General features: G+C 44.6%; 1 protein-coding gene across 1 annotated transcript; it reads left to right on the plus strand.

Annotated features, from left to right (window-relative positions):
* Positions 1–17,887: 17,887 nt before the first annotated feature.
* On the plus strand, positions 17,888–59,597 carry grin2ca (glutamate receptor, ionotropic, N-methyl D-aspartate 2Ca; the record flags this gene model as incomplete). Its single annotated transcript, XM_079281667.1, has 12 exons — positions 17,888–18,322; positions 30,812–31,413; positions 34,930–35,044; positions 40,404–40,615; positions 48,788–48,956; positions 50,519–50,672; positions 51,318–51,443; positions 52,431–52,660; positions 54,993–55,153; positions 55,274–55,461; positions 56,687–56,919; positions 57,978–59,597. 12 exons carry the CDS (start codon positions 17,888–17,890, stop codon positions 59,595–59,597), a joined length of 4,245 nt encoding a protein of 1,414 aa, XP_079137793.1.
* Between the last annotated feature and the right edge of the window lie 1,351 nt (positions 59,598–60,948).

The following is a 60,948-nucleotide window of genomic DNA, read 5'->3' on the forward strand; positions in this document are numbered from 1 at the left end:
GCCGACACGTCATTATCTGCTGCTTTACAGTCCCATCTGTTTGCCTTAGTGATCACCTATCGATCGAGGACAGCCAACTCTATAAGCTGTTGATCACAAGCACGGGCTGGACATTTATTACGGCGCAGCCATCGATTGGGGTCACGCTGTCCAGCCTCCGCCATCGGCCGCAGAGAAACAAATACGCATCTCTCAGTGCACCCCCGACAGCCTCGTGAAACCCCACTGATGCCCTCCGAGTGAGGAGGACGGATCCGTCTCTCGAGGGATTCATCCAGAGGGCAAAACAATTAAGATGAATAGCTTTTTATGCTCTGCTACAGTTTGCAAATGTCTCAGCGAGGGAGACTGTTTGCAGCTTGGCATTGTAAAATATGCAAATGTGACCTGGAAGTGCATCAATGGGTGAGCACAAAATGATTTTGTGCTCCTTGATGTTAAAGTACAGACTGAGAAACTAAAATGTTGAAGGCAAAGTGCATTGGGAAGCGCAGATGAGGGCGTTCATGAACAATAATTCCTCATGCAAAGCAGCAGGTGCTGCATTACTCTTCCCTGAACTCTGGGGGGGGCTCATGCGCTGACCCGGGCAGCAAAGCGGAGCTCAAACCGCTTCAGGCAGCGTGTTAGTGGAGCGCGCGAGAGAAGGACGGATATGAGTCACCTGCAGACAGTGGAAGGCAAGTCTTACTGCTGTTTCATGGCCTGAGAAGCAGCATGACCTTTCAAAAAATGTAAACCGCAATCCTGCAGACTGAAGATGACAACACAGAGGTTTAAACAAGCAAGTCAACATCTGGGAACATCTGCTGGATGATGACCACGGTCAGAGCTGAGGGTGTGTTTTAGCAGCGGATTGATCACTGCACCTCTCTCATAATATCAGACTGAAGGTTGATGGGATGCAGGACACGCTTCACCTCCTTTTTGGATCCATAAAATATATATTTCATGTAAAAACATCCCCTCTTTAAAAACTGAACATCCAGGTCAGCGATGCATCAAGTTCCAAATAAACAACATGTAATTAATCTGAACTACAGCCTAATTCTAACCTCTCTCTCTCTGTTAGGGACTTTAGATTTGAAGTCAGCAAAGCATTTCTATGTTTCCACCATATTCTAATAAAATAAAATCCAAACTTCTCCAAACATTAAGCTTCAGCTTCAAGCTACAGACGTGTAGCGACAGTTGAAGTTGTGAATAAAACCAGGTCCAGGTCAAATCTTTGTCCCAATGACTTTGTTCTCAATATTGTGTTGCTACTGGGGAAGTTCTTTACACACAAATGCTGACACTTTAAGACTAAATCCAGTTTGATCCATTGGAAGAATGAGTTCAATGAAACGTAACCCCGCTGCTGTGTTTGTATTTGATTTCTTTCTTTGTTTTTCTTTGTATTCCTCATCTCTGTATTTGATTTGTTCATTATGTGAAGAGGCCTTGATTGTTTGTACTTATTTTCTCAATAATAAAAAAGAAAATGTAGGAAAAGGTTTTTCCCAGTTTAGTGTGAAAGTCCAGACCTCAACATAGTCCAACACCTTTGGGATGAACTGGAATGCACAGACCTCATCACCCAACATCAGATGCCATCAGTAATGCTGTTGTAGCTGAATGGGATCAATGATTTCAACAAAATCCAGCGGAAAAACATGAACCCAGAAGATGTAAAACAGATTGGTTTTGCTGTATGGTGTCCATATACTTTTGGACATGTAGTCTATACTCTAAGTGGGAACATAGACTGTATATAAGAAGTGAGGTGGACTGCTTTGTGGACTCGAGTTTGGCGATTTCGCCGGCGCCATCTTGGATTACGGTCGTCGCCATGCCGTTGTTTTTCGCAACCAATGAACGGCTGGTAGAGACCTGTCAATCACCGTGTAGCCCCGCCCTAAAGCATCCCCTGCTTTATGGTCTGTGTGACTCTAAATGGACCATAATGTACTAAATGAACATCATGCTGTACTGAAGAAGACTTGAAACTAGAGATTGAGACATAAACTCATGTTTACAATGTTTACTGAGGTAATAAATCAAGAGAGAAGTAGAGTCATTTTCTATAGACTTCTATACAACCAGAGGAGTCGCCCCCTGGTGGACACTAGAGAGAATGCAGCTTTAAGCAGAACCGGAGGTTGTATGCTTGCATATGTTGACATACATAAATACTGTCCATGCTTACACATACATGAAGCTCACACTACAAGAGATAAAGCACAGAGATAGGAAACGAGAACAAGGGAGCACGGACTCTGTTTGTCCCTGAGAACGTTTCAAGGGCAAACCTGTTGACGATCACAGCGAGACGGACGAGACACCGAGCGGAACGGGAGACGAGGACACAAGGAAAAGGTAGAAGTTGACAGATGAATGCGTCCCGGGGAAGAAAAAGAGTGAGCAGAGATGATGCAGTCTAGCGTGAGGCGTTGAGAAAGAGGCTGGAGTATGTCCCAGAGTTGTAAGGCGGTAGGGAGGGAAATAAAACGGGAGGGGGTGGAGGGAGGGAGGGAAACGGAGAGGGAGGGAGGGGAGAGAACGAGGGGATAAATCCTTACTACATAATGAATAGAGCTCACAAGCCCTTCCTGTGACACAGAGTGTAGGAGTCGGGATTACAGCTCTGCTGATGGAGGAAGGAGGAGCTCAGGTAGGACGAGACGATCGGGACAAGAAGTGAGGAACACAGGTGTGTTTCCAGGGAGAGGCAGGGGGGGAGGGATCCAGGAACATTTTCTAAGAAGATACTTCCAAAGCTCCCCGGCGGCTGGTTCACATCTGTCCCCCTGCCCCCGGCCATCTGTCGCCGGCCTTCGCCCGACAGCCACGTTTCCCAGGCAGCTGGATCATCTCTTCCAGAGTCCTTGGTGGTGTTTTTGTTTTTGATGGAGCGGCCGCAAGGGCGCCGCTCGCACCAGAGGAGGGCGAAGAAGAAGGGAGACGGGGAAATTAAGACGAGGGTCACCCCTGTCAAGCTGTGATGGATGGGACCCGCAGTGTGGACATGTGTCTCTGCCAATTATGGAGTACATCTGTGTCTGTGTGAACCGGGCAACGCCGAGGCAAGGAGGACGAGGCTGACGGGGGTTTGAACGCTGAGGACTCTGTTTTTTTGCACTGATTTAAGTTTCTGGCAGCTTCCGGAGCTGTTTTCTGAGGAGTTATCTGCCCCCTGCTTTGCTGTACACAGAAATATGCACGCTGACGGGTTCCCCCTCAAAGCATTCTGGGACGTTTCACTTGAACTGCTGCTTCTGAGGTAACTTTTAATTCTAAGCTGGAACATTTAGCCAAGAGCTCAACTGTGGACAGCCACGATTTGTTCATCTGCTCCTCCGGCACCTGCTCACTTAGATTCCCCTCCATCACTCCGTCCATCCTCCTCCTCCTCCTCCTCCTCCTCTTCTTCTCCCCCCCCCCCCCACCCCCTTTTCCACCAGCGAGTGATAATGTGACCTTCTGCCAAAAGTGCTGGAAACCATGCCACCGTCGCAGCGGGCTCCTCTGTTGCTGCAACTGAAATAGACTCAAACAAGTGCAGGGAGAGGAAGAGGAAGGGAGGAAGGGGAAGAGGACCAAAAGGAGGGGAAGAGGAGAGAAGAGGGCCAAAAAAGAAAAGAAAGGGGGAGAGAAACAGGAAAAAAGAAGACAGGACAGCTGAAGCCGCAGACACGGGATGAGTGGTGACGAGCTGGATGAGGATCGCCAACACAGGTAACGGATCACCTTCATCTCACGCGTAGTGCTGCTCTCACATCACAACATCTGTCTGCTTTATGGTCAACGGTGGAGGAGATGCTTCACTTTACAAACTGAGTGTGGCCAGGTGCTCTCTGCTTCTATTTCTTGTGTGTGGAGGTGTGTTTTCAAGTAGCATCCCCCTTCCTCCTCCTCCTCCTCCTCCTCCTCTCTTCTTACTGTCAATAGAGGAATTGTCAGAGTGCAGAGGATCAGATCAACAGCAGGACTCCACAGGATTGTTGTCGGGGGGGATCACGCTGTGTTTGGCTTTTGTGCCTGCTGTAGGTGTGTGTGTGTGTGTGTGTGGCTGTAACTGTTGCTTTAACTCAGTGAGCTGCCGGGGGGGTTAAGCAGAGCGGATCGATGCGTCATTGTAAACAGTTAGAGCAGCTTTGATACCTGGGCTGCTGCTGCTGCTGCTGCTGCTGCTGCTGCTGCTGCTGCTGCTGATGCTGCTGATGGGGAAGATGAACTGCCACTGAAGAATGACTTCCCAGGATGCCAGAGAATGAGAGATTCCTGTAATTATTGAAGGAATCCATTCTGGCACTTTGGTTCCATGAATACAGAACAGGTGCTCTTCTTCCAGAGACAGCTCAGCTCTGTGATATCCCAGTTACAGGAATGCAAACTGACATGCAGAGCAGATAAACTATAAGAGGAAAGTTTAAACTCAAGGCTCCGCAAAGGTGTAAGACCTGCTGAGTTAACGCGGGGGAAACGATCAAATAAACGCCACGAGACCGAAGCTGAATCATCAGCTCCAGAGAGCAATGACCTGGAGAAGCAGCTGTGAGAAGAGTCAAGGTGCCGTGTGCACCGGGAGCTAAACTCCCGTGGGAGCAAATTCATCCATAACGTAACTGCCCCTCTATCAGCCGTCATGGGCCGCACAAAAAGCCTGTTCAACCCAACGTCAAGAGACACGAGTGTGAGCGTGAGAGGTCAGAGGTCAGGTTGATCATTTGACTGGTTCAAGATGCAGAAAAAAGAATCCGCTGGGACGTCCCGTAGACTCTTCCGCACATCTGTGGCCCAGCAGCCGAATATTGAACTTGAAGGCTCAGCTGAATTAAGACGAACATTTATTCTCACGTATTCTCTCTGTGGTTGATTTTAGTCGTGCAGCCAGTGGAGGAAAAGCACATTTCATCTGTGCAGCAATAAAACCGGACGGATGTAAAAATGATCAATACGGGACATTTAATGACTCTGACTGCTGGTGGTTAGATGTTCACTCAATCATTGTAAAGGCTTAATTCACCCACATTATTAAAGACTTATTGCACCAGCCTTTAGAAGAGTGGGTCCCAACCGAGGGGTTGACAAGACGGGAAGAATGAAATATGGTCGCTGCATATACATGTAATGCATTTTCTTTTCTTTTTGTTGTGAAATAATCGATATTTTTATCTCTTCTGGAGTCTAAAAACTATTCAAATGAAACAATCTGAGAGGACAGAATCTACTCAAAGCTGATGCAATCTGTGACAAACATCTGGCGCATACAGAGGAGGGCAAGTCTACTCGCTGGTCCTGGTTACTTTTCAGATGGATTCATTTCATTATTTCATAACTGTTAAAGGTCCGACTCGGTAAAACTATGATAAAAACATTTTATCACTCTGAAAGTTGTATGTCAGAGTATTTTCTTCTTCCTATTTCTTGTGAATCATTTCACAGATATTTATTTCAGTGGTCTGGTTGAAGATCGTTATCGTTGTAGAATTTTCCATTTCCCACAGGTGGATGTGTAACCGTGCTGTTCCTCCTCTGGTTCACCTGCTGAGAGTGAATGTGGAATCAGACCAGTTGGCTGTTCACTCTGTTATGCCAAACATATCCTAGTTTCCGTAATCGGATGTACTGTATGTGTATGTGAGGGCAATAAGTGTGTGTGTGTGTGTGTGTGTGACAAGGCAACATGTGACTGGAGGAACCAATGCAAGGGTTGTCAGCCTATCACGCAACATGATGCAGTGACACACACACACACACACGCACACACACACACACACCGTGAGGGAGGAGTCTGCGGGCTGATCAACAACGCAGCTCATACGTTCAGTGATTAAGATGATTTATTTCGCTTTAGACGGATGCTCTGCTCATCTCACAGCCATCCTCTCTCACGAACACCTTTGAGGACAAAATGTCCACACATAACAAAAAAAGGTGTCCTCCGTGTGCTGAACAACTCCGATTGGAGACGTTCAAGGGCACAAACGTTTTCTGATAAAACTGTTGCGCAGCGACTACGTCTGACTCGTTTTACACTTGTATCAGTTACAGTTTGTCACGTAGGATTAATAACTTTGCAAACAGCTGTGATTCAATACATTCAAGAGGCCTTAAGTCATTCATTACATGCACACACACACACACACACACACACACACACACATCCACACACACACACACAGTCATTACCAGAGTAGCAACCGTGTGAAGCACAGTTTGCGCTCACTTAGCTCTGCCTTTAGTCGTGTAGTTAGAGGTCTTCGTCGACTTTATTAATCTGACGTTATTGTTCTGTAACACTTTCTTAAAGGAACAGTTCACATATTTTCCCTCTTATCTCTTCTGAGCTATTTATGAATCCAGATAGTTTTGGTGTGAGTTGCGTAGCTCTGGAGATATCAGCCGTAGAGATGTCTGCCTCTCGCCAATATAATGGAAGTCAATGGCACGGAGCTTGTGGTGCCCAAAGCGCCAAAAAAAAATAAAAAATACATTTGAAAACTCAACAGCAACAACCGAACGGAAGGAAGCGTGCATCTAAGCGAGAGGCTCCTAGCTAACCGATACTGCTAGCTCACCTAGCATCACTCAGACGAGGAAGACGTTGATGTTTACATCTCTAGATGACGTTTGGCAGCTACGTAGAGATGAAACAGTTCCTACATGACACGGCTCACAGGGTCATCATTTCTGGAAAGAAACATTGAGGTTGAGTTATTTCAAATGTATTTCTTTTGGCACCACAAGCCAAGTGCCATTGACTTCCATTATGTTGGAAAGAAATAAAGGCAGACGTCTCTACGGTCCATATCTCAAACACTCAGCAACTCCCACCAACACAATCTAGAATGATGAACTTAATGTTCATCTGTGACGTTTACATATTTACTTGATTTCAACAACTGCACCTCTGAAGAAATCCTGTAAATCTGACATTTTATAAACTAAATTAGTCCAGAATAAAGTAATTGAGTAATGGGTAATAGAAGCAATCATTGCCGTTAGCATGAGCAGCGATAGTCAACAAGAAAAGAGCAACCACCTGCAGAAACCAGGAGCAAAAAGTTGAAAACACGTTGTGTTAAGTGTCATGTGTTAAGTTGCTGAAGCAACATCCTGGTAAAAGAATCATATTGTGGAGGACTTGCATGGGAGGCTGCAGCAGAACTGAAAGGACCTCTGGGTTTGTACCTCAGGGTGACACTTAAGAGCCGGCCTCCTTAATCAATCGTTAAAAGGACCAGACCCTCACGGCATCTTCAGCGTGCCTGCAGAGAAGAGAGGAGGCTGACGAGCAACGGGGAAGAAGAGAGAGAGAGGGAACAACTGGCCAAAGGAATAGAAACATGTGGGCATGCGTGCAACTCTATCAGACGGCTATTGCACTGATTGACAGGCAGCCACGAGCATCCAGGGCAGTGAAAAGGTTTTACAGCAGAGGACGGACGGAGGACGGCAGAGCGATTCATCCACGGTCACGAGAGAGGAGCGGGACATTCTATTCTGATCTGCTAGACACCTGACAGCCCACTTTAACCGTGTTCGAGCACAGATCCACGCTGCGATACTGCAGGTGCACGAGTCCTCGGGGCGCTCTCGTACTGATGAGATCAGGAACTCTGGGGGGGGGGCAGAAGGAGTCTGGCAGGCTGTGTTGCTCTGCCTCTCCATCAGTTCATGGTTGCGCTCACGGGCGCGACAGAGAACTCCGGGCCCCCATTTATATTCATGGTGCGGCGCCGCTCGCACCTCGTCTAACGTCCCGTCCCTGTTGAGAAGGAGAGCTGACACGCCGTCTTTTCCCTGTCATTCTTCTGCCTCTTGTGGATACCGGCATCAAACTGAGTGTTTGTGCAAATGCAATTTGTTATCCGGGGGGGGGGGGGGGATTGATTATCCTAATTGTTTTCTATTCAAAGCTGCGTGTGTCTGTATGTGCGCTGCTTCATTTTTCACAATTAGCCCCGAGCGGCTGACACGGCGGGGGAGCGTCTCCATGAAGGATGATGACAACGATAACCTTAGGAATGAAGGGGGGGGGGGGGGGGGGGGGGGGGTAGCGTCTCTCGGCGTCCGAAACAGAAAGAGCACTTTGACTTTGCGTGACGGTTCTATAGAAACGGACGCTCTGCACTGACGGTCTAACAGGAAGTGACACGGGGCGGCCTGTCACTGTGACGTCGTTGAGGTGTATTCTGGCTTCCTTTGTCTCCTTCCTCTCGCTCACGTCCCTCTTGTCTCACTTCCGTCGACACCAACATGCTCAACGGACCCAGAGAAGATGCTCTAAAAGCAGACACAACTTAGCAGGTTCAAGGAGTCGCTTAAAACACCTTATTTTCTCCAAAAGCTTAAGAGTTGTGTTTTCACTCTCTTCTGCAGCAAAAAGTCAATAAATCATCTCCAGAGAAAACGATAAAAGCCAAGAGTTGTTGTTTGATGACGCTCCGATTGCTTTCCATGGAGCACTTCTACATGTTTCAGTTGCAATTCTGTGAACAGGATCCCAGACAGTCAAAGCCTGGACAGCTGCCAGTGGACGAACATCTCTTCAGTCTGTAGTTTTCATGCTGAAGGACTTATTTCCAAGAAACTTGAGCAAAGAATCATATTGGGTGCATCTCTTGGGTGCTTTTGTGCGATTCTTTGTGGAGAAACTCAGTTGTACAAATATTAAATCCACGAACCGATGAGTTGACAAAATCGTATGACGGTCAGTTGACTGAGAATTTCTATTGTTGCGGATCGCGATTAAAAAACACTCACAACACTGCAATAAGTGGATCATGGGGAATTTCCATTGTCGGAATTCATTGTTGATCCGGTCATGAGACGCTGCTGTTTTTGTTTTTATTTATCTGTCTTTTATTTAAAATAGATAGAAGGACCGAAAGTTCAATCACGGTAAATATGTCTTAATGTTTGTCCACAAAATGACGTTAGAATCTGATTTTAAACGGAGTAATTTGTCTTTTAGAGATGTCTTGCCCCTTCAAAGCTGCACTCGTCCCTTGTTGGCCTCTCGGGGCAGTGTTAAAAAACACACAAGCAGTAAAGACAGTGGGAGAAAACACTCTACCCCCCCCCCCCCCCCCCCACACACACACACACACACACACACACACACACACAGAGGATGGATTAAAAACAAAGTGGTATGCTCATACGTGGATTAGAGCGTGTGCACATGCGTGTGTATGTCAGAGATCAGCTGTATGTGTGGGCAGCCACCGAGTCAACTGTCAAGCTGATGACAGCTGGACCGGCGGTGGGGGGGGGGGGGGGGGGGTGGGGGTCTGGTTCTGCACGGGCAGCGGCGGTCTAAGCTTAACCGTGGTCTTACACTGATCCCTGCTCCACATACGCACATGAGGCTGAGCGTAGGAGGGAGACCTCCGCCACACAAGTCACCTGCGGGTTTTTACATCCGGGTCAGAGTAGCAACATGAATATCAGAGCGCCCTTAAGCCTCAGGTAAACACCCACCCGTGTGTTATGGACAAAATGGATTACATTTGCAACACCATTGTAATCTGCAGCATTGTAATTCTCCGACTCGGTGCAGGGATGAGGAATCTTGTCACCTTGAACTTTAGAAAAATGGAGCAACTAAAGATATTTTGTCCAAAATGAGTCAAAAATACTGACCCACGTGAGTTAGCGAGTTCGTCACCACATCACACTACAGTCTCACTTTCACCACATCAAAGCCACATCACCTCCTGCTGTGGCACCGGATGTTGGAAGTCAACAAACTCAACATGAATGTGAACTCACAGTTTTACAGGGTTGCTCTAAAGTCGGCCGATTTCATTCCCTGTATTACAAGTATCACGTTTAACTACATTCGTAGCGAAAAGCTGCGAAAAATAACACGACGTAATTTGTAGTCGGCTTCAGTCCAGCTGAGGTGAAGGAAGATGAAGAGAAACCTCCCAGAACTCAAACAGTTTGATCTGAAGGACAAAACCAAACTTAAAGAAAGCAGAAGAGATCGTCTCCACCGCTCTCAGATTGCGACTGAAATAAACAGTAATTGAACTGTTCTGGGATTACAAACAGCACATGCAGGAGTGCAAGTTTTACTTTTGTGCATTAATATTTGATTGGATATTGTCAAACTTAACGGCACGCATTCGGGAGTTGTTTGCGCACTCAGCTGTCCCGTAGAGGTTTGCTAAATGCAGCTTTGGCTTCAGTGTTTGTTTCCTAAATGTCTCAGCATCAGAATGAGTTGCTGACGTTGTGTCACGTTTACTTGAAGATAAACCTGTTTGACGTTCGTGTGAAGCGACCCTCAGACGGTTGGTTGTGGAGGTGCTGTCCCTCCCATCCATGCTTTTCTTCAAATACTGACAAACTAATATTAAATAAGGACACAATTACAAATGACAAAAGTTTTGATGCTTTGCTGAGGTGGAAAAGTATGTCATCAAATGTGACAAATTGCAATGGAGTGCATGAAGCATGTGACTTCAACGTCCACTGAATGTCTGATGTCCCCTTCCTCACATTGATCAACGTATCCTCATACAACGGTTCGTACGATATCCGACCAAAGGTTACTCCTCACAAACTTCTGTCTTCACAGGAAACTACTTACTTAGATTGAGCCAACAAAACGACTTAGTTAGGTTCAGGAAAATATACTTGTTTGGTTTAAAATAACTGCTGAAGTGCCGTTTCTCAAGTACACAAATTACGTGACGAATAAATCGTGATTGACTTCTTGTTGCTGATGAGGAAGGAACAGCCGTCTCTTGGCTGAAAGATGTTTGTTGGACCCGTCCATCTCCACTTCCTCCCACCGTGTGCGTGCGTTAGCAGTCTTTATACTTCCTCGTTCATAATTACGTGGATTACATATGAAATATCTATGAATTGCGGCACATTACTTTTGCATTAATAGATGAAACAAAATAGTTTTTCACTGTGTGAGGTTTGACTGGCGATCGTTTAATTACTTCATCTGCAGTGATGTAATCGTCCTCCGACTGAAGAATTAAAGCCATCGACCGCTTATCTCGATGAACCATCTCCTAATAATCACATGGATGGAAACGTGCATTCATTCGTCTTCTCTTTTGCAGATTTTCTCAAAATTCCGGTACAATTTGCGATACACTTGTATGGAAACGTGGCTTCTGTGTCCTGACCGTTGTGCTTATCGTGAATGTTTATCTTCATATCAGCGTTGCATTCATTCAGTCATCACTGTGAGACGTATGCCGTCACAGTGTCGGATGTAGAAATGTTGAACTGTTTGTGGCGATAGATAACAAGTCACGGTCAAAGGACTTATCTGGATTTTTCACTCTGCTATTTGAAGTGTTGAAGTGTTGAATTGAACTTGGACTGCCCTTCAACCGACCCGACCGCCACACAAGTGGCTAGAAAGTCCACAGCACTGTAACGGCTTTTGGTTCTTGTTGTTGTAACTTGAAACCAACATTGTTTTGGTTTCATTTGTCTCTGTGACTTGTAGAACAGTGGAGTCCAATGTTTGTTAGCTGGCCCTGTTAATTAACTCTAGTTCCATTACTCAGCACCGGGCCGTGTGGCGCTGAGCCAGACTCCTGAGTATAAAGACCTATTACCGTCCTGATGTGTTTGAATAGACCTGTAACAAAGCCAACAGGATGCTCGATGCGTCTCTGTGGCTGTGTTGGCCTATAACTGATGTTATAAGCGGTTTTAGAGGAGCAGCCAAAACACATTCACAGAGACGTTACACGCCGAGGACTCGATTTGGCGTTTCAATTTGTCTTGTGTTTTTTGCATTGAGAACAAATGCCCAAAGATCAGGTGAGGATAGCAGGGGGCAGCAGGAGAAGTGGTTTTATTTATGATGATCTGGATTAAAATCTGATTCCACCAACGATCAGGACCTGCAGGGGAGGGTCAGAGACATCCATGATTTTGGCTCCAGATATTGTTTTTCTTTATCGGAGATGAGTCACGAGATACGAAAGAGGAATCGCATTTCGCGGAGAGAACTACAGAGGGGAGGGAAACTGAATACACAAAATACTTTTGATCGACTCAAAACCTGTGGACACACGCCAACTATGTCGAACTGTGGGTGTGTGTGGCTCGTCAGCTCTCTCTGCTGTCACTGTTCTTATTCAGCTGATCAATCGACAGATTAGTTAAATGACTCAGGTTTTAAGGAGATTAGCGTGGCTGTATTTTAAAAAATCAGAGCCGAGCTGAACGTATTCGTACAGGTTGCAGCAAAGAGACGTGACGGTTGTAATTATGTGGCGATAAATGAGCTTCACTTCGTAATAGTGCAGGTCAAATATCCATCACGCACAGAAAGCGTTGATTGTAATTCAACTCATACACCACTGGAAAGTTTAAACAATTCAAGAGTCCAACAATAAATCCCACATCTTTGAAGATTACCATATTTATGTAAATGAGCAGTCAAATATGAATACACAGTATTAGGCTCGACAGTAAAGGTCGCCTATGAAGGCAAATCACTGTCAAAATCAGAGAGCGCAAATGAGATCCATCCATCCATGAAAATCAAACAGCCGCGTGCGTCTCTTACTTTGGCGAGCGGTTTTACGTCACTCCGCGAGCAAAATTCACTCTCAGAGTGAATTTTGCTCGCGGAGTGACGTAAAACCGCTCGCCAAAGTAAGTCGCGAGTCGCTCGCAGTTTTTCTTTTTGACAGTAAGTGGGCGGACCCAGTTTCCAACCGGATATCACTCTGACACAGACGCTCGAGGGAGATTTTCAGATTGCAGGTCAGGGGCAAATAATGTACATTTTACTGCACGGGTACTTTTACTTTCTGCACTTGAAGTACATTTTGCTGATAATAACATTGACTAAGGTTTTGAATGCAGGTATTTTACTCGTAATGGATTATTTCATCAGTATGGTATTAGTACGTTTACTGCAGTGAAGGATCTGAATACTTTTTCACACACTTATTACTTGTCAGTGATTTAACACGATCCAAACAGTGGTCCCTAATCTTGGCTCCAGATCTTTGAGCAGGTCCAAATTGTTGCTCATATTATATACAACTATATTATATCTCTTCTATAAACACAACAGTATAGGCCTATGATTAAATATGATCACATCATGTTTTAATCAATTAAGATCAAAGAGTTTCTTTGAGCTGTTTGTCACAAGAGGTTTGAGTATCAAACACACATTGTCTGTAATAGAATCATGGAGTGGATTTAAACCAATCTGAGCAACTTGACTTTAACACATTTTTAATTATTGTATTTAACAACTTGATTAACATAATTTGTATTTCATCAGCCTCTACAGTCTGAAAAGTTTACAAAACCTGTCGGAGAAATGTAGAAGATCTTGAGATGTAGTGGAGTGTTTAATGGCGGATTGAAAACCACCTCTATCAGAACTAGCTTCTGTGTCAGAGTGATATCCGGTCCCTCCCAAGACGAGGATTGTAACCAATAGATGTAGAGATACACTGGCGACTGGGTCCGCCCACTTACCGTCAAAAAGAAAAACTGCTCGCGGGCGAGCAGGAAAAAGACTCGAATTTTGCTCGCGGAGTGACGTAAAAGCGATCGTTAAAGTAAAATACACGCGCGCGCGTGGATCTCATTTGCGCTTTCGGATTTTGACAGTGATTTGCCTTCATAGTTGCCAGGTTGCCAGTCAAATATTTTGAGAAATTGACAACAACATCTTGGCTTTTTGTTGCCATCAATGGCGTCATCATTATCAAAATAAAAAGGTAGAGACAGCAAACAGCCAAACGTGCATCTTAAAATAAATACATATTTGTAGCATCCGTGATATTTAAATATTGCCGTAAAAGTCAAACCAGCATACACTGCATGTGCGTTTATAAATGTGCAAATTGATTCAACTGACAAATAATCGGATGATCCCGAACATAGAAACACAAAAAGGGCATTTGAGCATGTACAACATACACATGCCACGTCACATTTTCATTATTAATTAAAAGGTATACGTCACCCAAAAATATGGCCATTTGTATATAAATACAAGGAAACTTGTTTTTCACACATGCCTCCACGGCAAACGAAAGGTAAAAAGCCTTTTCAGTCCCCAATCCCAATGCATGCTGGGATAAGTTACAGCCCACTAACACCCTGGACTGTCCCACTGAACTTAAGGCAACAGAAGCACCCAAAATGCCGACCGTAGAGTAGAACTATTTCATGAAGGGGGAACTTACAACTCAAGAGTCTAAAAACAGGCAGGAAGCAAAACTCCATGCTAAAGGAGGGTAACAGGGACCAAAAAGTCCTCCAAAACGTGACGCCATCCTTAGGTTTGGTCATGTTCAAACACACTTAGGGTCAGAGAAAGAGGGATCACGGTTGATAGGGTTAGGGTTAATAAAGGTGATAGATGACTAAATGGCTCTTGGAGCACGACGCAATATTGTCCTAGAAGGAGATGCCGTTTGGATGGTCAGCAGTTTAACTGATGGCGTCCACAGAGGAGGATGAGTTTATCAGCAGATGCATCGTATTGATCATAAAGCAGAAGACGGGACAGGTGCACATTGTTAAACAGCTGCAGCAGAGCCATCATGCCCGGAATACAAAAAGTGAGTCATTAAGCACCGCCGCCACCGAGACCTCACTCTCAGCCAGATGTACTTACCGCCGCGTCCTCGCGCTAATGAGCTGGAGCAGGAATCGGTTGGAGGACTCCGCAGCTCAATTTCACAACTTCACAACTCAAAAGGTGAATACCAGGAAATAGAGTGGAAGTTAAGTTTACAGGATATAATAAGATGAGACTGGCAAATTCCAGCTGTTACAGCAGCAATTATTGACACAGCAAAGAAGTGTGAAATAAAAAACAGTTGATAAAAAGAGTGTGCAGGATTTATGAGGAATAAAGACGTATAAAATAAGAAAATCAATGAGGGGTAAATTATTCTATGAAGGAAACCCAATATGTGAGAATACAATATATAGGTAACAAGCTGCACCAGCTGAGTATCAAACCGCTCTCACATTCTCATCACTGAGGCTGCGGAGGCCGTACAAATTGAGCAGGAAGTGTCAATGTGAGAGGAAAATTCCATTCGCCTTCTTGACAGCATTCAAAATACAGGGAGAAGATAACTCTTCTCTTTAGTTAGTCTTTACTTTGGCGAGAGCCCAGCAAGAGAGGTTGTAAAAACAACTTCAGCTTAAATGATTTGCCAGTGGGAGATAGGACTGTGCAGTGTGTGTGTGTGTGTGTGTGTGTTTGTGTTTATGTATTAATCACGTTGCGGGGACACATATCTGTTCAGTACATTATGGGGACTGACCTCCAAAACCTGTCAAAAGCAGCCGTAGACTGAGAGACTACCTGCTTCTTTCCTCAGGCCACGATTCCTGGAAATAACCCAAATAATAAAAACATGGTGATTGTTTTCTTATTGAATCGTCTTTTTATATCTATTATGTCTATAAGAGTACGGCGTTCTCACATTCAGCTCCTTCGGGACCCTGATCTCGTCATGACATTAAACATTCACACAGGAGCTTCAGAGTACAAACCGACTGATACTTTATGTACACATAGCCACTTTAATATCAGAAGCTCAGTAAAAGTGCAAATGCTTGCACAAGAGATTTGAGATGGATTGTTATCTGAGTGCTCATCACCTGAGCAGGTGGTCTGAGACGCTTTCTAGCCAGATGGTGAAATGTAAACAATGCATCTTTCCAGTTACCAACAATTTAATATCTGTGGAAACAGACACTTCTAGTTTCATTAAGGCAATTAATCATCACTCTGAAATGATCTAAACACTGGAATTATTGCCACATCATTTTCAAATCCACGAGGAGGTTATTTCTTTGATTATTTTAAATCATAGGGTAAGGTTTAGCCCGAGCACAAGATGAAAAGCCTCTTTATGTTTCGGTGCAGTTTAAAGGTTCTGCTGACTTTTAGTTTCAGGGGTCAGAGACGAGATAAATCGACAGTACCAATCTGTAATTCAGCTGCGTCACAAGGCTTAGCTGAAACATCAAAGGGATTGTTAGGATTTTTTTTGGAGTGGGGTTGTATGAGGTGCTTCTCCACAGTCAGTGTATTACTACAGTATAGTGTGATTGGAGGAACAGAAGGGAGTAACCAGCACACGAGAAAATGTCCATCAGTCAGTGATCTCAGCTGAACCGTACGCTATATTTAGAATATTTTCATTGTTTTATCTCTTCAAAGACACAAGCTTCTTTGACAGAAACTAGTGCTGCAATGGTTTGTTGTCGATCCGTGATCTATATATAGAGAGATATATATATATATCTCTCTATATATATGACTTTTAGAGCTGTTGAAATGATGTCTTGTAGACCAGCCGCTAACAAGACCAAACAGTAAAAATCTGTATCTGTCAATATGGATCAATGATTGGCAAATGGTGTCAGAGGCACAAAAAAAAGATCAAAGATGTCTAAAAGTTATATTTGCTCCTTGTTTTATTGTGTGCTGATCCGATCTGTGACTCCGGTCCGTGATCCGATCTGAACCGTGACCGTTCTGATCCGTTAGACCACTAAAATTAGCGTTCACTTCAATTGATAGATTATTTTAGGAGTCTAAAATACGTCCACGGTGCTGGTTCTCCCGTCTGTTTCTCCAAACAACATCTGCAGTAAAACACTGACTATGGAGAACAATCTCAAACTAAAGTACAATCCCTTTAAATATGATGCATTGGAAGATCCTCTTAGTAGGTCTCTGTTATTTCCTTGCGTTGGTATAAGAAAGCATGTTGACAATACAAAGCCTTGTCACAGAGTTATTGATGACTCATTTCCTGTTTCCTTTAATTCTGCATCCACCACCAGCGGGACTCGACCTTCACACATCTGCCTCAGCTGTTTCACTGCCTTGATTAAAAACACGGGAGGCCGAAGCTCTTCAGCATTTTCACCACGTACGTCGCTAACCCTAAACCATCCCGCTGCTGTCGAAACATTGAGCGAACGTCATTGGAAGGAATGTGGCAGATACCCTCTGGGGACTAACCAATTCATGAACATGATTTATGGGCCAGCTCCTACATCACATGTAGGACACAGCACGTACAGCGCCGTACGCACGTGTGATGTCTTTGCTGTGGATTTATGCAAGTGACCATGACTGGGAAAACAATCCCATGATAACTATTCTAGAGATGATTCACATTAGTGAGGTAATGTCGAACAGAGACACTTGGATGTTCTTCAAAAGCTGACTTGGGGACTTTGAATCCCTGTGTAAATATAGACTTTTGCTGTTTGAATAATTCAAATTTCAGTTTCAAAACTAGAACAAGAAAAACTTCACGAAACAGCTTACAAATCACAACAATGACACTATGGACTTCAATTAATCAGCATCTAAGCAGAACTTCGGCAGATTACGTTTCAATGCTTCGGACCGCTGAAAAAATTAAGCAACAGCTTCAAAGGTAATGTCATGAGAGGAAAAAATGAATAAATAGATCAATCCTCTTGTTCTCCATTTGTTGCATGAAACACTGAACACCATCTGTTGGGTTGGATCGCGGAATACAACAGCAGCAGGGTGGCAGCTGCCACCCTAAGACGCAACAGCCTGGCCACAACCTCATGTCGCACGCCGACACACTCTAAAAACACTATTCTGGGCTCTGTTAATGGGCTCTTTCACTGTCTCAGTTTACGGGCGGGCAGACCGGCACAACGAGCAGAGATGAAGCTAAAATGTCATGAATCAAAATAAGCCAACTTCAAACAAAAGACAGTTTGGAGGCCCGGGCAGTGGGGGATTACGTATTATCACAACATTTCTGGGAAAAGGCAACAACTGGTCCTATGTATCTAACATGTCGATCCTTCTGCTGACCCCTCCCCACACTCTGACCCCTCCTCCAGGCAGTAGGTGACTGAGATGGGCGTTCGTCTAGGCTGCTTGAGCGACTCCCCGTGGTGGCCGCCGCCGCCGCTGCTGCTGCTGCTCCTGTTCTGCACCGTGCCCTTCTGTTCCGGCCGGCCCTTCGGGGTCCCCACGCCTTCCGTGAACGTGGCGGTGGTGTTCAGCGGCTCGACCTACCAGACGGAGATCAAGGGGCGGCTGAGCCGGGAGAACTTCATGGACCTGCCCCTGGAGGTGAACCCCATCACCGTGCTGGTCAACAACACCAACCCGCGGGCGCTGCTCACCCGCATCTGCGACACCCTCTCCACCAACCGCGTCCATGGCGTGGTGTTCGAGGACAATGTCGGCTCGGAGGCCGTGGCGCAGATCTTGGACTTCATCTCCACCCAGACGGCAGTGCCCATCGTGGGCATTAGCGGAGGCTCTGCGGTCGTCCTGCCATACAAGGTCAGTGTGGTGGTCGAATCAGGGACGGGGAGAGTAGTAGAGACACCAGTAAAGAACTAGACGAGGCCTGTGGGACCCACGTAGAATATCAAACATTTTAATGAATTTCAACAACTTGCATTAAAAAATGCCCCAAAAGTATATCTCAAGCTTTCATGCAGCACTGGAGTCTAAATCCCCCCAAAAATGCACAACACCACTTATAAGTCTGAGGAGCCTCAGTCTTCAGGCAACTTCTTATTGATATCATCCGCAGTCAGCAACTTGCTGAAAGCTGCATGAAGTAATGAAGACAACAAATGACGGGATGAATACAGATAACCAGCCGTTGAATAGCAGCAGTAGAGATGCCTCCAGCAGCAGCAGTCTACCTCTGGGTTGTAAATCGCACATCATTTTCCTCATGTTCAATGCTAAATGATTCACACGTTAACGGGGAACAAACTAATGGCCTTTTCATCATTTCTCGCCATCATCCCGGTTTATAACTGCTATAAATTACGAGCTTTAGGAGACACAGGATGATGTGGAGCAACAGAGGCAGGTTATAAAATCTCCAGAGAGATCAATCCGACTGAAAGTATTGTTACACAGAAAGATTATTGAATCACACTTCCATAATGAAGCAGGTCCTTCTCTTAGCATTAAGCAGTCTCATGTAAGAAGTATTCAGATCTTTCTAGAAATATACCGATATATAGGTGTGTAGGTACCTGGGCTTTAGGTATCGCCGATACTGAGTACCGATCAGATACCAGTGTTTGATTAATAAGCCGTGTGCCTCACTGAGTGCAAGAGACTGGGATCATTCTGTTATGTGTGGGGTAACATTTCCTAACTTTATAAAACTAAATTAACATAAATTTACAGAATTGTTCTTAAAATAATAAATGGTGCACCAGGAACTTCGTACAAAATCTTCAAAATCCGTCAAATTCTTCGGTATGACGCTTCTGGAGGTGCTTGATTAAGTTGGTTAAGTTATATTTTGTCGCGCTACCTCCATCCCTCTAAACCAGGGGTCCCAAACTCCCGGCCCGCGGGCCAAATCCGGCCCGCCACGTGATTTTATGTGGCCCGCGAATGCGCCAGCAAAAAAAATATATATATATATATATGTATTTTTTTTTTATCAAGATAGACTTGATAATAAAAATATCCCCATAGTCGAAATTATGAAATAGAAAGTCGAAGTTATGAGATCGAAAGTCATAACTATGATAGAAAATCATAATTCTGAGATAGAAAGTCAAAATGATGAGATACTTAAACACACAGTCACAGAAGCAGCTCTTTGGCTGGTTACTGTACACTTGGAATGGAAATGTATTGAGAGTATATTGAAGACTACTTTAAACGTTGCTTTAAAAACACATGAAATACTTCATGATTGTACAAATGCACCCTTGAAAGGATTTGAAGCTTTGAACAAAGTTATTGTAATAACTTGTGTTTGATATTTGTCTTTGATATTTTCAATAATAGTTTGATCTTTGATAGAGTAATGTGGGTTTCTTAACCCTAAATTAAAAGGATTTAAGTTGCAACAGAAATGTGCTTAAATATATGTTTACATTTATATAACTGCATGTACAATATGTTTACACTTGAATAAACAATAATCAAATGCAGAGAGAGAGTTATTTAACAATATGTTAGGAGCAGTTACATTTACACAGTCTTACATTTACAACCGGCCCTTTGAGGGCGACCGCGATGCTGATGTGGCCCGGAGTGAAAATGAGTTTGAGACCCCTGCTCTAAACCTTGGCTTTGCAGATATTGCAATTAGCCGAAGAACTTGTTGGCTATGCTAACGTGAAATACTGTCATACAGCTGACATGTTTGTTGTTGGTTCTCTCAGCTATGCGATCTACCGGCGTGCTGCCGACGCATGACGACGAACGCACACGTGTCATCAAATGTAAACATAGAATTGAATTGATTGGCCCAGTGTCTCCAATACCCGATCCAGCCACTGTATCTGAGTCGGTATCAGCCCGATATCTCATATCAGTATCGGTTCAGTGCATTCCTAGATCTTTCAATCGATAACAATAGTGAGTTTTTATATTTCATAAACTCACTAAATATGCTAGATGTCACATCTTTACTTGCACTTAAGTGGTAACTACAGCCGTCAAATAGATGGTAACTCAATTTTGAGGTAAAAGTAAAGTATTTCAGCAGCAAATATTTGCGAAAGTGAGAAACACAAAATGTGATTTCTACCTCTTTTCTGAACTAGAGAACCAATATTTTAATTGATCGAACTATGAATCATCTGGTGGACTTTACAAGCTGAGTGTCCAGGCTCATGGCAGAGAAACAAACCAAATGAATGTCATTTGAATTAGATTTTCAGATCTCGTTTTCACCCATTTGTCGAGCGCTTCATACTTTAACTGAAGTTGGATGGAGTGGTCGATATTTAAGGTATTCAATCACTGGGTTGGAACACAGCCTGCAGCAGATGCTGTGGTAATTACCTCAGAGCAAAAATGAAAGAATTCAGGGCACAGATATATTTTCTGGGGACGCAGTCAAACAATCCCACAGAGGGCCACACGTACAGTCACTTTACTGCTAATTACATCTGCCATAGTCAGCATTAGGTAGATGGACAGCCACAATAAATGACTGAATGATTAATAAATATCAGAAACACCAATTTGCAATGGAATCCATTACAGTTGCACTAGGTTCAAGAAGCAAGGAATGAATTTGTAAAGGTTAAATACAAAACAAGAATCCCCCAAGTTCCTGTTGATTCTACAGTTCGATCAGGTTTCAATCTGTCTCTCTGTATAATCGGTGGCCTCTAAAGACTGTTAAATCATAACCAGCACTATATGAGGAACGCTTGTGACAAATACGAGCTATTAAACTGCTTTTAAAGTTGAAGCTGGAAGGTTTTACAGCAATGGTCCATCTATAGGAGCAAGATCAGCCACCACGATGGGCTCAGCCACAGAGACCAACTGTAATCCTTTCAGAATAGCTTTTTTTCTGTTGCCTTTTTTCTGTTTTTTAGTGCCTTCTGCAGAAGACGACACGGAGCTCAATGTCACAAAACAACATCACATGGAGAAAAATACAGTTTGAAGCTGTGCAACAAGATTCGGCCAAATTATGATATTTAGAGATTTAAGACGAAAGTAGACGTTGCACATTAATAATAATTAAATTATCAAAATGTATCAATTAAATACTACATGTTTAACTTTGAAGAAATTACACATACAGAAGGCAACCTAGAAATTATTTCTAATTCAGAAATAAGTGTGAAAGAAACAAGCTTATTGTTATAAAAGCTATGAAACAGAAGGGGTCCAATAACAGACCCCTGTGGGACACCACAGGAATCTCACATCCCATCAAATGTCGACTCACTTATTGTAGAAGTAATTCAATTTTAGAGCAAATTGTACATTAGTTCATTGAGGCCATACTGAGACAAATCAATGAGCAAAACCTTAAACTACACCACAAGCATTCATTGTTGTTCAACGCAGTCTGAACTGGACCGACCACCTCAACAACGGCCACAACGGTAGAAAGACTTTGTTTGGTCTTCAGGTTTGAAGATTGAGATTTAAAGAATGACTATGTGAGTTGTGGGAACAATTAAAATAAATTGGCAAATACTCGAGTAAGAGGTTTGATTATTGAAGAAAGACTTTGGTGACCAACATAAGCCTAACTTCATCATGGCCTTGGACTTTTTTAGCAGTATCAATGAACTTGTTAGAACTCTGAGGGGAAGAATACAAACCTAAACAATAGTAAGACTCGAGTAATTCCCTGAATTCATATGGCTTTGTAGACGGCTCCCCTGCATCCGTTTCAGAAAAAATGGGTGGTCTTGCCATCAGCATCGCTTCTCCAGGGTAATCAAAGAGATGTCACTCAGCAGTTAATGCCTCCTGCTGCTCACTTACAGCAACTCAATCACAACACATTACAAAATAAACACATGTAATAAGAAACAACGGCAAAGACTTGCAGCCGTTAACATGAACGAATGAATGCGATTCATCAGTCATTAGCCAGTGACGGATGACGAACGCTGAGACCATCAATATATGCTGCGTTGAGATTGTATTACAGGTGCCTGACAGAACAGCGAGTGCATGCATTATGAATATGGACTCTCCCAGTTGGAAACCAACCGTAATCTTCTGCTACCCACTGAGGCACCAGGCCTCTGATTGACACGAACACCTTCCAGCCTCGCCTGATAATTTGATATTTTTTAAGCATATTTCTCATGGTCTTGGATCCCCATGCAGTCAATGTTCCAGATGTGGTTTTGCATATTTTGTCTGAAAACATCCGTATATATCATCACAATTAAGTCAATAAATCTGTATTTTGAAATTCCCATAGTACTTCTGTGTCACCATTTTAGTCCAAGCGGTCCCTCTTTACAGAGCCGAGTAACAACAAATCACACTTTTAATTTCTTTAAGTGAGTTGATATAAATGTAACTGATTTTGTTAAATAGACGTATGATATTGTTTCATGTCGACTGCAGGCCACTGAATTAAAAGTGGAATCACATCACGGCGGACTTGTCATATCAGCAAATATTGTATCATTATCCAAAGAATATAACATCATATCGTGATGAAACGTGTGATTTGCACGCCTCTTCAGAAAGTCACCGATTCATTCTTTAAGTTGTCTGTATTCATATTGAATTGCTGTGAATGTATCAATGTGCACATGACAGCTCCTCTACGTACCAGGCACACGGAGATGAGTTTGTTCCAGCCCTCTTTGAGTCGTCTTCGAAACAATCGGCGACGCCGCCCCGTCGATTGATTTATGGGACGCTGTCAAAGGTAGTCAACAAGGCGACGGAGCTCATCCATTCATCATAGATATCGCTGAGAGCCGAGGGGGTTTGATCTTTCTGAAAGTGACAGCATAAAATTAGGTGATAAACTGATTCCCGTCCTCGGGACATTCTAGTCTGTTGATCGGCAGCATCGTCCTGTTTGTTTTCTCTCCCAACGAGGACAAGAAAAGGAAACGATGGCGAGCAAACGCTCAGAGGGAACTAATGTGAAGATGAAGAGATGAAGTATGAAGCAAAGTTTACTCCACTGAGAACATTATTCACTGATGCATCTCGAGCGTTCGAACTCCAGCAGCCATATGTCAGATGGACAATCAATCAAAGCTACATTCTTCACTATTGCCAGCAGATCAATCATCTCTCACAGGTCTTTTGCTCAATGTGCAAACAGCGGATAAATCAATAGCAGTAATTACGGCTGACAGAAATGACTCGAAAATGTTCGTTAAGCCCAAAGAAAAGCTGTTTTAAAAGTGACAGTATGTCTGTATATATGTAAATGTAACTGCTCCTAACATATTGGTAAATAACTCTCTCTGCATTTGATTATTGTTTATTCAAGTGTAAAAATATTGTACATGCAGTTATATAAATGTAAAAATATATTTAAGCACATTTCTGTTATTAGAACTTAAATCCTTTTAATTTAGGGTTAAGAAACCCACATTACTCTATCAAAGATCAAACTATTAAAGAAAATATCAAAGACAAATATCAAACACAAGTTATTACAATAACTTTGTTCAATGCTTAAAATCCTTTCAAGGGTGCGTTTGCACAACACATGAAGTATTTCATGTGTTTTTAAAGCCACGTTTGAAGTAGTCTTCAATGTTCTCACAATACATTTCCATTTCAAATGTACAGTAACCAGCCAAAGAGCTGCTTCTGTGTTTAAGTATCTCATCATTATGTCTTTCTATCATAGTTATGACTTTCTATCTCGGAATTATGACTTTCTATCTCGGAATTATGACTTTCTATCATAGTTATGACTTTCTATCTCGGAATTATGACTTTCTATCATAGTTATGACTTTCTATCTCATAATTTCGACTATGGGGATATTTCTATTATCAAGTCTAACTTAAAAAAAAAAAAAAAAAAAGATTTTTTTATTTTTTTGTGCTGGTGGATTCGCGGGCCACATAAAATGACGTGGCGGGCCGGATTCGGCCCGCGGGCCGGGAGTTTGAGACCCCTGGTTTAGAACAAAGATTCACAGCAGCATTTCTCTGCCTAAGGTAAACTAGTTGGGTAATATTGGAGATAGAAGTGTTTTATAAAAGAAGCTGAATGCAGCATGAAAAAGGGAACAGCAACATGGACTATGAGGGTGATTACACGGCATATCAGTGAGACAAAGGGGTGGAGCTTTAACTGAAAGTCCTTCCTGGTGTAGCTTTGACACCAGTAGTGTTTGTGACTGGATGACTGGATGACTTCTCTGAACAAATAAACTCATGTAGTGGCGTCCTTCAGGAGTAGTTAAACACTATAAGAGGTTGTTCTAAACTGCTGTATTGCTGAACAACTGTAGCACAGAATCCACTTGTTCCCTCATTATGCATTTAGCTCAATATCCTGACCTAAAATCCAAAGCATCCTTTGAAGCAGTCATCGTGCGTTCTGACAGATCACATCCTCCGAGCCTCAGCCCCCGTCAAGTGGACAAAAATGTAAGTCAGACACCAGCAGAGACCTTGATTGTATTTGCAGGAACATGAGCCCGAGGCTTTTTCTCAAAACTAGAGCAGTGCCTTTTTCCACTGGCGCAGTTAGAGCGTGAGCAGGACAGAAATACAAAGCGGGGGGGGGGGGGGTACATATGTATGTGCAGCGCAAGTTAAACCACTCAGATGTCAGGCGGGGTATGTCGTGGTATGCTGTGACAAGATAAATTACATATCAGCAAGTACAGTGTTAAAGGGGCAACCAGCGATTTAGAGCTGTTTCGAGTAAAGGAAGTGGAGGAAGTCCTTGACTGAATGAAGTGCTGTTACCAGGCAGTTCTGAAGAGTGAAGCCAAAGCTTCATGTGTTAAAGCTGCATTCTCTCTAGTGTCCATCAGGGGGCGACTCCTCTGGTTGTATAGAAGTCTATAGAAAATGACTCTACTTCTCTCTTGATTTATTCCCTCAGTAAACATTGTAAACATGAGTTTATGTCTCAATCTCTAGTTTCAAGTCTTCTTCAATACAGCATGATGTTCATTTAGTACATTATGGTCCATTTAGAGTCACACAGACCATAAAGCAGGGGATGCTTTAGGGCGGGGCTACTGTGATTGACAGGTCTCTACCAGAGACGTATACGCCATCTCTACTTCACTCCTCCTCAGTCCAGTTAATACATTTTTGTTTCTCTACATCATGTTAGCATGGTGATTTAAAAATATATATCAAACTGTGAGATATGTTAATTGGCTGGATCTTGACGGTGAACTAAAAGTGACTCAATCCTCAGAGAGTTCTCTTCATTCTCTCGTGTCTCCTGAGGTTCATTTGCATACTATTTCAGTCCATCGACACGGTGTCATAATGTTGTTTTTTTTGACCAGAGAGTTGTGTGTCTGTTCCTGGTTGCCGTGCAGGATCTACGTGACGTCAGCAGCACAGGAAGGCGACGCCGCGGCGTTTCCTGCTGCGCGGCGGAGGCAGACATATGTCACCATACAGACCCGTGGCCAGAAGTCTCAGAGAGAGAGAGAGAGAGAGAGAGAGAGAGAGAGAGAGATGGTCATGTGACCTGGGGAACCGTACACCACTTTGTGTTCCATATCTTCAGCTCTGATTTAACCGACTGCCACAAACGTATTTACCGCAAAACATCATCTCATTGTGGCTCCCATCTCCTGTTCCTTTATGTGTCCCACGTCCATCGTGAGGCGTCCCTCACCTGAGTCATCCACCTTCAGCTCTCCAGCGTGTTAGAGCAGGTAAACACTGCCGTTCGTGTGTTGAGCCGAGTTTATACTCGCTTGGTGTGAACACGTGAATTTTTGTGACTTGGCACACGCGATCACGTGACAAAAAGTTCACTAATAAAAACAATATTTACACGTCTAGGATTATACAGAGAAGGCCAATCCTTTTGAGATGTTTTAGAAACATCTTAAAAATCTTAAAAATCTTCATTTGAGTAAATATTTTGGAGCCAAATTGAATTGTTTACGGGATATTAAACCTTTGTTTCTTTATAATGCTTTTCATATTTGACCCTTTTCTTTAAAGGGCTTGTACAAAGGTAATAAAGTAGCCCATGAATATGAGATAAGATAATCCTTTATTCGTCCCACCGCGGGGACATTTGTCTCAGGAAAGAGACATCCGTAAAAAAACAAGTACATTAAATCGTCAGAAAGTAAAGGTTTAATAAATAAGTCAATCACAATTTCTGTCAGTTTCAGCTACAGTCTCTGGGCATATCTCTGAGTTACACTGGTTGTCTTTTTGAATCTTCACAGTGCATTCTGTTTGTACGCGCTCTGGTGTCTCGGAGAACAACGCAGCGCAGAGAGTATAGACGCCTCCGATCAGTGACGTACAGACAGCTGTGGTTCAGAGATAATCACTGCTTTACACTTTCATCTTCCTCCAACTCAGACCAGCTTCAAAGCATCCAAATAATCTTCTGGTTTTTGCAGAATAATCTTCTGCAACAACGTTCTCTCAGCCGGTCGTTGCAAGATTTTGAGCTTGACAAGAATGTTTAAAGGGTGAAAAAGTGAAAGTTGACCGCGAAGACGAGCGCGTTGTTTCTGCATCCGTGTGTAAACAGATTTGGGTTCTTGTGTATATTTTACCCTGGCGCATGTAATCTCAGCCTTGAGAAGCTAAGCTCTCCACTCAATGGCTGTAATCTTCTTTGGGACTGTGAACTATTACTGCGAGCTTCTGTGGACGACACTGTGGACGCACAGCTTACCTCCCGAACAGAGTCATGGTTGGTATCATTTACATCCACCCAGGCCATAATCTAACATTGTTATTACATTGTTATTACATATGTCATTATGAGCACCCACCTCTTGACACATGAATCATCATTCTGGGTTTTAATAATTAAAACATCATATAGTAACTGTTCCTGACAGATCCCAGACCGACGACCAAAATCTTTTTTGGACGACACTTCTGCAAGAATCTATTCTTGCATATTCATCTTCAAAATATTTGCAGCCTTTAGAGTGGACACGGTCTAGACCGGACTCTTTATTTCATTCAAAGTCTAAAGGTTTGACGTCTGTTGCACCTTTAACCACGCTCAGCAGCGATGTCACACACCCTGCAGGACACTTCATACGAGCACCTAGACCGCTGGAGGTCTGCAGAAACAAGAGTTCCTTTAAGGACGAAGAGTTTAGTGCCTAAAGCGTGAGAAGGATTCATCGTGTTGATGCTACAGAGACGGCAGACAGAACTCTTGGAGGGAGATCAGGGAAGAAGTGGGAAGCAGCCCGGAGGAGGCTGTGATTACGGGATTTCTTTTTTTTGCCCCACTTTTCAAGTGTGGCGGTTGGAACGGGTACAAACATGTTTGCCTTCAGATGTGTCTGGATAACACACCACACGAGCTCTGCACGCTGACAGGCCGGTTGTGACTTCAGGCTCTGGAGCTGCAGCTGAGCCCGGCGGTGATGCCCGGGCTCATCGTGGGGCGCGCTATCAGTCTGCTCTCCGCTAATTGAGCTGTTGAGATCGTGGCGCTTTAACTCCGACCGACCCTCGGGCTGCTACGTATGTACATTGAGAGAACGCATGCGTAAACACACTCACAGCTGCACGTGCTACACTCTGACGCCTCGGCAACCTGTCGGGGGGGACCAAGCTGACGCAGGGATGAGGTAATAACGCTGATAACATCATTTTAAATGACACACGTAGAATAAAATGTTTTCAATTTTGAAGCTTCCATTTGGTTGCTTTTTCGTCCCACGTGATGTGTTCAAGGACCTGAAATTGGCTTCCGTTTAGAGAAACCGTGCTTTAAAATACAAACCCTCTCATGTGTAGCTGCCTCACTGTTTGAGGAGATGAGAAGAGAAGCGAGAGCAAACAAAGGCAAGTGAAACGAGGCGAGAGGAGAAAAGAACACGTTTTCGGGGGCGGCACAGTCGGAGGCACAGAGCCCCCGGATTCAGCAGTGACGTCTGAAATGGTAAGCTGCTCATACATCACAAGACCATCGAACTCCCTTCAAGGACAGCGAGGAGACAGGCTGAGTAAGACCACAGTCTCAGGATACACAGCCCTCCAATCCTCAGGGGGGAGGGGTTCGTCCCCAGAGAGGGAGAGGGGTCAGGAGGGGCCAGGAGGGGCCGCACAGCAATATCAGCTCGACTGAGCAAGAGAAAGAGCTTTTCACAACGACATCATCCCAGAGACAAAACCTCTGCTTGAGAAAGATCAGACCAACGCAGAATAAAGTCCTCGAATAGAACAACAAAGCTGTTATCCACCACATCGCTTCACACCCTCACTCACAGGAACCTCGTGCTGCTGCAGACGAGTCGCCGGTTTCACGATGATGTTGGTTGTTCAGAGCAGCGGTGAAGACGAGGCTCAGTAATTGGAATCTGCTGAAGAATCAATAATCTCGGTTGAAACGAATGGCTGCACACGCAGAGTCGTCATCAATCCGTCACGTTAAGTGCGATGCCTCGTTATAATTACTGCGCAGGCCGGCTGCATACCAACACTTCTATGAATATACATTTGATTTCAGCTTTCTATGCAATTACACGTGTTAATAAGTTGATGACGTTTGATTTTACATCACGTTTATATTTGATGAATTAATTAAGATGTTTGTTTTGCAGCTCCTCTCCAGAGATTTCAAATGAATGGTGTATAACTGACTCAATTAGTGCCGTACTGACCGTTCGTCACAACTTATAAGCTTTATCTACACAGGGTAGTATTCAGGTACCAGGTGTGAATTTACCCTTCAGTGAGTGTTTATACATTTATATACAATTTTAAAAAACACAATAACTTCAGTTGATGTCTTAAGGAAACACATCAATCATCATTGATGTAAATTAATAATAAATTGGTTTATTAAGTTGATACATTTTGAAAACACTTTGAATCAGCAAACTCTGCTTTGTGGATGAGAGCAAAAACATTGTTCATGAGACAAACAGCTGGAACAATACATGTTATGTCACTTATTTCATCAGCATCGAAGCATCGGCTTCATTTAAACTGGAAGAAAAAGTATTTCTTTATATTTCGTGCTTTCACTCTTCAGCATGTCTTTGTCCAAACAACGTGACCCAAGAGGCAAAGTAAAGTGCACTGCTCAGGTTTGGTTTCAGTGGTGATTCATTGATTTAAACCGTTGCACACAGCACCTTTAAAGGGTAACTCAATACGAAATCAACCGCAACAGAAACTGCTGCTGTGCCGTTTTCCACCTGGGATCTTTCAGGCACCTTCGGCCACACCCCAATCAGTGATGTCACAGCAGGTGTACCGTCTTTGATAAACGGTTGGAAAAACTTCACGACGCCTGAAGCTTTACTTCCCCCAAAGTGCTTTTTTGAAAGAAGTGTCACACCCTGCAAGAGAAGCTATAAAGTACGTTTCCCCTCAACATGCTCATTTCTCTCTCAAGGTCTTTGCGTTTGCAGAAAAGACATCAAACGCAGCGCAGCGCTGGCCACGCTGACGGCGCTGCGCTGAGTTCCCTTCACAGGGAGAGAAGAGGTCCTCCAGAGGTCCTCCAGAGATCCTCCAGAGGTCCTCCAGAGGTCCTCCAGAGGTCCTCCAGAGGTCCTCCAGACATCCTGCGCGTCATACAAACTGAATTAAGATGCGCTAAGCCTCTGAACTAGAAGCAGTTCTGGGCCGTTCTTTGCTCCTTATTCTAAACGTGCAGCACCTCTATGGAAACAGAACCATCATGAGTAGAAGCAGAGAGAACTCAAACACGTCTCTTGTGCAGTGTGACACAGTTATGATGCCTTAAATCATAAAAAAGTTTAAAAAATGCATGTTGAATTTAGTTGATAATTTACTTTACAAAAATGTAAAAACAATATCATCTATATGTACAACATTGTTCCAAGTGACCACAAGTGTTACCAATGTTTAAAATAAGTACAATACAATATGTATTAAACTATTTACATGTTTACAACCTCTACTTATAGCCTCTCCTCTCTCCTCTCTCCTCTCTCCTCTATCTCCTCTCTCCTCTCTCCTCTCTCCTCTCCCCTCCTCTCTCCTCCGTGTTCACTTCCTGAAGTTCAGTCAAAGTTTCTCTGAATTGTTGTCACGTGACTGTTGGTCTCAGCTGATCAATCACGGCCTCATAGTTGTTCTGAGAAGTGCAGAATTAAATGTTTTTTACAGATTTTATGAGAGCAAACTATTTATTTGAGAGGAAATGTTAAATGAGACGTAGAATAAAATGTTTTTTTCGGAAACATCACAACTTTAGGCTTCTTTTAAGCATTTCTTACACGATGTGTTGGGAGACCGTCGGAAAGATGAAGATGAAGAGTTTTGGGGTTCTTCCTTGTTATTGTGCTGCAGATTGCGTGCAGTTGGTTAACTAGCCGTAAAGGTCTTGATGTATTATTCACCTCATGATGATGTTTTCCTCTTCATACAGGGTGAGGGCTCCAACTTCCTCCAGCTGGGCTCCTCCATCGAGCAGCAGATCAACGGCATGTTCAAGGTGATGGAGGAGTACAACTGGGACAGCTTCGTGGTCATAACCAGCCTGTACCCGGGCTACGAGACCTACGTGGATTACGTTAAGTCCTTCAGCGACACCAGCTACTTCATATGGGACCTGCAGGACGTGCTGACCTTCGACATGTCCGCCGACGGCATGAACGACGTCCGGGCGCGGAGGCTGCTGCAGCAGATCGACGCCCAGGTGCTGCTGGTCTACTGCTCCCACGAAGAGGCCCAGTACCTGTTCAGCATGGCGGCCGAGTCCAGGCTGGTGGGGCCGGGCTACATCTGGATTATCCCCAGCCTGGCGGTGGGGAACCCGGACGTTACCCCACCTGAGAGCTTCCCCGTGGGGCTCATCAGCATCATCACGGACCGGTGGAGGATGAGCCTGAGGAAGAGGGTGCGGGACGGCGTGGCCATCGTGGTGAAAGGCGTGCAGAGCTTTCAGAAACAGAGGGGCTTCGTTCCCGAGGGCCAGAGCGACTGTCTCAACCCCGTCAAGCCAACTGCTGCAAACAACACTCTGTTCAGGTGCGCTTCAGTTCCGATATCCACCGTTTTATACGTTTAGTTCATCATATTTCAGGAGGAAGCTTCCTTGTTTCCTGTTTCTTGGGATTCTGCTTGTTCTCATCTTGTTACGTTAATTTACACAGCACCAATTCACAAGTGAAAGAAAAACATTTAGAATTTGTGACTTGTATTTTTTGTCCACTTATCCAAATCGCTGCTGATTTCATTAACTTTTTAATAAGCCTACATTTTCCTTTTTAGACATCTAAGTTCGGCTATCGGGCAAGTGGCTGAAAAAAGTCTTAATATCAAGCCTCGCAGTATATCACCCAATGAAAGTAGTTGTTGTGACAGGCTAATTGCTGGACAGATGTTTCACATTGAAAGCCATCAGGCAGCTCAAAGGGCACCATCACTTCCTTTCTGAGTAAGCTCTAAAGAACTTTAAACTTTAAAGAAACGACAAAGAAGAAGCGGCTGGAAACATATTCACTGCACAGAAATATGTTGGTGTCATATAAAGCAAATTTAAAGAGAGAAAGTTGCAGCAGCAGATTGGCGAATTTGACTTCTGTAGTCATTTACATCTTGTTGAATTTACAGCTATTACAAAAGACGTAATTCCACCACTTCAATTAACTTCCCCCAGAATGCTCAGCCTTTATTTACACCGCTGTGGACTCACAGTACATTGTTTCTGTGGAGTTCTTCAGAGTGTTGACATTGTGTAGATGCTCGTCTTTATAAAGGATTTCCATGTTTGACAGCAGTAAGACATTCATTGCATTTACACACGCCTCGGCACACACAATGCATGATGCGTGATAACGTGAGACGAGAGCTCGTGGCCAGTGATGGCTCTCTTGGCAAAGAATGCACTCGCATTTAGAAAAATGCCCACCGGGGCCACTTGAAGACAGTGCTTATAAATGACATCAGTGAGTTACAGAGTGGAGGCTCCCACCACGGAGACAGCGTTGCAGTGACTTGTGGGTAATGGTGCTAATGGAGAGCGTGAGATATGAATCGCCGTGGCTCTGCACTCATCTCATGTGTACTTTACGGTGTCTCGTTTGTTGTGCTTAAAGATAAACTACACACTGAGGATAATACTTTCATTTTAAATTGAACCCCCAAGTATAATGAAAAAGCACTCAACGTGACCAACTGTTACTGCAGCTGTGCAAGAGGAGACCGAGCCAACGGGAAGACTCTTCTCTGGATGCTCCACGACGGAGCAGGATTATTGAACTCCATTACTCAGCGCCTTTAGAAACATCATGCGTTCAGTCAACTTGAATAAAACTGCAGATTTGTTCATGAACTTTAAATAAAGTCTCTCTCTTCGTCATCTTGGCTTGAGCTGAATAAACATGCTGTACATCGTAACGTGAAATGCATCAATCTGGTGCACTGTGAGAGCAAAGTTTAAGAGTGTTCTTGTAAACAAGTGTGTGCTCTAGCAAACAGTTCAGTCATGAACACATTATTTATGATGATAAGACAGGAAACAAAGCCATCTCCCGCTCGTTCAGGCTCCTTAAACGAGCTCAGGCGGGTCGACGGCATCGCCGCAGACACCCGACTAGAAGCGTCTTGAAGCCGACCCGGTGCAGGTTGAAGCAGCCGCTGAAGGAAAGGGTGCGTTGGATTCATAACTCACAGCAACACAAGAGCGTCCTTGCAAAACGGAATGCGGTAAAAATAATCGCTTTATCTCGATCGTCTTGTTTTCATAATCGTTGGAAGTCAAAGTCGTAATTGAGATCAATCGCCCAGACTTATCGTCTTGAAGACTAACACTTGTTTAACTTCATTTCTTTCACATAAAAGGTCCTCATTCTGAAACAGGTCTTTGGTCTCTGCTTTCAGGAAACAAGAACTCTTGTGTTTCTCTTCGACGGTTCGGTTCAGATTTTTAAAAGCACTCAGTTGAGATTCAGGAGAGTTTGTGTTTCAGGGACAAAATGAATCAATGTTGACTGTCAGCGTGCAACCTGCAGCTCCTCCGTGTCTGATGCTTTGTATGCCCGACAACCTCCTTCGTGCCAACACGCCACGATTCTGCTTCTCAGAAGACAGACGTCAGCTGAACATCCACGAGGTCACCTCTCAGGAAAACAAGTGTTTGAACAAACAACCAATCCTGATGTCTGAGTCTTTTTTAGTGTTTCGATTTATATCAGCAGCATATTATTTGCATAACTTTTGTTTGGGAAAGGCATCATTCTGTCTGATGTTGAGGGATGATATAGGTTGAAGTATTCTCTTTAATTCCTGACATATCATGAAGACACATCAGAAAACGTGGAGAAAACGTGGAGCAAACGTGGAGAAAACGTGGAGGAAACGTGGAGAAAACGTAGAGAAAACGTGGAGAAAACATGGAGGAAACGTGGAGGAAACGTGGAGAAAACGTGGAGAAAACGTAGAGAAAACGTAGAGAAAACGTGGAGAAAACGTGGAGAAAACATGGAGGAAACATGGAGGAAACATGGAGAAAACGTGGAGAAAACATGGAGAAAACATGGAGAAAACATGGAGAAAACATTGAGGAAACATGGAGGAAACATGGAGAAAACGTGGAGAAAACATGGAGAAAACATGGAGAAAACATGGAGAAAACATGGAGGAAACGTGGAGAAAACATTATCTCGGGCTTTGATACTGTACAACGCTCCTTTTCCTTTTGGACTTCTCCAAACCCAGCAGCCATGATGTGATCAGCAGCAACGTGAAGGCCGGCGAGACAGAACAAAGCACGGTCACTTCAGTCATTTCTTCTCTTTGCAGACAAACGCTGACATCTCCCGCGGTTCTCACATTTGTCCTCAATTGATCGGAGACTTTTTCTTTTTTTTCAAACGAGCTTCTGGTAATGAGTCAGCACACCTGTTAATGGGATTACTGCAGATTACTGCAGATTAAATTGGCTTTTCACACAGACGGCGCCGAAGGCTATTCTCCTCCCAGCGGGCTTTCATCACCTCTGCTGGAGCGTCGGCTGAAGTGAGAGAGGAAGCGCCGCAGGTCTGATGGGATGCGAGTGATGACACGGTGGAGATAACGCTTCTCTTCACACCGCCGAAGCTGTCAGAAAGAAAGCTCGTGTTCCTGTTGTGACATCGCAGCTTTCTGTTCGATGACATCGGCCAAATAGTGCAATTTGATGCATTCTGGCAATAATTTGTATACTTAAGGCATTGAAAGTATAAAATCTTACACCGTTTGAATTTGAATAGCATTGATAAAAGCATGCTCTGATGGTGGAGTCGTATTTCTCCACTTGAAACGTGTCCTTAACTGTCTGAACCATCTTTTAGAATAAAAATAACACAAATACTTTGCATGTGAATTATTAATGAAGAGGGAAAGTGTATCGATATGTTTTTACACTGCAGTTATGCGATGGTGAGATCAACATCACTGGGTTTGTACTGTTGGTCACACAAAACAACCTGTTGATGGGCGTTTTTCAGTGATTTTGGACAGAACGCTTCACTGATCATCTTTCTCTCTGGCCTTTGTCTGCAGGCACATGTTGAACGTAACCTGGGAGCACAACGACTTCTCCTTCAACAGCAACGGCTACCTGGTGAATCCAGCCATGGTCATCATCACTCTGGACCGAGAGAGACAGTGGGACAAGGTGAGCGTTTTCATCTCGTCGTCTATACCAGCCGCTGCCGTGCAGTTCAATTCTGAACTCCGTCATTCTACTACTGCCGACATGCGGAGGGAGCGATCTGTGCTTGGAGCGATTGGCGTGATCAGCCCTACGGAGCGGACATTCGAAGTCACGGTTTGCGGCTTTGAGGACGACAATGTACACAAAACAAGAACTTTACGTTTCTTATCAATGCTTATTTTGTTCTGCACAACTATTGTGACGTTCACAAAGAAACCCAGTGTACGTGAATAGTCAGAAAGGTATTAGTGAGGATGTCGCCTAAATGTATTTAGTGAATGCATTAAAGCCATGACGTAACTTGTAGAATGAGAAAAACAGAAGAGCTATTCCTCAGTCACAGTGCGTCTTCCTCTGCATAGAGTGATCTCAGACACCGCTGGTTCTTTGTAAAGAGTCCACCGATACCAGGGAACTACTTCATGAAGTATAGCGCTACCTTTCACACACACACACACACACACACACACACACACACACACACACACACACACACACACACACACACACACACACACACACACACACACACACACACACACACACACACACACACACGGATCTGGTAACGTTGCTGCAGCAGCGTGCCGCCTCATTGGCTCGTCTGGAGATTGAAACATTCATTTAACCGCAGGATGTGAGGCGTGGCCGTCAGACTTCCTCCACTGGCTGAAGAGACGTGTTTATTTAAACATCACGCTTCGAAGTAAACAGCCGCAGGCGCTTCAAAGCTAATTGCGTTATATTTATGTTCACGGGTTCGACTTCCTGTTAATTTCCAATATGCCGTCAAGGCTGTGCGCTAATGGGAAGCTATTTGGTTTTGGAAGCAGACACGAGACTATTTTAATTAATACAGCAGCTGCTCCGATTGCAGTCAACGTTATGTGGGTCGTTCACAATATTGTAAGATATCATTTTATGCTGAATCGGACGGATTCTGAAGAAGTTATGAACGACAGTTGAACACAGTGAACACAGAGTCACTCTGGTTCCATTTAAAAGTAGTTTAAACGTGAATGTCCAGCTAATTAGAGTGGCGTCGGTGTGTTTCCTGTTTACTCTTCATGTCACTCCTATCACTTCAACGTTCACTCTGTTCAGTAAACCCAGCTGCCATCGCTAAACTCTGCTGTTCCAACAAAGCCGCTCAGCTCCTGTTGTTTTTGGCCGACTTTGTAAAACGACCGCTACCGGTGTTCTGCACCGAAGAGCAACGATAGCGAGGGTCCCGTTGACAACGTTACAGCTGTGAACGGAGTTTGTTTGTCTGTGAATTAAGTGCAATTCCTCAAGGCTCAAGCGAAGTTCCTGTTACTGAATTAAGTGGCTCATTTAAGGTGGACTGACCTTTAAGGTGGACCAGCTATTCTTTTTAAAACGACAACCTACTCCTCTGAGTTTTGCCCAGCATTTTTTAAATAATAGCTGCTTTTCCTTTATGAACGCAGACAGAAGCAGTCGCGTCGTCCACGTTTCTTAAAGGCCTCCCCTCCTGGCTGTTGGATGACGCACACGTTGAAGGGCTTTTGTCCTCGACCGCAACCGTCCCAGCAGATCAGGGAGGTTTCTAACCATCTTAACATCCGGCTCATCTGTGCTATCGAAGACAAGACAAGGACAACACTTTATCCTCCGGTTTCAGGAACTGAGCACCGACTCTAAAAGGCGGATTCAGTGACAGTGACATGGATTGTCTTCGTCACTGTCTTGTGAAAAGGTTTAGTGATACAGACAAAGGCTTTGGTTTCTTAGTTACCTTTGAGACGTCCTCGTCTCAAACGTCCTCTCTCGGTCTCTTTGTCTTTGTCTCTCTGTCTCTCTTTGTCTTTGTGTCTTTGTCTCTCTGTCGCTCTGTCCCGCTGTCTCTTTGTCCCTCTGTCTCTCTGTCTCTCTTTCTTTGTCTCTCTGTCTTTGTCTCCGGCTCTTTGTCTCTCGGTCTCTTTGTCCCTCTGTCTCTTTCTTTGTCCCTCTGTGTCTCTTTCTCTGTCTCTCTGTCTCTCTTTCTTTGTCTCTCTGTCCCTCTTTCTCTGTCTCTCTGTCCCTCTGTCTCTCTTTCTTTGTCCCTCTGTCTCTCTTTCTTTGTCTCTCTGTCCCTCTGTCTCTCTTTCTTTGTCCCTCTGTCTCTCTTTCTTTGTCTCTCTGTCCCTCTGTCTCTCTTTCTTTGTCCCTCTGTCTCTCTTTCTTTGTCTCTCTGTCCCTCTTTCTTTGTCTCTCTGTCTCTCTGTCTTTGTCTCCGGCTCAGTACAGCGTGAGACTCACGTCATGATCAGAGAGGAAACATTGTAGAACTCTGGTCGTCTCAAACACAATGAAACCCTCACAAGTAAGTTCATCACAACATGTGACCAACAAGCGGAACATCGGTCTGTCTGTGGAGCGGCCGTCAGGTAACGGCAGTGATGTCATACGGTAGTGATGTCATACCAGGTGTGATCACAAGGACAGGATCATCAATGAAAGATAATCACTGGGATCATAGATTAGCTGAGAACGTAGTTTAAAGATGTGGGAACTTCTTGTGTTGCTGCTCAAGAAAGACTGTTTGTTTACATACAAATGAATCATCTTTTCTATTGATAAGAGCATCGATGGGGAACCGAACCGATCAGCAGTCTTGATAAGAGTACGAGTATCGATAAATCCTAAGGACACCCATCGTCAGCGTGAGCTCTTGTCCAATCAGAAACCCTTTCACAGACTTCCTGTCAGGACTCAGGACTGGAGTCCAGAGCTGAAGGTAAACGTGTCCTCTCATTCACCCAGCGGACCTTTAAATAAACCTTTTCATGGGAGGAGAACTCGTTTCTCTCACTCCTCTTAGAGCACAGCGTTCATGCTCGTTTCAGAATTAAAAGGTCCTGTTCGGCGATAGCTGTTCTGTGCTTTCTGTGCCTCTGGGCTCTTTTTTTACTCTCAGAGCTGAAAATAAATTCCATCTTCTGATTGCCCTTTTCTTTCTTTTTTTTGCCAGCCTCGTCATTGTACACTGTTCTCTGTGACGTGCGTGCATCACCCACGTATACCTCGCGTCACATTTTTTCAAACTCAACACCATTTCAATGCTCTTTATCTGATGCAGTCCTGAGTAATTTGCTGCTTCCGGAGAGTCATCATTGAGCCGTTTCTCAGACTTCTTCCCCCGAATGTAAAAAGTTGAACAAGTGCGAAGGTCACTCTGGGAGATGCAGGGGAGAGCGTGACAAAAGAGAGTAAGGGAGAAGAAGCCGGGGGGGGGGGGGGGGGGGGGGTCTTTTGCTGTTATCTGGCAGGCTGATATGCAAGCTGCTGTTTTCTGGCTGTGTATCTGTGACACGCACAAACCCTGAAATTACAGTCTGGCTGGTTTGCACACAAAAATAAATAATCTGGTATTCTTCCCCAATAGGTTTTTTTGTAATGGGCCGACACCAACTCTGCTACTTGAGTGGCAGTCATTGTGTATCTCATTTTCATTTGTCGCCCCTTCCTGTCATTACATCACTTTTTAATGTCGGGTTAGGGTTAGGGTTAGGGTTAGGGTTAGCCGCAGGAGACGTTGTGCTTTGTGTCATCTCAGCATATATATATTTGTCCTGGAATTTGAAATTCTGATTGACTTTGACTGAAAAAGCCGAGGAGTGTAAGCGACAGACAAACAGCAGGAGTGATCAACACGACGGGCAGGAGAGAGGATCACAGAAGAGTCCACGGAGAATTGGGATATGTGCTCTCCTCTCCCACACTTCCCGTTCTTTCATTTCATTGTGACACGCTGTACTGACGGCCGTGATCAGACAGGACTGTGCCTCTTCCTGCATCAACAGCAGGGAAAACATGTCGTCCTGACTGACACTTTGATTTCTGATGTTTTTTTAGCCCTCCAGGAAAAAGAAACAGTCGAAATAAAGTTTGAATATTAGTCAGCTCAAAGTATACCTCACTACCAGAAGTAAACTCCAAGTGTAATCGACCCATCTACAGAAGAATAAGATAACTGTGACACGATCTGCTCCCACACGGTGAACTGTGCAGACTGCAGATCAGTTTATGGGAGTGAAAACGAACAAATATGTTATTCTACAGATTATATATTTAAATGGCTTTATTGTATCCGCAGTAACAGAGAAAGGCTAAAGTCATTGAGGTTAGAGACAATAGATCACATAATGTCACTTTTGTATTGACGAATCAGGGGACAGCTTTTAGTGTTACGCCATTTAGCGGCGCCGTCGTATTTTAGGGATGCACAATATATAATTGGTCGATTCCATAACTACCTGCTTCCATGAGAAGCAGGTAGTTATGAGTTATTGGAATAAGAACCAATCACACGAACACCAACACACCAAAGATGTTAGAACACTCTTTAGCACACAGAAAAGACACACACAACATCCTAATATACATTTTGTTTTGTTTTATTTTCACAGGGAAATTAATAATTCATCACACGTTTCGTTTTTTTCACAGTTGATGATTTAATCATTTTTTGTTGATTACTGCCTTGTTAATGGGAATCCCTGAGTATTTTTTGTGGATAATTAATCTTAGTAATAACATATTTCAGCCTTAATTAGGGTCTTGCCTTTACAAAGCATGTAATGAAATGCATTATGTTAAATCCTCCCACATCAGAACTGTGGAGTGTTTTGTTGATGAATCACGTCGGTTTATTCTTCCGTCTAACATGAAAACATGTTAAAAGTCGACCGTAGCTGCTTCTCGTTCATCTCTGGATGCTTACAAATGTAAAACAGCATCATTCAATCGGCCCGTCTGATTCAGCGTGAAGTAAACAATCATTGGGATGAGTTGGTGTTTCAGCTAATTGGTCCTCTGCGACCTTCATTCTTTTGTTTCCCTGATTCAAAGAGCGGAACGCGGTCTAAACAGGTGACGGCTTATCCAAATAATTGTTTAATTTCAGATCTTGATTATGCATTAGGCTCACTTGAACGCTCATTTCCCCCGACAACATGCAATTACAATTAGCTAACTGGTAATATAGCAGAGGGTGGAATTGCTTTGGTTGCAGTAGATGTGAAATTGCACTCTTTACATCCCCGGTGACCCAAAAAACAATTTCCTCTCAACTGAAACCCTGCTCGCTGCACCAGGTCCAGAAGCACAAATCACAAGGACGCACGATAACAACGTATACAGTTAGAGACAACTGTATTAAGACCGGAGGTCGAGATAGACGGTGTTCTGCAGTCGTGTCCTCTACTGTCGTCTGAGGTATATAAGACGCCGTGTGGAGCATATGGAGCTTGGTACAGGGATTTGTCACTGCCCCGCTGTGATTCACACCCATTTCTTTCTCTCTCGAACCCTTCAGGTGGGGGCCTACGAGATGGGGATCATGCAAATGAGATACCCGGTGTGGCCGCGGTACGGCTCCTACCTGGAGCCGGTGTCGGACTACAGGCATCTGACGGTGGCCACGCTGGAGGAGAGGCCCTTTGTCATCGTGGAGTCAGTGGACCCGGCGACCGGGACATGTGTCAGCAACACCGTACCCTGCCGACGGCAGTCCAACAAGACAGAGACGTGAGTCCATGCTGCCGCTCAGCAACACTTAAGCTGACGTACCGAAACTACAACGTGTGCAACGTGTGCTTCCACCAACAAGTCAAGTTGCAGTTTACATCCATGTCTGTCCGAACTGGCATCCCTTAATCATTTCATCCTGTTAGACATTTGTGTGAAATTGTCATAATTAGCATAGGAATCATTGAGTTATGGCCAAAAGACTTCACAGTGACCGTTGTGCCAAATTTGAAGGAATTCCTTCAAGGCTTCCTGAGTTATCGCATTCATGAGAACCCGAAAACATAAAGCCACAGCTGTTCTTCACGAGATACTTGCTCCAAACAATTGGGGTCCTGATTAGGGATCAACATCCCAATAATGTGACGTAGCTCGATCATTTCACTAGATTCTATTTAACTCACTTTTATTTGTATAGCCCAATATCACAAATCTGCCCAGAAGGCCTTCTACAAGTATAGCATTCAACATCATCTGTCCTTGAACCCTTTAACTAGGAAAGAGAAATAAATGGAAGGTTGTCACTCTATCAGCCCCGTTGAACTACCAAAGTGCGCCATCACACACAAGTAGTAGTGTTACAGTTACAGAGTGGTGCTTGTTTTACTACACAAACGATCCTTGGCCGAGTACAGACACTCAACCAGCTATGAGCCAAGTTAGGCCACGCCATCAATCCTGAACACCTAGAGACTGATATTGGTGTTCATTAGTAGGGGGGAGGGAAGCGCCGGCCGTTATCCATTACTGACAATAGCGTTAACGCGATTGAGGGGAACGCGAGATGAGGATCACGTCTCCTTCAGTGTTATGGAGGGCTGTAGTGCTTTATCGCTCATGCTGACCAAATCTCCCCCAATGGTATAGAAAGTGCATCACTCTCCTGGTCGGACAATGGCACATTTTTAAAAAAGCCAAGGCAGAAGGAGATAAAGTCAATCGGAGGTGAATTAAGCTGAAGGAGAAACATTTGACCAAAGACCCTTCTCCACACTTCAAACTGTCTAAACTGAAGATAGATCTCTGCTCATAGTGAGCGGCTATAGACTACTTTCATTAATTATTACTCTATTGATTGTACTTAGGTTTAATTGATTATTATTTTAGTCTGTAAAATGACAGAAAACTGTGTTGATTACAATCACACAGACCCCAAAGTGACCTCTTGGAATTGTGTCCCGCCCAAAAGTCCAGAAACTAATAATATGCAATTAACAATGATACAGAAACACAGCAAACAGCAAATCCTTACATTTGACAAGTTGGAACCAGCAAATGTTGAGCAAGTGACCGAAAAAACTAATATAATAAAGATAATAATTGATCAATAATTGACTGAGACACTTTTAACAGGAGTTTGACTTCTACTGGATATTGATATATCTAAGGGTTTTAAATGTATTTTAATATGAATACGCCACATGAACAAACATTTGTTGAACAATCTCTTAGATTTGATTGAAGAATTATTTGAGAAATGAAATTGTCGGTGCTCTCTGGCAGGCATCACTTTTCCAAATTACGTCAACGATATCTTTGGTATTTCTGAACTGCAAAGTTATTTATCAGCCAGCCAAGTTATCAGTCGACCTCTGTTTAAAAATGAGCTGAGAGTTGTGTTTAGAGTTGTTCCAATACTAAAACGAATGCTGCATCCAAAATCGATGACGGAAGTAGCCAATGATCGTCTTTTCCAGCTCTGCTGAGCGTTGCACATGCAAAGTACTGATCGGGCCGATGTTAGCGGAGAGTTAGCCAGAGATAGCAACATGGCAACAATTTGGCAGTACTTTATACTGGGAAATCCCACCAAAGTGGTCATCTTCCAAACGGAAGATCGGCGGCTCGCTCACCGGCTCCTCCGGTCCACATGTCGAAGTGTCCTTGGGCAAGATACTGAACGCCAAGTTGCCACCGAATGCTGTGCCATCGGTGTATGAATTGTCCTGATGGGCAGGTCAGAAGACCAGAAAGGCGCTACACAAATGCAAGTCCATTTACCATTTAACAGAGGGGTATCCGATCTGTGCTCTGTATCTGCCGGTACACCAAGTTCAGGTTCTGGAAGGAAAAATGGTCCCGAAACATTCCCCAATCCTCGCTGCAGGTTATCTGAATGACTTCCAAGCCCTAAAGTCCCCCCCCCCCTCAGTACCCCTCAACATGGCCATAACTCATAACCCACATCAGTGCTTTCTAAATAGGGAGTCATCGGTCATCCAGGCTTCTCCATTTCACTCCCTCAGCCCCCTTCAAACCCCTACATTCGGCCAGCCTGGCAGACCATCTGTGTAGTTCCCTCATTCGCCCTCAGAGAGGCCTGACAACCCCCCCCCCCCCCCCCCCCCCCCAAAATGAGGGTGTTTGGGTTTCGTTGAGTTTAGATTCAGTATTAACACAATCCAATATGGTCCCTCACGATCTGAGGAAAGAAATCATCCAACTGTACCTCTGTGGAGACAGACGATGCAGGGGCCTTCAAGGCATCTCCGTCCAGGGGGCTCATTGTTATTTTATAATCCACCAATGAATGTCAACGTACATTAGCTGAGCATTTTAACTCAAGAGAGATGTTCCCGCTCAGATTGTTTCATTTTTAATAGTTCTTAGAGGCCTTAAGAGGCAAAACGTCATGAGAAAGAAGCAGCTTATGTAACGAGCTTGTGACTAGAAGGTATAGAGAAGTAGGGAGTGAAGTGGCACTTTGCAGCCTCCTAACTCTATTCACATGAAACATCACCGGTACAGCTTTACTGCTTCTTTTACGAGGTCAATTTTTTGTCTTACTGAGAGTGTCGTGTTTCAATTTTCTTGAGAAGAGATGTAACCATTCCTAAAGCAGCTTCCAAACATTTCTCTCAAAAAAACAAGTCCACACTTTGAATAAAAAACCCGACTCACACATTTGCAGCAATTCCCAACGACTCATTTAAATGGTACTGGCAGCCTTGAACCCAGCTGGCATCTGTTGAGACGGGGGATGTTAGGACTGCTGTGTTTACTCGCGCCTTGTTTTTCCTCTGAAGTGTTCATTTGTCGCGGTTTGTTGTGGCCCTGGCGCCGCCCCGCTCGCCTGTCCGTCTCATTGCCTCCTGGTCCTGATGTGTGGGAGCAGAGTCCATTAGACTGAAGGTCTGGGGGAGGTGAAGGGGTGGCGTGTCATTAGTGCCCTCTGCATTGCGCCCATGGCTCACTAGCTCGATGCCGCATCACCTCACACTGCCCACCTTTATGCGCTGGAGAGGTGTGTCTGTTTTGGTTCCTCTGAAAGCAAATAAAGGTTTAATGTTGGACGATAACACAAAGCCAGACACTTTAAAAGTTTTAGAAATACATCCCTCTCACACAGCAGTGCATTCATTTATGGAAAAAACTACTACGATTAGGAATGACAACGGAAACCATTATTCGTTAACCACGAGAGCATTTCTGACCAGTTACATCTGTCTGTCTAGAGAATAATCTACCGTATATAATATGTTAATTTAACATATGTGTTTAACGTGTAATCATTCAAAATTATTCATCTTTTTCACGTGTTTCCCTACGAATGTCCTTTAACACCTGTCAATTTCCGCTTCTGACAAGTGAAGCCAATGCGGAAGTGTTTCACCACCAGGGGGCGACTCCTCCTAAACATGAGTTTATGTCTCAATCTCTAGTTTCAAGTCTTCTTCAATACAGCATGATGTTAATTTAATACATTATGGTCCATTTAGAGTCACACAGACCATAAAGCAGGGGATGCTTTAGGGCGGGGCTACACAGTGATTGACAGGTCTCTACCAGAGACGTATACGGCGTCTCTACTCCTCCTCAGTCCAGATATGGTCACTTCCTGTTCACTGGTTTCAAAACAGCCAAGATGGCGACGGTCAAAATTCCAAAATCTAGGCTTCGGAGCGGCAGTCCAATGGGTGGCGTCACGTTGACTACGTCCACTTATTGTATACATTCTATGTCTGCAACCAGAGGAGTCGCCCCCTGCTGGTCATTAGAGAGAATGCAAGTTTAAGACACTTCCGCATCGGCTTCACTCTTCGGAACTGGAGGTTGCCGCCTGATAAGAACTGGTGGCAAGATGGTGGTGGGCACTTTTGAGCTCTCTGGAGGTGTCGTGGGCCTTTCAATGAAAAACCAAGAAGAGGAGTTCCCCCCACATGATGAAGCAACTAAACATCCTCACATAACCGTAAAACATAGAAAGACTTTTTCTCTAAATCAGAGCAGAGTACAGGATGTTTCACAGGCCACTGAACTAGACCGTGCTCTCTTCCTGACTCACGTCACCTGCTTCATCTCATTACTGTTAAAACTGAGGGACATTTTCATCCCCACGTTCCTGGTAATCCTGCTGATAAGTAAGGGAATTGATGTCAGCCCTCACGTCAGCCTCTTTTACTTGGTATGCTGAGCCTCAAACTGTCTGTTTAGCTTCTGCTGCGTGCTCTGTCTGAAGATCAGTACTGTACTGTACTGCACGCCGGGTCTTTTGTTTTTTGGTCAGGGTTACTCAGCTTGGCATGTTGTAGGTATTGCACACGCATGTCCTCATTAAAACGGTTTAGCATACTGGAGTACACCACAACACATCCAGGTCTGGGTCAAACTGTCTGGCGTTTGGAAGAGAGGGAAATGTGAGGGAACACAGGTGTTAGCGAGAGTCTAAAATGAAATAAATAAAAAAAGAGCTATCTGTCGAATTTCTGAAGCGTTTATGCCGCCCTAATAGTTTGGATACGATAGTGTGGAGGACTGCTGCATGGCAGGAAACCAGAAGAGGAAGCTGTTGTTAGAGCAGTGACATTCTGAAGGACGAATGATTACTTCTCCTCATCAGTAAAGTGAGTTTGCTGAGGAATGTCAGATTTGCTTTATTTACAAAAATGACAGCAAAGCTCAATCAGTAACCATGCATTTACCTGTAAGACTTACTGTTGTATCTTTTACACATGTTCACTGAAAAACACCTCAATTTAAGAAAAAGGAGTCGATTTCATCTGAAACAAAGCGTAGGAACCGGGGATCAGGGCTCGAGACTAACGGTGTCTCGGCATCCCCGGGACGATAGAAAATGTTCCTGATAACATTGTGAACAACAAGTCTGTGTTGAAATCGGCAGGAGGAGCGCTAGTTAATGCTAGCCTTAGGAGCGCTAGTTAATGCTGGCCTTAGGAGCGCTAGTTAACGCTGACCTTAGGAGCACTAGTTAATGCTAGCCTTAGGAGCGCTAGTTAATGCTAGCCTTAGGAGCGCTAGTTAATGCTGGCCTTAGGAGCGCTAGTTAATGCTGGCCTTAGGAGCGCTAGTTAATGCTAGCCTTAGGAGCGCTAGTTAATGCTGGCCTTAGGAGCGCTAGTTAATGCTGGCCTTAGGAGCACTAGTTAATGCTAGCCTTAGGAGCGCTAGTTAATGCTAGCCTTAGGAGCGCTAGTTAATGCTGGCCTTAGGAGCGCTAGTTAATGCTGGCCTTAGGAGCGCTAGTTAATGCTAGCCTTAGGAGCGCTAGTTAATGCTAGCCTTAGGAGCGCTAGTTAATGCTGGCCTTAGGAGCGCTAGTTAATGCTAGCCTTAGGAGCGCTAGTTAATGCTGGCCTTAGGAGCGCTAGTTAATGCTAGCCTTAGGAGCGCTAGTTAATGCTAGCCTTAGGAGCGCTAGTTAATGCTAGCCTTAGGAGCGCTAGTTAATGCTGGCCTTAGGAGCGCTAGTTAATGCTAGCCTTAGGAGCGCTAGTTAATGCTGGCCTTAGGAGCGCTAGTTAATGCTGGCCTTAGGAGCACTAGTTAATGCTAGCCTTAGGAGCGCTAGTTAATGCTAGCCTTAGGAGCGCTAGTTAATGCTGGCCTTAGGAGCGCTAGTTAATGCTGGCCTTAGGAGCGCTAGTTAATGCTAGCCTTAGGAGCGCTAGTTAATGCTAGCCTTAGGAGCGCTAGTTAATGCTGGCCGTAGGAGCGCTAGTTAATGCTGGCCTTAGGAGCGCTAGTTAATGCTAGCCTTAGGAGCGCTAGTTAATGCTAGCCTTAGGAGCGCTAGTTAATGCTAGCCTTAGGAGCGCTAGTTAATGCTAGCCTTAGGAGCGCTAGTTAATGCTAGCCTTAGGAGCGCTAGTTAATGCTGGCCTTAGGAGCGCTAGTTAATGCTGGCCTTAGGAGCGCTAGTTAATGCTAGCCTTAGGAGCGCTAGTTAATGCTAGCCTTAGGAGCGCTAGTTAATGCTGGCCTTAGGAGCGCTAGTTAATGCTAGCCTTAGGAGCGCTAGTTAATGCTAGCCTTAGGAGCGCTAGTTAATGCTAGCCTTAGGAGCGCTAGTTAATGCTGGCCTTAGGAGCGCTAGTTAATGCTGGCCTTAGGAGCGCTAGTTAATGCTGGCCTTAGGAGCGCTAGTTAATGCTGGCCTTAGGAGCGCTAGTTAATGCTGGCCTTAGGAGCGCTAGTTAATGCTAGCCTTAGGAGCGCTAGTTAATGCTGGCCTTAGGAGCGCTAGTTAATGCTGGCCTTAGGAGCGCTAGTTAATGCTAGCCTTAGGAGCGCTAGTTAATGCTAGCCTTAGGAGCGCTAGTTAATGCTGGCCTTAGGAGCGCTAGTTAATGCTAGCCTTAGGAGCGCTAGTTAATGCTAGCCTTAGGAGCGCTAGTTAATGCTAGCCTTAGGAGCGCTAGTTAATGCTGGCCTTAGGAGCGCTAGTTAATGCTAGCCTTAGGAGCGCTAGTTAATGCTGGCCTTAGGAGCGCTAGTTAATGCTAGCCTTAGGAGCGCTAGTTAATGCTAGCCTTAGGAGCGCTAGTTAATGCTGGCCTTAGGAGCGCTAGTTAATGCTAGCCTTAGGAGCGCTAGTTAATGCTAGCCTTAGGAGCGCTAGTTAATGCTAGCCTTAGGAGCGCTAGTTAATGCTAGCCTTAGGAGCGCTAGTTAATGCTAGCCTTAGGAGCGCTAGTTAATGCTGGCCTTTAGCAGCCGGTGGGCGGCACAGTCCTGCCTGGCTCAATAACGGAGCTGACTGCTAAAGTCATAGGTTGCATTACGATGCGTTCAAGCTCTAGTCAGAACAAATGAGAAGTGGGTGATGCTGAAAATGCGTTACTCAAAGTAATAACAACATTAAATGGCCGAGCTGCATGTTTGCACGGAGCCTTTGTGTCTGGCCCTGACTCACTGAGGTCGTAACTGTCCGTCAGGTAACATTTTGAAGACGTGAGGCTTTGGCCAAGTTGCCATCATCGTCCAAACAATCCAGCAACGAGGCTCGATCTTGTCTGCCTTTGTTTGCTTGTGATTAATTCACGTTGGATTTGTTTTGGTCCGCCCAGCTGTCCGTCCATCTGTCGGGGCCGTGACAACGCAAGCCTGTGGAGTAGCTCCAACTGCCCCCCCCCCCCCTAATTTCCACCGTCATCATCATCCTGCCTTACGTTTTTTTCTCAGTCGTGTATGTGTGAAACCCTTGTGTTTCAACATCATTCAACATGTGAGATCTTTGGTTTGTGTGGTTTGTGGAAAGGTTTTGTAGAAAAACATATTTCTCAATATTGGAAGCTATCTGAAAAAGTATTGTTTTCGTATACGACCAAAACTGAGGTACTGTATCAGCTCGAGCATTAAAATGCACCAAAATACTGTGGATAGATAATGATGAACTTGTGGTTTACCCAGATCATCAAGTGAGAACAATGTTGGTTAACGTAAAATAAAATGGTTGCCAAAACTATGAAGAAAAGACACATTTTAAACCAGCATTATGCTGCATTACATTGTATTATTATTTGATGACATGAAGATCCGTGTTTTGTAAAACAGCGGTGTCTAAACTAAACTACAGTGGACTGTTGAAGGTTATAATTAATCTTTTATGCAGATCATCGACCCCACATATCTAAATATTGCTCAATATTTCCCATTACGCTGTTTTATCCATTTCAAATTTGAGCCTCGATTAAACTGGTATTTCAACACAACACAAACAACGTATTGGATCTAATAATTTGTGATTTACCCTTCAATTGATCATGTAAAATGAGACTTTAATAGCATCATGTATAACAATGAGAACCGAGCAGTCCAGATGAACAGAAACCAATGATGTAACCTGAAAACCTTGAAGAATAAGTTTCACCCAAAGAGTTTATGTTTGAACCATCACCATCTCCTTGTCTGTCTCTCTCTTTTGCCCCTTAGCATTGTGGGTCACACCGAGCCGTACACTAAGCTGTGCTGTAAAGGCTTCTGCATAGACATCCTGAAGAAGTTGTCCCGCACTATAAAGTTCTCCTACGACCTCTACCTGGTCACCAACGGCAAGCACGGCAAGCTGGTCCGGAGCATTTGGAACGGGATGATCGGCGAGGTAAGGAGCGACGTCACCGGCAGCTCGTCTTAAAGGGGCAGCGTCACCACGCGGGGACGTCGCATAGGCGACGAGTGAGGTTTCATTTCTCTGTTAGCTGCTTTTCGTTATCGCAGGAGTGAAATATCCACGAAAAACATGCAAAACATAAATCTACAATTTCATGGAAAGAACATTGTTTGATGAATTAATTCCGACGAAACAAAACAAAATCGTGTCTAAATTAGCTTCATTATCAATGCAATCAACAACCTTCAAATTAAAAGCAAATCTTTATTTTAACTTCAATAGATTTTTTGTGTTTATTACTTTTTGATGTTATCCGAGTAAAACCCAACGATCGACCAATTGTGGTGTTAAGCTTAAAAAGCAACCATGAATATAAAAGCCGTCTCATTTTCTTTGACAATGAGCGAAACATTGTGTGTTACAACACACGGATAAGATGAGAGTGAGATCACAGTGAAAGCCTCAGACACGGCTGCTTCGGCTACACACACACACACACACACACACACACACACAAAGAACATCCATCATCAAGTCGAGAGTGAATTGGTATCGAGGTCATTGTGGTGGGTGAGGAAAAAGAAAGGAGGAGTCGGTGTCCTTGTGAATATTCCCGGTAGCCGGACTCCTCTTCAGGAATCGGAGGATACAACATTAGCCGGCCTGTATTTTACACAAAAAAACAAAACAAAGGCTATCGTGGTCAATGAGGCGTCTCCCTCCATAGCAGCGCTAATGGCTTGAACGAGGCGGAGTGTCTGGACTGTAAATCGACCGGCTCTCCATCAGTGTAACAAACGGCGCTGTGTGTGTTATACAGTCACAGGGGCTTTGAACTGCAGAGGCTTCTCCAGAGCCCTGCTGTGAATAAACCCACTTCCTGTTTGTCATATTTGTCATTAGACGCCTTATTTATCAATTTAATTATTTTATCAATTTATTTATTTATAATTTTATATGTATGTCTTTATTTATATATATTTATTTATTTTATATACATTTATTTATTTATGTATTTTCTTTCATTCTTTTTTAATCTTTTTTAACGAGGCGTCTCCCTCCGCAGGAGAGCCAATAGGCAGAACAGGTCGGGCTGTAGAGGTTCGACCGGAGCCCCAGTGACCTTAGCCTGCTGTAATAATTCCACTTCCTGTTTGTCATACTTGTCATTAGACGCCTTATGTAACAGGCATTATGCTGTATGCAGCGACACAATGCATTAAGAGATGGATTAGATTACACAATGCGTTGGTGGAAAGAAAAAGGCTGTAAAACGTTAGATAAAGGCTTTTGAGTCGTGTCTGCCGGGTGGTCGCCTGAAGAAGCAGACAGCACATCGTCCTCAGGGACGGAGGCCCAGCGTGCTGCTTCACTGATGGCTGAGATTTATCTCAAAGGTCAGCAGTGGACGGCCAGCATTATGTTGCACGCTGTAAGACCGGGTTTAGATTTATGATAATGCCGGACAAACTCTGCATTCGTGTATTCATGACACCTAAGCTATAAATATGTATATATATATATAACGATATATCTTTATTGACTTCCCTCAGGTGTTCTACAAGCGGGCGGACATGGCCATCGGCTCGCTGACCATAAACGAAGAGCGCTCCGAGATCATCGACTTCTCGGTGCCGTTTGTGGAGACGGGGATCAGCGTGATGGTGGCCAGGAGTAACGGGACCGTCTCACCATCTGCCTTCTTAGGTGAGCCGCTCGTCTGTGCTCCCCGAAGTAATGAAGACGTACGGATGTGGACGTGTGACGCATACTGCGATTAAAACAGCACCAGTTCCTTTCCCTCATGTCCTCTCACCTCTGGTCACTCTTTAAACTTGTACCGTTTATGTTTTATGCTTATTTTTATGTAAAATATTTATTTTATTTACTTATTTTATCAATTTATATATTTATTGACTTATTTCCGTTTCATTCATTTTTTTTTTTTGTATTCTATATATTTGACACACTGTATTTCTCTAGATTTATTTGGTTATGCATATGTTTATTTATGTCCGGGTCAAACGATGATAACTGGCCCTCTTTGCCTTCTGGCTGGTTTATTTAATCATTGACCGTGACTTATAAAATATTAAAAGTCAAAGTAAATAAAACCCCTAAAGGGAGAAATGTGAATATTTCAGGACGGTGACAATAAATACAAGATGTGCTATAAATACAAATCAGTGATTCTGCTTCTTAATGCTGATATGACGTGAATTCGTATTAGTAGAATTATTCGTCTTTGTTTTAGTTTGCCCAGTTTTCTTCAGATGAAGTTTGAATGATGAGCTCTTCCTTTTGCTTGACTGTGTCCTCTGTCCTGTGTCCTCTGTCCTGTGTCCTCTGTAGAACCATACAGTCCGGCGGTCTGGGTGATGATGTTCGTCATGTGTCTGACCGTCGTGGCCATCACGGTCTTCGTCTTTGAATACTGCAGTCCGGTCGGGTACAACCGCAGCCTGGTCAGTGCCAAAGGTGAGTCTGGCCTCCCTCCGTCGTCCATCTGCTGATCCTCTCTTCACAGCCGCGGCAGCGAGGCGGAAGAGGGTCGTTGTTTGGTTCGGAGTCTTATGTGGAAGCACAGTGAGCTCTAAATTTAGGTCTACCCTCTTTAAAAAAACCTTAAGCTTTAGAGCGACGTAAGATAACATACTGTATGTTTTACGAATTATACTTCAGCTTTAGTTTCCACTTAAACTGTTTCAAAAAACAAATTCAATGTCTTTTTAACATTAAACTAAATTGTCATCATGGCAGGGTAGTGGTAGTTATTGTTAAAACAGCAGATAAGATGCATTGTTAAACATTATAATGGAAAGAATATCTTACTTTTACCATGATGCAGAAAACAAACTGCGTATTTATTTATTTATATTTATTTAAATTGATTGTAAGTGATTAAATTAATTCATTTCAATGTTGGCCTCCCTGAACTTCCACACAGAGATGACAAACACTGAAGTGGTATCGAGAGGGTTTCGACAACATGTGAACTCAAAGTCTATTGACAGCGGCGGCATGTTGGCTCGATGCCCGGAACACTGAGATGCTGCAGTTTCATTTGGGAGCCGCGTGGTTCTATTCAACATCTTTCAATGGATGAAGGTCAGAGGCGCTTCGCTCATGCCGCCGCCTCTCCTCTTTGTTGTTTTTATGTATTTTAGGGTGTTTTGCATTTAAGAAGGCAAAATTGATAGCAACGTGAAAAAGCGTCACATTGTCATTGCAGGAACAAGATCAAACCGGTTGTTTACGTTTGAGTTGAGACACGTAACAGGACAGCTGCTCCATCGTAACGACAGCGCTGACAGATTCCCATTTGCATTGAAATACTACATCAGTAACACCTGCATACCCAACGGGGGCCGACTGGCACTGGAACGAAAATCCAATCAATCCGGCTTTTGTCAAAATTCCAACAGCTTGATTTGTGTGCCGACTGACGCAGAGTCCTGTTTCTAGAGCCCGGAGGTCCCACCTTCACTATCGGGAAGTCCGTGTGGCTGCTGTGGGGGATCGTCTTCAACAACTCGGTCCCCATCGAGAACCCAAAGGGCACCACCAGTAAGATCATGGTCCTGGTCTGGGCCTTCTTCGCCGTCATCTTCCTGGCCTCCTACACAGCCAACCTGGCAGCCTTCATGATCCAGGAGCAATACATCGACACCGTCTCCGGACTCAGCGACAAAAAGGTGCGGAGCGCCGTCATCGTCATCGACAGGCCTGTCTGTGTGTGTGTTGTGTTTGATGTGCAGCTTAGGAACAGCACAAAGTGTTCTATTTCTGGCTGTGTAAACAGCGTGAGCTAGCGCTGCCAAATGCAAATGTCCAGAAGTGTCAATGTCACGGCCAAAAACACAAAAAGAGTTCATGGAGAGGAAGTGGTGAAAATTGAATTACGTCCCCGGATCCTTTCGATAGAGTTGTCCGTGAAAAGCCGATGAAATGTAATACGTAAGTGGATTTTCTGGCGGGGACGCAGATTACACATTTGTTGGGTATTATCTTGTGCATGTGTGTCTGGCCTGAGGATGTGTTTAATCGGAGTATTGACAAGGAGATCCGTGTCAAACCGCCAGCACATGAAATGCTTTTCTAGAATCTTTGCTCGCAGGCAACTGAAGGGATTAAAGAGGCATTTGAGGAAAAGACCAAGCTGTCCACTGCTCATTAGGATTGCATCTCATTATACATTAACTCATTAACTCTGTGCAGAGAAAGAAGCAAAGAGTCGTGTTGACAGCGAGCTCATAGATTATTGAACAGCATTCTGCACGGCGGCATGGTGGGGATGCAGGGGTTTGCACTGCTGTTTGTCCAGCTGTGCAGACCCCCCCCTTCAGGTTAAGTAAATGTAAATGAGGTACAAGATGAAGCCACATAAGAGTGACCTTGCATCAGAGGAGAGGAGTGATGGAGACGAGCAGAGCGGCTCTAAAGGACCCTGCGCCGTGTTGAGGAAGATGATTGCCTCATCCCCACAGGATGGACACTTGACCGATAAGTCCTCGTGATGGGGCAACACATCATGTTGACTCTGACATCGACCAACCTCTGTCAATCCCACGTCACACGACATCTCTGTCCCGTGTAGTAACACAGCGAGGGAGCTTCTTCTATCAGCCGATGTTTTCCTTCTTTAAAGGGTCTGAACACGTCTTTTGGTCAGTGTTCCCTCTGAGACGTCGTGTTGTTGTAGCACGTGTTTGGTGGTGGACGACGGTTTGCATCCTGTTTGCTGACCATCAAACAACACGGATCTCTGTCCCGACGGAGGGATGAGAACCAAGAACCGGTTCCTCTCACACTGTAGATATGTGTTTGTTTGGGAACGGAGCCGTGGCTGAGCTCAAAAGTGTGGCGCTGGTAAACCTGAGGGGAGAAACACCAATGTGTCCCCTATCACGCCACGATGTGGTGAACAAATCTGTGTTTAAAGTCTGGCAGAAGGCGAGCTAACGCTAGCTGTTAGCATCCGGTGCTTGGCTAAATAACAGAGCTAACGGCTAAAAGGAAAGTTAGCGAGAAACGTGAATGAATAGAGTTGTTTGAGGGAGATGTTTTCACAGCAGCATCAGATGGATATTAAAGAGAATTACAACCCGACAAACAGACCGATCTGTCATTTTGATCGTAAGATGTCTTTAGAGTTAAAGTGGAGCTTTTGAGTGATTCTTTGTGTAGAAACGTAGTTTTAAGATGTGTTGATTAAATAAACTAATTGTTTCGTCGACAACATCGTGTGAGTGCTAGTTGACTAAGGGAAGGACGGCCTTTACTAACACTCGTTTTAAGTAGTTTATAATACATAATTGAAACTACTAATCCCAAGATTCTTTTTTAATCAAAGCAAACACTCAAATCTTATCAATTCCATCCGTATCACACGTCCAGAATCTTGACCATGAGAGATTGCTGGAGGCTCGATACCAGAATGCTTCATGTTCAAGATGTCCAGATATGAGTTTGTCCCTTTTCTCATGTGCCGTTTAAACGCTCCCTCTGCTGACGTACTGACAACATATTTGCATGAGGTTCATTAGAAAGAGCAGTTTTGTCGATTGCCTTTTCCACCCCGTCTCACTCTCTGTCCTCACAGCTGATTCAATGCATACGATACTCCCAACAGGGAAAAGATGAAATGTTCATTTTCTTACTGCAGGCGTGGATATTTCAGACACTCAGACACACAGCGTCTGAAATATCCACGCCTGCAATCAGACACACAGTGTCTGAGTGTTTAGTCTTTGAATTATAGAGTTAGATGTCTGAATTAATAGAGCAAGAGGACGGCAGGATAACTAGCACAGAAGCACTGGGAGTTGAGGCAGAAATGACAAAAATAGCAAAGTGGTGAATGTCATTGTATTAATATCGCAGAGCTTTCTTCATCGGGGCTTTAAAGTTTTTATGGCGCTTCTAAATAACAGAAAAGAGCAGCGTAATGAAGTCACGATTCAACAATCGATCGATATCACAGATCACTCCTGTCAGTATCAATGCTTGCTCTGCCTCTCTCGACAGTTTCAAAAGCCACAGGAGCAGTACCCTCCGTTCCGCTTTGGTACGGTCCCAAATGGCAGCACAGAGCGCAACATAAGGAGTAACTACCCCGAGATGCACACCCACATGGTCAAATACAACCAGAAGGGGGTGGAGGATGCCCTTCACAGCCTCAAAACAGGGTAGGTGAAGCCAAGGCTGGTAAAAAATATCAGTTTAGTGAGGAAGTGAGAGCCTGAAGCGGAGCCAAACACTGATATAATGGCCGTTTGAGTAAAAACTCATTCTCTTCATGCTGCTAGGAAACTGGATGCCTTCATCTACGATGCTGCCGTGCTGAATTACATGGCTGGCAAAGACGAGGGCTGCAAGCTGGTGACCATTGGCAGTGGGAAAGTGTTTGCCACCACTGGATATGGCATCGCCCTGCAAAAGGACTCACGCTGGAAGAGACTCATCGACCTGGCCCTGCTCCAGTTCCTGGCTGATGGTAAATTCCACACACACACACACAGAGAGAGAGAGAGAGACAGAGACAGAGAGACAGAGAGACAGAGAGAGAGAGAACAAGAGCGCAGCAAGGGGGAAATGGGAATGATTATAGGGTATAAAATACTGTTCTAGTAACGACTCATCCAAATGAGAGCCGCGTCATAAATGCATGTCATAAAGACCCAATACCAAGAGGTGCACATCAGCAGCAGTTTTATCCAGTGTAACACTCAAAAGTGAAGCCAATGCTGAAGTGCAGTATATCTAGTGTCCACCAGGGGGCGACTCCTCTGGTTGTATAGAAGTCTATAGAAAATGACTCTACTTCTCTCTTGATTTATTCCCTCAGTAAACATTGTAAACATGAGTTTATGTCTCAATCTCTAGTTTCAAGTCTTCTTCAATACAGCATGATGTTCATTTAGTACATTATGGTCCATTTAGAGTCACACAGACCATAAAGCAGGGGATGCTTTAGGGCGGGGCTTCTGTGATTGACAGGTCTCTACCACCACAGCTTTGTCCGGTGTTCTCGTCTCATATTTAACCAGTTCATGAAAGTTTTTGTAACCTTGTTGGTTTCGTCTTATTCAGCATGTGGTTGTACTTAGCTAGGGTGACACCACGGGACAGTTGTTGGCCATGTTTGTATCCACAACCATAGTAAAGTTAAGACTGTTTTCACTATGAGCGGATATTGTATCGCAGGATTGGATTTTGGGGTAGAAAACAAATAAAATATGATGAAATTGTGATTATTGGGTTAATTGCCAACATTTACTCACTATGTCAGCAGAAAACTAAATCTGGCCGAAATTCCGTCCAAAACTGAACAGATTTTATTAAATCGTCAAGACCATTAAGCCCATCCTCAGTATGTTTTGCTTTAAAGCTAATTGGGGTTCAGTGTCTCACTCAGGGACACTTCTCCATGTGGACAGGATGTCCCAGGGATCGAACCGCCAACCCTGTAATTTAAGGACAAACCGCTCGACCTCCTGAAGTCAGCATTGGTTTTGCATTCACTAAATCACAAACAGAAGAACTGAACAACCTTGTACAGTTGTACCTGGAGCGCCAGTTACGTGAGAGCAAATTTCATTACCCCATGCAGATTCATTTTCACGAGAGGCCTGAGGCTGTTTCATTACTCTCCGTTAAGTCCCCAAATAACACGAGCGATATGCAAATCAGTGTTTCTCTTCTGTGCTCCTAACTCACAGGTGACACTCAGAAGCTGCAGACCGTCTGGCTCACAGGCATCTGCCGCAACGAGAAGAAAGAGGTGATGAGCAGCAAGCTGGACATTGACAACATGGCGGGGGTCTTCTACATGCTGCTCGTAGCCATGGGCCTCAGCCTGCTGGTTTTCGCTTGGGAACATATGCTTTACTGGAAACTACGCCATTCAGTCCGCAAAGCAAAGCGCCTGAACTTCCTCCTGGCGATCAGTCGAGTAAGTCACTGTTACACAAGAAATGCTGCAACACGGGCAGGACAACTTGTGTCATTTCATGAATAATATTCCATGAAAAACAGCCGTAGTCGTGAGAGTTTTGCAATAACCAATACGGTGCAGGAGGAGTAGGTCTCATTTCATTGCGACAGCTTTTGCCGACAGACGTTGCAGAGGATGTTGCTGATGTGACGGCCTTGCTACGAGGCTGTAAAGCCTGCTGGCTGCTTTTCAGGTTTCCTTCAAGACTTAAGATTGAGAAATATCGGCACTCCAAATAAAGTCAAATGAGACCCGACCAGCCATGGGTGAAGGGCAGCAACAATAAACACAGATAATAAAATCAAATGAGTTGAAAGCAATAAAAAGGACTTCATGGATACTCGCTGAAATATTGTGACGGCCGTGATCCCCGAGAAACGGAATTGAAATTGCCCCATTAAAGAAACCGTCATCTGTGTGTCGACAGCAGGTCAGAGGCGGGATTCAGTTTTCCAAACAGATACACTATTTGAAAGTAACATAAAGCTGGTGGGGGGGAAATACAATCGAGAAACAAATAAATGGCAAGTGCATGATCAGCAACTTATTCATGTATACGTCTGAGCTTTTCTTTGAAAGATCAAACATTTTAACAAGAATATAAAACGACCAGAAAAAACCAATGAATATCCTTCTGCAATTGCCATGTAATTGTTTTTGTCTCATTTGCTCTGTAAGTTAATAGAACTTTCATGGAAATGTACCAAAATGGAACAGAACCCGATTGAACTCGTTCGGGAGTTCGGCAGCTTGTTGGTTCATTCTGGTATCTGATGAGGATCAACCCTCTGAACCCAAAACCCAGATTTAACGATTCATTTTGATGGCATCATAACTGCTATACTGCTTAAAAGACATGTTTGAGTTCTCTCTGCGTCTAGCCTTATTCCATAGCGGTGCAGGACCTTTATATTGCAGTAAAAAGCCTCAGGTAGTAAAATGGGACGGGAGCAATAAACGCCCCAAAACTGCTTTGGGTTCAGTTCATAATTAGACTTTTTTTTGCCTCTCTGCAGGGCATCTACAGCTGCTTCAATGGAGTGGAGCAAAGTGACCACAACGGCAGCATGCCGAGTCCGGACGTCACCGCCAACTACACACAAGCCAATATGCTAAAGATGCTGAGGACGGCCAAGGACATGGTGTCCTCCGCCAGAGTGGACAACTCTCTGGACAATGCCACCAAAACAATAGAGAACTGGAGCAGGAGGGGGGTCGACAACGTGCGGGTTGGCCTGCCACCCAGAGTGACGACCACGGACATGGCCCACGGCCGTCTGCCCTACATCTCCAGCATCTCGGACAACCACTCGCCGTACCCTCAGAGGGCCCTCACACCCACCTTCCCCATTCATTATGGAGACACCACCACCCAGCCCCTCCTGGAGAACCCCCGCGTGGTGACCCGACCCACGCTGCTCCGCTACACGCTGCCCGCCCGCAACACCCAGCACGTCTTAGAGAGGACTCTGCCCATCTCCAGCCTCAGCAGTCCTCACATCGCCATGCGGGACCCGGTTTCCTCCGCCACTTCCAACCCCCACCACGGCAGCAGGCTGTATGTGGAGAACCAGGCCCGGCATCCGACGTCCCCGTTTCTTCCTTACAGGGAGTTCCAGGTGCCCGACATCTACGTGGAGCACAAGGGGCCCCTGAGGAGGAAGTTTAGCTACCCGCCTGACTGCGTGAGCAGGAGGAGGCGGTCCCATACCTACGTGTTTGACGCTGCAGACCCCAGAGTGAGAGTGGACTACGACGAACCTCGATCCTGCCTTGCCGAGTTGAGGGCCAACCACCTCCTGAACAACCATACTCCCATTGCGGCTGCCATGGCGTGCACTCCGGGACACTACCCAGGCGGCAGCTCGAGCTGCAACTCCTGTATGAAGTCCTATCGGGAGCCCGAAATGGACGACATACCGGTCCTGGGGAAGGGCAAAGTCAACCGCCGCGCCTCGTTCCTCAAAGCCACGTGGGGCAACGACAGGATCCATCAGGTGGACGAAACAAAGCCCTCCACATCCAAATCCTCCGCCCGTGTAGACATGCCCGACCTGTTTCCTCGGGTGGTGGTGGCCAACCCAAAGCCCAACAAGCTATACGGCAGTCTGGGGCACAACCTGTCCTGCTACCCGTTGGCTGCTGAGCCCGCATACTTGGACCCGGCCCACATGGGCTCTTACCCCTACAAGCAGAAGCTCAAATACTCCGAGTCCACCCGGCTGCCCTCGTACAGGGAAGCCATCCTGCAGAACGCCGCTGCCCTGCGCCGCTCCTCCTCCACGGTGGTGCACAGACACTACTCCACCTACCTGAACTCGTACACGGACTTACCGGTGTATGTGGGGCCACTGGCCCAGAGACCCTCCCAGTTCTACGACAGCTCCAAGGACATGTGCCACTTGTTTCCCTCTGCGAGCCACTGCCCGGATAACGCAGCGATGCTGCCTCGTATGGCTGACAGGCAGGTGCTTTACCACAACAATATGTTCGGGTCCTACGATGGCACAGGACGGAGGGAGGACCCAGGCTCTGGGAACAGAGAGCGGAGGCAGGTGTTGGTGGCGCGCAGAGTCAGCAGTCCCTATGTGCCAAAGCCCTGGGGCAGGGTGTCCAGCCTGGAGTCTGAGGTCTGAGCCCCCATCCTTACTGGACCTCCGTGCCTGGGGGGGGTTCTCCCCTCGGCCTCTGGTTAAAGCAAAAATGTGACTCTACACCAACAGTGTATTTGAGAGTGCTGCCTCTCAATGATCGGTGCAATAATATCTTTGGCAGCGAACATGAAAGGAGAAGAGACTGACGAGCAAAACACTGCTGGGACTTTGTACGCCAAACTTAAAGGACTAGTAAAAGAAGGAAATGTTGAAAAGTATTTAACAGATAAGAATTGAACCTGTTGATTGTTATTTAAAGGATTTTTAAGTGCTGTGTTGCTATGTGAAGGATTTCTGGGAGACAATATACTGTAGCCTCTCGATCTGATGAAGACTTGAGACATTTCTTTTTTCTCATTTTTTCTCGTCAAAGTCATTTCAGTACTCATCATTTCAACTGAGAGATGAATTATTAACAAACCGCTGCCGCGTGGTCTGAGAGTTTTCTTAGTCCACGTCCTGCGAGGGTCTCTGCTCGATTAAAACCATGAAAGAAAAGTATCGCGTGTATTTCCATTGTTCCATACCCTTCAATAAAGAACGCGCTCATCTCAAGCACCTTTTGGAATCATCCGTCATCTCAATCTCCATGTTAAACACGCTCTCACCTCGCACAGCGGCATGATGACACAATGCACACACACAATCTATTATTGCAATCGGCCAACTCTCACAGAACGGATGATGATGTGAACACGGTTTATGTTCTGCGGTTGATATCGAGTCCTTTGGCACCACGTGCTCCAACAAAGTGCTTCCAGCCGTTAAGAAGGGAACCGCCTCTCTATTGAACTGGATTCGATAAATCTGAACCAACCGATTCGCTCGACATGCAGCGGAGAAGCTGAGCAGCAGACGATGGTTAAGTTGAGAGACACCATGGGTTGAATCAGAGAAGCTGTTGTTATGAAATATATAATGTGGTGCTGATGAGCAGCCGATGATCATCAGTTAGTCACAGATGAACTGAAGCTGCAGGTCTTTGGAGTGTGGGAGGAAGCCGGATCACGTCCTCCACAGAGACGACCCGGGACAGTGTAAACTGTATTGCGCACATTTTCTTTGACTAAATGTAAGACTTTAAGTCGTCCATGCTGGGATTTCACTGGCGTACTGTGACGTTCCTCTCCCCACATACTGCCGTATATATGAAGGAATCATCAAACCCTGGAGGCAGAAGCAGCACCAGCTTGTTGGAAATGAATCTGTGTTGAATGAGAGTCAACGTTTGGAAGAACCACACGGTTCTTAGCTGCACTGACAAACATCAGCTTCAGACTTATTCTGAATGACTGTAAATATTGTCCAGGAATTACAGAAAGTAACTGTGGCA

Source organism: Melanostigma gelatinosum, assembly GCF_949748355.1.
Source record: "Melanostigma gelatinosum genome assembly, chromosome: 13".
NCBI lineage: Eukaryota > Metazoa > Chordata > Actinopteri > Perciformes > Zoarcidae > Melanostigma > Melanostigma gelatinosum.